The following is a 72089-nucleotide window of genomic DNA, read 5'->3' as shown; positions in this document are numbered from 1 at the left end:
ATGTGGGTTCCACTGGCGAGAGATGCATCCCACCATGGAGTATGCCTAATAACAGATCACTTGTTGTGGGATATCATTGTACCTACTTGTTCTGTCCTCAATAGATATGAAAATATCTTAAAATTATACACTTAAGGGCATTTTTACTAAATTTCACAGATTGGGGGTGTTTGGTGATGAAGCTCGTAGGTATTCGACTAATCGGTTATGGGTTTTTATTTTAGTTATTAGATGTTCTTTCCCTTGTTTTACTAGAAGCTTAAATTTGAGGAAGGCCTGAGAATTTTCTTATTGGATTCTGCATATCTAAATTTTAAGGCTCATTTAGTTTTATGAACTTCGATCTAGAATGTTAAAAATTGTTTTCTTTTTAAAACTATAATGTTTCTGGTTTTGAAGGCATGGATATTTTAATGTGCTAATCCTTTTGATTTGGGAGTGTCTGGAGTTTTTGGGTTGCTCTTCTGGTATACCCTTTGTGCTTGATAGGAAGGAATGAATGGTATGCAGCAAGGTTTAATATCAGTAATTTTTTTTGCAGGGAGGAAGTTCGGAGACCCTCTACAAGTCAGTGCATTCACAGGCAATATACATCATGCTCAGTCATTTGTTCATGTTGTAAATAAGTGAGAAACAGAAAAGAGAACAAAAAAAAAGGCAAAAATCTTTTAGCTTAATTCTACCTACCATTGATTTAATATTTTAAAATTGATCCAGATATTCACATTACCAAAGGATACATTGATATATCCTGCTCATGACTACAGAGGTTTCACTGTAAGTGAACTCCACATTCTTCTTATTTCTAGGATACTTACATGGATATGCTTATATGAATACATTGATTTTCAGGTGAGTACTGTGGGGGAGGAGATGCTCTACAATCCTCGCTTAACAAAGGATGAGGTGATTCTCCAGTTTGGCTATGCATTTTTTTTTTAAATTTCGGTCATGAAATCCTTTGGTTGATATCCTATTAAATTAAGAAACTGATTTCTACTCATTTGCATTTCTGGATGCCTTTATTTTTTGCAGGAAACATTCAAGAACATCATGGCAAGTAAGTATAAATCGTTCCTTGGACACTGGAAATCAGTGTGACTCCTACGAGAATTTTGCAGTTACAGAACCTCATATAAGATTATTAACAAGGTAAATTGATTTTCCCCACAGATCTTAATCTGGCCTACCCAAAGATGATGGACATTGCAGTCCCCGCAAATATGGTATGTGGTTTTCAGGATCCGACTCCCAACAAAGCCTGCTGAACCTCTGTAAGTCTGGATGTTGCTTATTATAAATAAGAACTTGGTGGAGTCTTATATGAAAGGTTATGAAGAAAAATGGTGGTTGGGTATGGAAGTGATGAACAAATGGCCAAGTGATATGAGCTTTCCTAGTGTTAATTGTGACAAACATGTACTCCACATGGCGTTGTATAACTATTTAACATTAACAAAGCATATGATTTTAGGATTTCCATCTCCATTTTTTTTATGCCTTGGCTAAAGCTACATCCTCATGCATGGCATTGGAAACCATACATTCACAATTACTGTAGCTTCAGCCCCTTATCAGCTGCAATGAAGAGGCAAGGGCTTGTGTAGTGCCATCTTGTACTCACTTGGAAGTTGGAACTAAGGCATGGTCGGTGGACATGTCTGGGGGGAGCATTTATACATGGGGATAGAGATGGAAATAGAATGGAGAATGGAGGTGAATCAAAATATCGTATGAAAAGGAAAAATGTGAGTTTTGGTTTTTAAGAGAATGAATTTTTTATTCATATTTTTTATTTCTAGTACGAATGTCAAACATGGTAATGAAAGAGAAATCAAACCGGTTTTTCATTCTAGTGTCCCAAATATGCCCTAAATGACATAACATGGAGGCAATGACTTCCTTAATAGGCAACATTCAATGTAATTATGGTGATTAGTATCAAAAATTGTTCCCCATCCATACTATTTGAGTGTGTTTTGGAGCTAACTTTGCTTACTCCACATTTTGTTGTGTTTCCTTTGTTTTCGGTGTTCCCTTTTCATTCAACTATGTACACCATCCAAGTAGCGGTAAAGGCTTTTTGGAAAATGCTAAAGAGAATATCTGCTTTGGAATCCACCTAGGTGGACTTGACAGAATCCCCCGTTGGACTATTTTTCTAGTTGTTGAGATGATAACACTTTTGTGCCACCAGAAGCTTCAATTTAAACATGTTAGTTCAAAAATACAAAGATCAATTAATACGCACATAAAAGTAAATGAGGTTTTAATGTAATTCAACCAACCATGTCTACAACTATGTATGATAGGGATAATTCCATTATAGTATAGATAATATTATAGAGGATACAATAAAAAACAATTATTGTTTGCCTTATATCTACCCCTAAACCATGAGTCCTTCGTTCTAATGACTGTCTCTTATTACTTCTCATATCTCTATTTACCACATATAATCTTCCCATCTCTATCTTACAACTTTTTTCCCATATGACCTAGAATATTTATAGTGATATTCCTATTAACTTTCCTTATTGTATAAGGAATTTAATTACAATCACTTATAAAATTAAATATTCTATAAAATGTTCTTCATAAAAAGGAATATATAATAATTAGGAATTTGAGACCCCTTCTAACAATCTCCACCCTAGATCAAGTCCCATCAAGTCAATGTTCTATCTTTCCATGATACATGCTCTTGTGGACATTGCCCTGATCTTGTGGGCATTGCGCTCGTGTGCATTATGCTCTCTTCATTTGTCATGGTTCCCTTTGTACACCATAGTGTTATTATGCTCTACGATCCCTATGCTTATTGTATCACATTCAAATGAGAACAATATTTACCTTCGACTAAAAATTCATTTTCCATTTGTGTACTATGGTTTCTTTGGCTCTTTCAAAAAACTCAACCTAGGCTTTGATATCACTTGTTATGCCAATGAAACCTTTAATGCAAACATATTAGTTTAAGAACAAAGATCAAACAATGCACACACGAAGATAAACAAGGTTTTAATATAGTTCGTTCAACCATGCCTACATCCTTGGATGAGAGGGGTGATTCCACTATAGTATAATGTTAAAAAAAATAGAAACTAAATACAATTTCGAGGTCCCAAAAATCTTATGTTTCCCCATTCCTTATATCTACACCCTAAACCACGAGCCCCCTTACTCTACCAAATATCTCTCTTTTTCCTCACATCTCTATCTATAACATAGTCTTTAGAAGCCTATCTCTATCTCATAACTTTTTTCCTTCATGACCTAGAATATTTAGAGGTATATTCCAACTAACTTTCCTTATTCTATAAAGAATCTGATTACAATCACTTAAGAAATATTCTATACAATATTTTTTACAAAAAAAATGTATACCAATCGGAATTTAGGACACTTCCCAATAGACACATATGAGGGATGGTTGGCTCATGTTGAGGGTATAAATATGTATTTTTGTAGCTAGAAATTTAGGCTTCTCATCACTTTTGGAGGTCCTTTTCCATTTTATCTTTAGGATTTAGCTTCCTTTTCATTTCCTCTATGTTTTAGCTCAACTTAGTTTAGAGTTTAGCTTTATTTTAGTGTAATATTTTTTTCATTTATTTCCTTGCATTTACCTTATATATGATATATTTCTTTTATTTATAGAAGCTTTCATATTCTCTTTGTTTAGCCAATTCTCTTCTAATAAGGCAAAGGTTCCTTAAGGCATGAATTCTTTTGGCTCGTTTAAAGATATATAGAATTTATTTTAGTATATAAATCTTGATGAGAATGCATATCTTGGTATGAATATATATGATATGAATAGGTGAATCTTTTATGGGTTGGTATACATATGACATTAATTGTGTTTGGTAATTAAGCAATAAGTGTTAGATGAATCTACCATAGACACATGTGAACTTCAAGTACTACTAATGAATATGAAGGAGCATTCTAATTTTATTATTAGTTTTATTGTGGGATTCTTTGAATAGTTATTGTTAAAGTGCATGATATACATTGTGGGTCAAAATCCTATAAGTTTAAGTTTTTAGGAAAATTGGTTGTTCAACATAATATTAGAGCCTCATTTATGATCTATTTAACAAAAAGGAGGCTATTTGTGGTTTGTATGTGCCTATGTATCTTTCCACATGCGGTTATGAGAACCCATGTGAGGGAGGGTGTTGGAGTTCATAATATACATTGTGGGCCCAAATCTTACAAGTTTAAGTTTTTAAGAGTTTCGATTGTTTAACTGATATCATATGGGTTATCCCAAAGTTTTTTAGGTTTGCTAGTTGCACAAATGAATTGATTAGTGTATTTTAAATTTCATGATAGTAGTCAAGGAGTGTAACAAATTCATTTCAGGTAGTGTTACTTTTAGGAAATGAGAAGACATACCCTAACTTCATCTTACTAATATTGTTTGTTATTGAGGTCTACCTTTAATCTAGATACTACTCTACTATGATAGTTATCTAAGTACAATAAGCTCAAGAGTCAATGTCTATGAGGATGAAAACAAATTGAAACCATAAATTGGTGATGATACATTTAGTTCTTAGACATATATAACATGATCATAAACCAACATGACCACTTAAGCATTAAGCTCATTTGGAGCACCCGTGGCATATTTACATGATAAAACAAATCACTGTGTTCATCAAATTAAGTCTATTTGAAGGAATAAAGAAATCTCACTAGTTGCTAAAAGTTTCAACATCATATTCCTTGGAGTACCTATGAATAAGGATCAAATTGTATTTTATCATAGTGTTGTGTAATAGAGAAGCTATCCTAAAGATAAACAATGAAATTTAATGATAAGGAATGAATTCCACCTTGAAAAACATATTTGCCAAAACTTTAACTCAAAAATAAATAAATAAATAAATAAAAAAGGAATCATTCTACCTAATCTAAAAGGCTGAAGTTTTACCAAGATTCATATTAGCATACAATTTCATTCCATCATGAATGGCCTTCATTCATTTCATGATGATGGCATCTTTGACTTCATTGCTAATATTTAATAAAAAAAATTTATTAAATAGTTAAGTGGACAAAGCTTTTGTTGGAAAATCCAGAATTATTCCATTCCTAAGCCCTAGATTGTTAGGGATGCATAAAATCCTATCCTAAGCTTCTCTACAACTATCGTAATGGAAAAATATGGCTTCAAAAACTAATAATAATATCAAATATCTAGAGAAAGGGTCATACCTATGACCCAAATGTTCTTGAATTGATTCTTTTTAGTGTAGAAAGCTTTAAAGCCACAATAGATTTCGTAAACACCATGATCTTCCACCCAATGACTCCTCTGTTAGTCTAGGCACTAAGATGATGGTGGATATCTCAGGGTTGGAGGTTAGGGTCCTCTTTCTAGACTGGAGGGAGAGAATGATAAGACTAAACTAGAAACCTTAACCTCTAAAGGGGTATTTATAAGCTTCTTATTAGGCTTAAGTGACTTGAGCCCACCATGGGCTTAGTTCACTTAATTTAACCCAAAAAGGTTGTTAATTGATTGATTAACCCAACATGGCTCCAATTAATCAATTAGCCTAGTCTAGAGATATCATTCACTTACCCCTATGCAACCTTGCGTAATTACCAAAATGCCTTTATGCACATAAGTGAATTAAAAATTCATCCAACCCTTATAAACTATGTCATAAAAAAATATGAGCTTGAGCGAGGACCATTAGGACCCATAGGACAGTACTGACTTCCTTAGAATCCAATTTTGAAGTTGACTCAATATCCCACTACAAGGAGTCAACTGCACTTTAGTACCATATGTGTTTAAATTGTAGGATTTTTAGGAGTTTAAATTTAAAATAAAACCAGAAGATAAGTCTTAGATGAGTCCTAGTGTGTTTAAAATTGGTTTTATCTCTAGTTTGAATTAAAGAGAATGTCAGATAATATTCTATAGGTTGGTTAGTTGCTAAATTTAGGGATTGCTTCGTTTATTTAAGTTTCGAATGTAAACCAATTTTTTTAAATAAAGTATCATTCAGTTTATCTTTTCAATGTGGTATCATAGACCATGATCTGAACTTAAACATGGTGAAAACTATAATAACTAGTGAATGTCCAACAAGCTCTTCAGATGTGATCTTCAATTCTTCTTTTGTCAATTCCAATGCTAATGGTGGTTCTAAAAATTCTGTTCACCACATTATTGTCCACAAATTAAATGACAAGAATTATCTCCAATGGTCTCAATTAATAATGATGCACATATGTGGGAGAGGCAAAGAGGATTACATCATAAGAGTGAGGACAACCCTGGTGAAGAACGATGCATCTTACAAAACCTAACTTTTCGAGAACAATATGATTATGTCTTGGCTTACTATTCATTGGAGACAGATGTAGGCCAAACATTCCTATTCTATAAGACAAACAAAAGAAATCTGGGATGCAGCCAAGGAGACGTTTTCAAACAACAATGTAAAACTGCTCATTTGCACTACTTTTTTTTAATATTAAAATATATTAAGAAAATAGCAAGTTTAAAACGAGATTTTTTATATAAAATATATAACTCTAAGCTAAAAAAAAATTAAAATAAAATAAAAGAAAAGAAAGGTTATATTTCATACATATAACATGAAAGTTTAAGATGCAAGTTTTAATATACTACTTATAAAATATAATTGTAAAATGAAATTCTTCTATATACCCCAAAATGATCAAATTCAAATTTCTCTATGAGTTTTCTTTTTAATAATTGATTCAAATCTCATTTTAAATTTTCAATTTTAAATCAAGCAAATGAGAAAAGAAAAGAAAAAAAAAAACCTAGTTGGACATTAATGTTGACTCAAAGTGTATTAAATCGTCATATTTTTAAAAAAATTTCTAGGCAAACCTATACTTATTACTCATTTGTATTCATTTGGAAGCAAATGTAAAATTCTCCTATAAAAGCCTATCTTATATCACAAAACCCAAGAACTACATCCCTCACTCATTTCATCCTTTGTGTGAAGCTCTCTTTGGGAAGCTCCTAACCCTTCTTCAAAGCTTCTCCAAGTTCTCACATCTCTTATGTCCTCCAAAAATTTTCTTGATCGTATCCTATCAAAGCCTATCTAATATCACAAAACCCTAGAATTGCACCCCTCCCTCATTTCATCCTCAGTGTGAAGCTCTTTTCATGAAACTCCTAACTTTTCTTCAAAGCTTCTCCAAGTCCTCAAATCTCTTATGTGCTTCAAAAAATTTGTTGGTTATATCCTATAAAATTTTATCTTATATCACAAAACCATAGAGTTTCATCCCTTACTTATCTCATCCACAACTTGATGCTCTCTTTGTAAAGCTCCTAACTCTTCTTTAAAGCTTCTCAAGGTTCTTAGATCTCTTATGTGCTCCAAAAATTTTGTTGATCAGTAACTTCACAACCATTTTCTCAATCTTATGGCTTATTTTTTATTTTCTTTTCATAATAGAATTGCTTGTTTGATAACGAAAAAAAAAATCAAAATAGTTAACATGTATGATTTTGATAGTAAGAACTAAGTATAAATTTCAATTTCTTAAAAAATAAATTCATTGTAACATTTACCTAATTTGTTATAGGTCTTTGGTTGTTTATTTAATTAGATTAGTTTTAATTTGTTGTGAAATTATTTTGAGAAATATTTGATGAAAAAATACTTTAAATTTCTAATTCATACTAATATTTTTAGTTTGTTCATTCATATTGATATATATTCATTTATTTTATCTTAAGTTCTCGCAACAATGGATCTGCAAAATCCTACTTTTAGAATTTGTATTTCATTATCCCAATATCTCTTTAAAATTAATGATTCCTAGGAAGATTATAAAACATTTTGCTTTTCTAGTTTTAATATTTTTCCTACTTTTTAGCATGTTTAATTCTAAAGATATCACCATATCTATGTACTTTTTTCTTATGTATACATATGATTATAAATAGACTTGAAATTTGTTTTTTCTTCCTAGAATCTACCTCTACACCAAGGAAAATAAAATCATTATTCTGACTTTTAGTAGCAAATACCAACTTATTTTGTCCATTCTTTTTAGCATATAACTTGACATATGTACTCAAGTTTGTAATATGTGGTTGGCTTGTAATGACTCGCACCCAATCGTGTAGATATTGTTTGTTCTAGGCCCAAAGAGGCCCTCATGGCTTTAAAACATGTCTACATAGTTATGAGGAGCCCATACTTATTTAGCATAGGGAACTTGCTCCCTTATTTGATGTGGGACATCACAAAAACCCCCCATTCAAACACAACATCCTCATTGTGTCCCACAGGATTGTGGGGCTAAATAGACAAACACCCATTATTTTGAGAGAAGCTGTCAGTACCTCTATGGCTACTTGGAATCGTGACTTCAGAGTTTGAACTTTGTTTTTCTGTAGCCATTCCAATGGTTGGGTTGTATTTAGGCATAAGGAAATAGTTTAACTCAAAGTTGTTGAACCGGATAAAAAAGTCAAGAACAAACTTGCTCTAATACCATGAAGGATTTTGAGAGAAAATTTTTTTTCTTCATGTTCATCTCAATGAAAATTAAATAGGTATTTAACATACATGGCAGAGAAAGACTTCCTAAAATTAGCTTATTTAGAATCCTAGGTAGAGGAGAAAAATCTCCCATTAATCCACGGAACAAAAATAGGAAAGATAGTGGTATCAGAGCCGAGGTCATGGGTTCGAACCCCAGGGGTGTCGCTAGGGGGAAGATTGTTGGCAAAGGGTTGGCCACATCCATCAACCCCCCTTATGTTCATCGTGGGCACTTGGGTGAATGCACTACAAGGCCAGGGTATGCGCCTTTCTTAACAAGAATGGTTTTTAGGAGAGTTGATAGAGCTTGAGGTCCTACAAGTTGTTGGTAGATCGGGAGGGTTGGCCTCGTCCATCAACTCTCCTCGTGTTCGCCATGGGTCCTTGGGTGAATGCACTATAAGGCTAGGGTATGCACCTTTCCTAACAACAATTGCTTTTAGGAGAGTTGGTAGTGCCTGAGGTCCAACAAGTGGTATCAGAGCTAAGTCTCTTGTTTAAGACTTAATCGTCTAAGAGGAAATGGCTAATCCATCAAGCTTATCTCATATTGAAAGTTTTGCAACCAATAGACCTCTTTTTTTTACGGGAATCGATTATTCCTATTGGAAAACAAAAATGACTTGGTTTTTAAACTCTACTAATCTTGATCTATGGGATGTTATTGAAGATGGTCCTCACATTTCTTCAAAATTAGAAAATGGAGTCATGGTTCCAAAACCTAAGCAAGAATGGGATGAACTTGATAAAAAGAAAGTTCAATTAAATGCCAACAAATGATATCTACAAGCTCCAATAACAAAATTAATTGAGGCGTAATAAAATTCAAGAATAGAAGTTGTAATTATGGGAAAAGAGCAATTGCCAAAAAAATTTAAAAATGAAACTAAACGAACATTTTTATTTATTTATTTATTTATTTTGTGAGAATGGAAGATACAAGCATTATTCACTTTCAATGTCTAATGATGATGAATTCAAGTAGTTTGATATCTTTTTTAAAGACCAATTTTACCAATTGAAGAATTTAATTATTTGATATCAAAATTTAGGAGTACAAAGTTATTTGAAAGATGAAAATGACGGTTAATATGATATTTTTTTTTAGAATTTCAATAATTATATTTCTACTATGATTGTTGAAGCATTGAGAAAAAAAATGCAATTTGTAAACTTCAATGAATGAAAATAAAGGAATTTACTTAGGTGGACTATAAATAATTGTATTTGAGAACATCATATTTAAATTTCAATGTGTTCACACTCCATATCCATACAAAATTAAATTTCATGCTAAAGAAAGGGAAATAACCCAAAATATACCCATTTTCATTTATATATATATTAATACAAAAAAAGAGGCATAAGCATACACCGATGAAAACATATATGCTTTTACACATAAAACAAAAGTGACATAATCCCCTATATAACAACAAAAACTTAGGGACACTACCCTAAATTGAATTTTACAAAAAGAACTACATAGATCCCATACTTATACCAAAATGAAACACAACCCTAATTATAGACAACCATCTCCTCTTGTGCATTATGAAAACAAGGGGACATGACCTCATAATAAAACACCAAATAGTACCATGTAAAAAAATAAAATAAAAAATGATTGATACTAGTCCTAGATTCAATTGTTTTCCTAAATAAATAAATGAGATCTTTATTTCAAAAATCCTAGTCTTGTTGTCCACCAAGGGGCTCACCTTGTTGTTCACCAATTTAGCTCACTTTAATTTGTTGTCCATCTTCCATGCTAATATTGTCCACCATCTTGCACACTTTATTGTTTATCTTCTTTTAACCCATATTGTTCACCTACCAATCAAATTAGTAGTTATAATGCAATACAAATTATGTAGTCAAATAGAAAAAAAAATTAAAGTATAGAAAAGTGGATGTCCTTGTTTCATTAGTCACCATGTTCTCTTGTTGTGATGAAGCACCAACATTTTCTTGGAAAAAAAATTATAGTATCATACTAAGGAAAAAAATTAATAATTAATTAGCCAGAAAGGATGTAGTATGAATACTTGCATTGTTTTAGCTCTTTTCTATTGCTAGAAGCATGATTGCATGATCTTTTGTTATGTCCAAGGCCCTTGCACAAGCCACGCTTTATGGTGGAAGACCCTTTTTCCTTAATCTCTTCATCAAGTTGTCTTCTTCTTTTAAGCTTAGGTCTTTTGGGCATGCACTTTTGAATGGAAGGCAACAGTTTATTACACTCCACTTCATGCCATAGGGCTTGATCTGAAATATGATGAATCATACAACTATATGTCTTCAAATAAGCTTCCTTTAAGAAAAATTGGTGAATAAATGGTGTTGGATTTGTTCTTTTATGGTTAATGCAAGCCATAGCATGCTTATAAAGGATTCCACTTATCTGTCATGCTCTACATTGACATGACATCTGCTACATATTAACAATGATAACCATTGTTCCTTCTAATACCTCATATTTTTCCCCACCAACCCATATAACTTGAATATGTCTCCCATTCTTTTGTTTTTTTTCTCAAACCTCTCTTGAACTCTAGGAGGAATCTCACTAGGCCAATTATTACACTTTTGTTATCTTTTTTGTAGTCTTTCATTTCCTTCCTCCTAATATGCTTAAGCAGAGTTAAGATTGGTTTTTGCCTATATACATCAATTTGGCTATTAAATGACTTAGATGTGTTATTTGTAATATGGTCATTTATAATCGTTTCATCAAATGTGTGTCTTGACCAATGGCATAGGGGATTTGCATCAACCAACTATAGGCTTGCTCACTAATGCCTTTAATCTACTCCATCAATGCTTTCAATTGTTGAACTTTGATAGCCCTTGCAACTGCCTAAAAAAGCACTCTTAGCTTCAATCTAGGATACTTCTCGTTAGAATTGGCATATATATGTCTTGCACAAAACTAATTGTTGTCACATAGAAAATGTTGTGTTAAAGCTCTAAGAATACCTTTCTACCTATCTTTCATGAAGGAAATTGTCCTTAACTCACTTTCTCTTACTTGCTCATGAAGTAAGCTCAAATACCAACCCCAAGTTTTAGTAGTTTCCCCTTCACAAATATAGATAGCAATAAGGACTAACCCTCTATTGGCATCTAAAGCCACATCTGACAATAAAGCCTCAACAAATGAGCCCTTTAAGTGGCACCCATCAAGTCCAATAAAAGGCCTATAACCCTCCAAGTATCCTTGCCTTTGTGCTAGAAAACTAAGAAAAAACCTTCAAAGGTGTGGATTCTTTGAGATAACTAGTTTACTAGCCTTAACAAGAGTTTTAGCTCCCAGATTCTTCATTTTCACCATATTCCCATATTTGTACAGGAATTGATAACAAACAACATGATCTCCATTAATTTTATCAAGAGTATTCATTTTTGCCCTATATAACCTTTGGCTATTACAAAGGACACCAAATTTTGTCCTCAATTATTCCATAAGTACATTAATTTTTATTTCTAGATTGAACCTAATAGCATCCTCAAACTTTTTTGCAATTTGGTTTGATGTTGCCTCAACATTTTTTATCTCCCTTATACAAGTATGTTGACCATTGTATGATTTTATATTATATGTGACTCATTCAAGCATAAAAGAGGCATGAATGCTCTAAAGACAAATAGGATTAGCACATTTACATGTGACTCTAGCCTTCTCATTTTTATTAAATGCTTCTTGGACTCACATAATCCCTAAGGATCTGCTTGAAATGATCTACATTATCAAATACTTACCCCTTCTCCATCATAATCTTACCTCCAATAAGAGGTCTAAACTCATTGTCCCTCATAAACCTTTCTATTTTAGCTAGTGGGCTCTCATTATCTATGTTAGCATCCTTCACATCATCATCTTCATTGGATTTATACCCTGACCAATTATCATCATTACTTCTATCTTTATTTTCTTTTGATTACATATATTCTAAGATTATTGAGTCATAAGGCCTGGTCTCATTTAAACAAACCCCCAAATCTTCTTCATCATCAGTCCATTGAAAAAAATCATCCCCCAATTGCTTCTATATTATAAGAGTTGCTATTGACTTCATTAGGCATAAAAAAAAGGTTCTAAGATAGAAGTCATCTCCTCCTAATTAAAAAAAAAAAACACTTATTAAACATAAAACATTGTGTTGAATAAGAATAAACATAATAATATTTATCAATTTCGTAAAACCCTAAAATATTTGGGCATTAGTTTTCAAATGAAATATGAAGGGCAAAGAAAAAGAAGAAAGGTTGCAAAAATTCACCTCCATGGTTGCCTTGGTTTTTGTGGGAAATGGTGTTGAAAAATGGCTTTTGTGTAATAGCATGTGAAAGAATGCGTTGTGTCACTTCTTTATAATGAAAAATGAAGTATGACATGAAGCTTCCAAAAAGCTTCCTCCAAAAAATTAAATAAATATTCTTAAATGGCTTATTAGTCCTTTGATTATTATATTTAACAAAAGCTGTTTCACGATGGGGGAGGTGGCTTGTTGTATTTATATTAAGCCTCAAGGCGTACAATGAAAGGTTTACTAAATGAAGATGTAAGTTCTTGGACAAGGTACACTCAAAGATATTCTCAAAGGTTCAATAGCTAAATGAACAATGATTTTAAACATTTCTCTTAGTAGTAAATGAAGTGATGGAACCTAATATAGGAGTTCCAATGAGAATATTGTCGTTACAAAGATTTTGTATTGTGTTGATTGTAGGTAAGAAGTACAATAGGTATCCATTGGGAAGTAGACAACTTCGATCGACTAAGCTTCAAATCTACCAATGCTTGACCGATTGAGCTTCAAAGCTCAACTAGTGGCTACTACCACTTGAAATTGAAAAGCCTCTTGATCGATTGGTCCCCTTTTACTTGAAAAGTTTTATGAATATTCTTCATGTTTAGCTTAAATACATTGGAGAAAAACCAACTAGATGACTTCTATCATATTTAGAAAACCTTTTCAATAGAAAATGCATTGATTTGAATCTTGGTTTTCTTTAAAACAATTTTCATCCTTTAAAAAAAAAAATGAAAGTGATTTAACATTAGTTGGATAAGGTATGGGGCCTTAAATAAAATGATATGCATTCATAGTCTAGTGCATCCCAATCTTACATATAGTTAACCTAAACTTGGTCTTCATCCTTGATGAGAACGGCATGAAGTGCACTTTGATTGTCCTTAGCTCTTATTATTATTATTATTAAAACTTGGTTTTCATCCTTGATGTGAATTGCATGAAGTGCTCTTTGATGAAGTGCTTATTATATTGATTATAATTTGAAATAAATATCTTATCATTTAAAAAAAAAACGGTTCAAATAGGTTTAAACTAATTTAATCTTATTCATTCCAATTTAACTAAATCAACCAAAATCTAACTCAAGTTTAACTCGTAGTTGAAGAAAAAAGAGTTTTGGACTTGAACAAAGGTTGAGTGTGAATATTTCCTATTTCAAAGTTGTAGTCATAATTTTATTACAATTTAAATGTTTCAATAATGCTTATTGAATGTAAAAGACCTTATTGCACCATAATAAGAGTTTTTGGAAAAGGTAGCTTTTTCCTATTAAAAATGGTGGGAATAGGTTGAGTTCGAAGCTAATTATCAAAGTAATGTTTTACGTCATGTGAAGGAGCTATTATTGTTGTTATTGCCTTTTATTTATTTATTTATTTTAACATGATTGGTTCGGGTGTGAAATTGAATAAAGCAAAAATCGATGTTCAGACATTGGTTTTTAGTATATCATCTAAAATTGTAATTACAAGTGTTAGGTGGTGTTTATTTTTTTTACTTAATTTTAAATATAACTTAAAACTAAATAATGCTTAATAATATTAAGTATTAAGTTATTTGTTTTTGTAATATTTTATTTATATTAAACATTTAAAAGTAAAAAAAAAAAAAACTAATATATTACGTTTTCCATTTAGAAAAAGTCGATATCATTTTTTTCTGTTCAATAAAAAATTTATAATAAGTTATGAAAAAGTATAAAAACAAACTATTTAAAATCAGAAAACAAATTATTTTTAGCAAAATGTTAAAAAGACAAACACCCTACTTTTATCATATCAAATAAAGGCATAATTGTCTACTTTAGTTTTAAAGCATCATTAATGATGTTGTTCTACATTTCATAGTGTTGGTTTTAGTGTACATTATAAAATACAATCAATAGTATTGGTTTTACAATAATTTCGAAGTCATTAAAACCGCTTTATAGGGATTTTAGAACAAATTTGAAATTAACTTAAATTGCCAATGACAATGATTGTTCTAGGATGCATTATAAAAATCCGAACTGATAAGTAGTGTTTTTTTTTACCAATTCGGTTTTTTTTTTTTTATATTTATTATTATATAATTGATAATTTTTATTAAAATAATTCATGTTGTAGATATTGGTAAATCAATTTTTAAATACATTTATTATATTTTGACGAAAAAATTTTTAAATTCAATGTTGAACTCCAGTGTGGACCCCACATTTCGGCTCATGCGTTTCCCACTCGATGGCCAACTCGATTTTACTTTGAAAATGATTTTATATTGGTTAAAAATGACTTGGAGTCGCCACTTATTTTTGTTTTATTTTTAAAAGGGTAAACAAAATAAGAAAGAAAAACCCTAAGTGTGACTCCTTGTTTCGGAAAAGGTGGTCTGTGAAAAACCGGATCGGGTTCGGGGGTCAGGTTACTTATCGGGAAGGTACGGTAAAGACCGTAGCACCCCTCTAAGTCCCTAAAGTCGGGTCTCTACTAATAAAATGAAGCAATCATGGCAATCAACGAGAAAGTCAATGGATACCCACCTAAATCATGCACAATATGAGAATCAAAACACGCAATATAGATTGACTAGGGTGAGAGTGGATGCGTACCTCGGCCATGAGCCATACTGGGAAGCTCTCCTCAAGCCAATAGTTGCTCTTCTCCCACCATCTTCGTTTTTTCCTTTCTTTCCTTCCCCTCCTTTCCGAAAAGCTCCTGTTTTTTTTGGTTTCCAGAGAGCCAATCCAGAGAAGAGACAAAACTCTCATTTTTCTCTCTTTCCTTCTCTGCTCCCCCTCGTCTTCTCCAGCTGCTGTTCCCTTCCTTTTCCAACCCTTTTCCCCTCTTTTTCCCTTTTCCTCTGCCATCACCCATCTAATCTGGCCGCCTCCTCCAGCTGAAATCCCGGGGTGGTCAGAAAATTTTAATGATGGAAAAATCCAGCTCCCTCTCTGGGGGGTCTACAAATATGCCCCTCTTCGGTAGAGTTCACGAGTGTAAAGAATATGAACACTGGAGTGAAAAGCAAGTGTGAATAATGAGTGGAATGAAGCGAACTCTATCGAAGAACCGAGGAGACCCCCATAGGGACACTAGCGAAGCATGAACTCGCTCAGGCCAAGAGACGAACACAAACGCTCTAATCCTAAGAGAAAAAAGAAACCTCAAAATGTCTCTGAAGCCACACTGAGGACCCAGGCTCCCTTCGAGAATGTCTCCAGAAGTGACTCGAAAGACCATATCAAGGATGAGTAACGGTCGAACCACCTTGGAGTACGAGATGAATATGCGATAAGCACCGAGTAACGAAGTGAGGAAAGCCGAGGACGAATGCGAAACCCTGAAAGTAAGATGTGCAATGCCAGTGAATATGAATGTCGGGGCCTGTGACTCTGAATAATACAGGTGAGAAGGAATGACTCTGAACGTCAAAACACGAAAAGGTGATGACTCAAGGTGCCTGAAGGGATATGTACAATGGCTCTGGACGCCAAAACTGAAGAAAGATGGTGGCTTCGAATGCCTGAATGAGTATGAAAAATGGCTCTAAACGCCAAAACTAAGAGAGAAAGTGACTCTAAAACGCATGAATGGGCACGAAGAATGGCTCTAAATGCCAAGATTGGAAAGTAATGAAGGCTCTGAATGCCAAAACTGAAAAGCGATGATGGCTCTGAACGCTGGCTGAAAATAGATGATGGCTCTGAACGCCAAAACTGATGAGTAATGATGGTTCTGAACGCCAAACTGAATAGCGATGAAGGCTCTGAACGCCAACTAAGATGCGATGATGGCTCTAAACGCCAAAACTAAAAAGCGATGATGGCTCTGAACGCCAAACTGAATATAGTGATGAAGGCTCTGAACGCCAACTAAGATGCGATGATGGCTCTAAACGCCAAAACTAAAAAGCGATGATGGCTCTGAACGCCAAACTGAATATAGTGATGAAGGCTCTGAACGCCAAACCGAGTAGTGATGGCTCTGAATGCCAAACTGAATAGTGATGAAGGCTTTGAACGCCAACTAAGATGCGATGATGGCTCTGAACGCCAAAACTAAAAAGCGGTGATGGCTCTGAACGCCAAAACTAAAAACGATGATGGCTCTGAACGCCAAAACGAAAAAGCGATGATGATGACTCTGAACGTCGAACTGAGAAAATAAATAGCTTTGGAAGCCAAATCAAAAAGCTAGCTTTAAACACAAAACTAGAAGAATAATGGCTCTGGAAGCCAAACCAAAAAGCGAACTCTAAGGGCTAAACTAGGAAATAACAGCTCTGGGAGCTTAAACAAGATGACAGTAATGGTTCTAGAAGCCTAAACGAGGTGACAGTAATGACTCTGAAAGTCTAAACAAGACGACAATAACGGCTCTGGAAGCCTAAACAAGACGACAGAAATGGCTCTGGAAGCCTAAACAAGATGACGGAAATGGCTCTGGGAGCCTAAACAAGACGACAATAACGGCTCTGGAAGCCTAAACAAGACGACAGAAACGGCTCTGGAAGCCTAAACAAGATGACAGAAATGGCTCTGGAAACCTAAACAAGACGATAGAAATGGCTCTGGAAGCCTAAACAAGATGACAGTAATGGCTCTGGAAGCCTAAACAAGACGACAGAAATGGCTCTGGAAGCCTAAACAAGACGACAATAACGGCTCTGGAAGCCTAAACAAGATGAAAAAAAATGGCTCTGGGAGCCTGAACAAGATGACAGAAGTGGCTATGGAAGCCTAAACAAGGTGATGGTAGGGGATGCTCTAGGTGATAACTCGTAAAGATCGACAAATGAGTCTGACAACCATGAAATCAAGACGAGACACGATAAACCCAAAGAGAGGGGGTATGCCCCAATAGAAAAGCGTTGAAGGGGGTATGCCCCAGTATGACGACTCGCAAAGATCAAGAAATGGACTGAGTAGTGAGGAAGATCTGCAAAATATCCGATGAACTCAAAGACGGGGTATGCCCCAGTGTGGCGTGCCGTTACAAATCCCAATCCGTTGGAAATGGCTGAAAGAGACTCTACGAGTCTCGAACGACGCTCCGTCGAGAGCTCGTATCGATGAAGAGCTCAGGAATGATGGTCAATGAGGCGAACACAATATATCTCGGCCGAGTGATGGAAACTGCAACGGACATGTGAGAGAACGATCGCCTCCAGTGCTAAATGAGGGCAATATGCCCCAGTATGGCATCAGATGTACCCTATCTGTCCTGGTGACCCGAGAATAACACCAATGGGACACGTAACAGATCTGATATGTACCCCACTAAAATGATGACGCGGGAAATCTAAGCACCAGAGACAACTCCATCCAGGAATCACGACTATATCAAAGGGTATGAATCCGGCTGAACGACTCAAGAGAGGCTCCTCGGAGTATCTGGACAAAATGAAATCAAACATCGACCTGGCGCGAATCTCATAACCGTGGATGATCATGTAAACCAGTGGGGATCTATAAATCTCGATCAAGATGGGGAATATGTCCCAATGTGGCATCGAGAATGTAACATGTCGAAAAATCAAATGAACCCGGGTCATCCATGCCTGCAACAGAGTCAAACCCACATATCCAAGAGGCGTCCCTCGGAAGGAAGCATGACGACATCTAAGCATCTAAAAGCGCGGGCCTGGCTAGATGGCTCTCGATGGGCTCCACTAAGGAATCATCATGAGGATAGCGAATATATATCATCTCTGCATACATCTCGCTAAATAAGGATAAGCACGCGACTCCCTCATGATCTGTAAATCTCATCCGAACGGAAATATGCCCCTGTATGGCATCGAAATGTATGATAGGTTGGAGATCAGACAGCATAGAATCATCTATCCTCGAACATGTGACCTCTGCAAAGATCCATAAAGATCCTCCGAAACGGAATATGCCCCAGTATGGCATCAGGTGCGCGACAGGTCCGAAGAACAAATGTCGTGAAATCATCCATCATCGCACATGCGACCTCCATGAAAGTCCGTAAATCTCATCCGAAACGGAAAATATGCCCCAGTATGGGTATCGGACGCACGACAGGTCAAAAATCGAGCGACATGAAATCATCTATCATCGAACATGTAACACTGGTCGTCCGAATCCATAATTGAATCATGCACACATATCCAAGAGGTACCTCCCTGATGGATGGGCATGATGGCATCCAAGTGTCGAGAAGTGCGGACCTGGCTGGGTGGATCTCAGGGGCTCTGTAAGGTAACGATCATGTCTACGTCTCAGTGAGCATCCAGTAAGTGATGATCATGCAAGTCTGTGAGGATCCATAAACCTCTAAATGAAATGGGATATGACTCAGTGTGGCACCAGAGGTATGATAGGTCAAAAATCAGGTGACAGCAAATCAATCATCGTCAAACTCGCGATCCCAATAATCCGAACACAACTGAATCAGACCTGCACATCAAAGAGGTGACCCCCAGAAGAAGAAACATGACAATATCTAAATATCAACCAGATCTCAATCACCCGTCCAAGTAGAGGCTACCGAAGACGACATCTGATCCCATGGCCTCAGGGTGGTCTTAAGACACGGGACGTAATGTAGGCCAAGGTGATAGGGTGATAGAAATGAAAGGAAACTAGGCTCAAATACCCAATGATCAAAACTCATGCCCTCATATATGAAATGCAACATGTATAGTGAACCCCATAAGCCATGGACCTGAGGATGCCTAACGTGAATATGATGTCGATAAGGAGACAAATGAAGCAACATGAACTGATAGTGGTATGTGTAATGATGATGCGAAGTGAGTATCGAACCTGAGATGGGTCGCTGTAAGGAGGGAATAAGATGTGAAGGGAATGAGATGAATCACAAGCAACGATAAAAAACGACAACGAAACAATGAATATGTGAAGAAAGGTGGTGATCGACTCAGATCAAACATGAAGTGAAGTCACATCAATAATGAATGTAATGATGGAAAGGACAATGACTCGGAGTCCTTAGGAGAAGGTCACTCATCTCTCTCACAAATAGATATGATGAAACAATACAAACAACATGGGATCTCAGAGAGCTCACATACGAACTCCCAATAACGAACATACTCGATAAAAATGACCCCCAAACATCAATATACATACTCAATGATAAAAAAATAATACACACCTGCGTTTTTTTTTTTTTTTTTTTTTTTTTTTTTTTTTTTTTTTTTTTTTACATATATACAAACATGCGTACCCTGAACATGAACAAATGAACCCCAAATATGATATCAATAACAAATGGACACACTCCCAAGTGCTAAGGTAACAAACAAACTCTCTCTAACAAGATGACCTTCTCAAACTAAGGATCTCTAAACCAGTGTCCGTGAGACAGATGGTGGAAATGATGTGACTATCCTCCATGTGATGAATGAGGAGGCTCACCACTCAGGGTGGAGAGAATATGAGACAAACAAATAGTAGATAGGATAGGGAAGAAGAGATGAATAATACAACCAGTAAGATGAGATGAAAATGCAAAGGTGCAGTGATAGGAAAAGATGATGAGAAAAACATGCCCCTAGGTCCAAGGCTCATGAAACTCCTAACAATGCATGCATACATTAAAGGGCCCCTGTCCCGGTGTGAAAATGTGAGCAAGGCGATAAGAAAGAAAGGCTATAATACGCATGTGAGGCTCAATGGGCTAGCAACGGACTAGGATGTCAAAAAGGAATAACAAGGTAATGGCTAACCGAAATGATGGCCACCCATCCTGCGACCATGGTCTCAAACATAGTACCTCTTTAGCTGATCCACATTGGTTGGCTCTGAGAATCGGTTTCCGTCTAAATCCATCAGCCATGCAGCGCCCTCTGGGGTCAACTCCCTGATGAAATAAGGTCCGCTCCAGTTGGGTCTGAACTTCCCTCTAGGATCTCTGATCAATCCCCTGATGACTTTCAAGACTAAGTCACCTACATGTAGCGGTCTGGGCTTGACCCGCTTTTTGAAAGCGCGGGCCATCTTCCTCTGATATGCACGAACATGGTCTGCTGCTCTCAATCTCCTCTCATCTAGGAGATTGAGCTGATCAAATCGAGCCTGAGCCCAATCTGTCTCGGGAATCTGCTGCTCTAGTGCTACTCTCAATGAACCCATCTCGATCTCTACGGGTAGCACTGCCTCCATGCCGTATACCAATGAGTAGGGTGTGGCGCCTGTAGAGGTGCGAAAAGAGGTCCGATAAGCCCACAATGCAAATGGGAGCTTCTCTGACCAATCCCGAGAAGTCTCAATCATCCTCCGTAATATCCTCTTGATATTCTTATTCGCGGCCTCTACTGCCCCGTTCGTCTGCGGCCTGTACGCAGACGACCTATGATGTCGGATGCTATATCGCTGCACCAAGGTGTCAACCTCTGCCCTGAAATGTACCCCTCTATCCGAAATCAACTCATGAGGGACTCCATAACGACAAATAATATGTGATCTGATGAAACTAGCAACCCAGATGATGTCAATCTCGCATACGAAGCAGCCTCCACCCACTTGGTGAAGTAATCGATGGCGACCAGGATGAACTCATGACCACTGGAAGATTTCGGCGAAATCTTCCCGATGATGTCAATACCCCATACGGAAAATGGCCATGGCGAAGTAAGTGCATGCAACTCGGAGGGCGGCACGTGAATGAGATCTCCTGTATCTGACACTCGGGACATCTCTGGACGAACTGACAACAATCGTCTCCATAGTCAACCAGAAATAGCCGGTCCTCATGATCTTACGGGCCAACATATGTCCTCCCATATGTGGTCCGCAGACTCCCGCATGAACCTCTCGTATCACTCTATCGGCAGAGGCCCGTCCAAACATAATACAGCATCCCATCAGGTGATCGTCTATATAGCGTCTCGCCACAAATCACGAATCGGGCGGCCAACTGTCTCAATGCTCTCCTATCCTTGGCCGTGGCGGCCTCAGGATATACGCCGAGTCTCAAAAAGTGATATATGTCGTGGTACCAAGGCAAACCATCGTCTATCTCCATATCATCAATCAACAACAGTATGCAGGAGCAGATCTCGACTCTATCAACAATGGGCGAACAGTGGCATCAGTAGGTATGCAATCATGGAAGCTAGAGTAGCTAAGGCATCAGCAAACTGGTTCTGCGCTCTAGGCAGATGGGTATATCTCAAATCATCGAATCTCCCAACCAGTAGCTCCAAATATGCGTGGTAAGGCCTAAGCTTCACATCTCTAGTCTTCCACTCGCCCTGAATCTGTCTCAATACCAGATTGGAGTCACCAAACACCTCCATCTGTCTAATCCCGAGCTCAGGGCTGTCTCTAATCCCAAGATACAAGCCTCATACTCAACAATGTTGTTCGTGGCAGGATGTCGATCCGAGAATGCCAAACGAACAGATCTGGGAATGTGATCACCATGAGGGGATATCAACAGGACGCCTATCCCGTATCCAGAATGGTTGGCTGCACCATCAAAGTACATGCGCCAACCTGACAGACTAGTCACAGCAGCGACATCCTCGTCGGGAAGTCGTCATCAATGGCCCTGCCATCGGAAACCGGTAAAGAAGCTAGATGATCCGCGACAATGCTCCCTCTGACGGACTTCTGAGTGACATAATGAATGTCAAACTCAGTCAGAAGTACCAACCATCTCATGAGGCGACCGACCAGGGCAGGCCTGTCAAACAAATATCTCAGAGGATCTAGACGGGATATCAAGTGCACGAATACTCGGTCATGTAATGTCTCAGTCGGCGAGTGGCCCAAACCAATGCCAAGCAATAACGCTCAATCGTGACATATCTCGTCTCGTAGTCTAGCATCCTCTTACTCAGATAATATATGGCCCGATCCTTGCCCGAATCATCGAGCTGAGCCAACATGCATCCCAAAGCCACGTCGAGACGGATAGGTATAGGAGTAAAGGACGCCTGGTGTAGGAGGCGCCAAGACTGGGGTGACAACAAGTACTCTCGGATCCTCTCGAATGCGCGCTGACACTGATCATCCCAAACAGTAGGCTGACTCTTCCTCAAGAGTCGGAAAATGGGCTCACAAATGTCTGTCAATCTGGCAATGAATCTGCTGATGTACTGAAGTCTGCCCAAGAAGCCTCTGACCTCTCTCTCTGTCCTCGGTGCAGGCATGTCAAGGATGGCTCTAATCTTGTCCGGGTCTACCTCTATGCCTCGCTCACTGACCATATACCCAAGAGTTTCCCAGAAGTCACTCCGAAAGTGCACTTCTTGGGATTCAGTCTCAATCTGAACTGTCGATCCTCTCAAAGAACCTCTCCAGAGCTGCTAATGATCTGATCTACCTCGGGATTTCACTATCATGTCGTCTACATAAACCTCGACATCCCGATGCATCATGTCATGGAAGAGGGTGGTCGCTGCTCTCTGATAGGTGGCTCCTGCGTTCTTCAATCCGAATGGCATGACTCTGTAGCAATAAGTACCCCACTCGGTAATGAAGGACGTCTTCTCCATGTCCTCTGGAGCCATCAAGACTGACTGTACCCGGAAAATCCGTCCATAAAGGACAACATCGAATGACCTGCCGTACTGTCAACTAGCATGTCGATGTGTGGAAGAGGAAAATCATCCTTAGGACTGGCCTTGTTGAGATCTCGGAAATCAACACAGACTCTCACCTTGCCGTCCTTTTTGGGAACAGGGACGACATTGGCCAGCCACTCCGGGTACTCGACCACTGATAAGAATCCTACATTGAGCTGCTTCTGGATCTCCTCTTTCACCTGCAAGCTCCAACGAGGGTGCAATCGTCTCAACTTCTGCTTAACCGGTCTGGCATGGGGCAGAAGTGGCAAACGATGCTGGACGATAGATGGGTCAAGGCCCGGCATGTCCTCATAGGACCATGCAAAAACGTCCAAGTATGCTCTGAGCAGCTGGGTGAGGCTATCTCTCTCATCTACAGATAGATCTGACCCGATCCTCAACTCCCTAAGCTGATCTGCTGTGCCGAAATCAACAATCTCTGTGTCCCCTACAGCAGGTGAAACCCTCTGATCAACAGGATCCGAATCAGAAACAGAAGATGAGTCATCATCTGAGTCGTGCTGTGCAATCTCATCATCTATGTCAAAAATCTGTGACGTGGGTGAAGATGGTACAAGTAAAGCAATATCACAAGACGCAGGCAAATACTCGAAAATGCTCAAATCCATAGATGAATCATGGAAAACAACGTCAGAACGGGAGGCGAACCCCGACAGAACGTCAAATGAAAGAGGTGGGTCCACAAAGTCGGACGCTCCCTCAACAATGCCAACATGGCTATCAATCAAATCATCAGAAGCTATAAGGTCCTCAGCAACTCCAAAGCAGGGGCAGTCAGGCTCTCCTCGACAAGCTCGATGGCGAATACCCCGAAGAGATCAAATGATGAAGCAAGCCCAGGCTGAATAGTCTCCTCAATCTGGCTCAAGCTCAAGGCGAGCATCTCGTCGATGTACTCGTCGTGTGGGGTGGCTCCGTCCACTATGTCCCCGACCTCAGCAAAGGTCCCATGCTCATCGGTCTCGTCTGGGAAGCAAAGCGTCATAAGGCTAGTGCGATCTGGAGAGGAAGGAGCGATCAACGCAGAAGTCGAAGGGCCAGGGGCTCCGTCTCTCAATCGTAACTGCTGGACAAGGTGCTGAAGCTCGGCCTCCTGAGTGGTGCTAAGTCCTCCGATGATCCCATCAGACGGTGCATGCGGCTCCGATGCCCTCACAAAGTAATCTGTCAGGCTCCTGGTGTACGGGCGCACAGGATAATAGAAAGGCGTATGAGTCAGTCGAGCCCTCACCCTCTCCTTGCGCAATCGCGTCATATAGAGATAATCGGCCTCAGTGGGGATGAATCCGAGTCCGAATGGTACGTCATGATCAGGAATGGTGATGAACTCGCTCGGTCCATGCTGACGTCGACCCAATCCCATGCCAGGAAGATAGGACATGCCTCTCATCATATCAAGCACTACAGTGCTGCCATGCTGGTCAAAGGACATAGCGACGAAGTCCCGGCAAAAGTCCTCTAGCTCAAGAGTCTGTACCTCATCAAAAGTGAACCCGGTCAGCAGTAAGTCGTCGTCGCTATGGCTGATCTGGAGCACGGGCTCAGCGGAAATGAACATGTCCCCTGCCGACTGTATGACGACTACCTGGCCCTCATGGATGAACTTCACTTTCTGATGAAGTGAAGAAGGAATGGCCCCAGCTCGGTGAATCCACGGTCGGCCCAAAAGCAGGTTAAAGGATGAAGGAATCCTCAAAACCTGAAAGACGGCAACAAAAGTGGCGGACCGATCAGCAGCTCAATCTCCAATGTACCCATGACCTCTCTACGGGTGCTGTCGTAAGCTCGGACGGTCTGAGTGGATGGGCCGAAATCGGATGGTGCGTATCCAAGAGCGATGGCGGTGGCCAGAGGACATACGTTCAGGGCCGAGCCATTGTCCAAAAGGACAGATGGAACTCGGCGACCTGAACAGCCAACAGATATATAGAGAGGACGCGTGTGGTCCGAACCCTCTGGTGGCAAGTCGTCATCGGAAAAGACGATACAAGTGGCTCTGCCAGCCGTCATCATATGAATGAGTCCCTCAGGAGTGGTCGTGGTATCAACTCTGATCTGGCTCAGAGCTCGAGTCAGTGCATCTCGATGAGTACTGGAGGATGCTAAGAGGCTCCAGATAGAAATACGAGCCTGAGTGCTCTGCAACTGCCTCAAAATCTCGTCATCCTCTACTCTGACCTCCTCCTGGGATGATGTACCCCCTAAGGGTCTAGTGGTAGCGGCTGGAGGTGGCTGTCTCAATACTCTCCCTCCCCGGAGGATATACTGAACATCCGGAGTCTGAAGATCATCACTCTGTGGAGCCTGAACCTCCTCAACATCTAGGACTAAGACGAATGGCGTCTGAACGCTATAGCGCGTGGAAGTCGGAGGCTCGACAATGGTCACATGTACTGGGGCTGTCTCAGGAAATAATCTGAAGGGAGTGGGCACCTGAGGCCCCAAAGACATGCTGCTCATCTCGCAAATATCCCCCAACTCTATGGGCTCTGGATCTATGTCATCCCAGCTCATCATGCAGACATGGTCATCAGAATCAGCAAAATCCAGGAAATGAATACCTCCGTCAGGTGGAGGAACTGCATGCGTGGTATGGGCCGGTAGTGGGTTTTGGGTTACACTCGGCTGACCCAAGTGAACCAAACCCTGATCAATCAAGTCCTGGATGGCATGCCTCAGTGCGGTACATCGATCAGTCTCATGTCCCAGCCCCTGATGATAGGCACAATGCAAATCCGTCCTGAACTGAGGAGGTAGAGGCTGAGGGGGCGGTCTCGGAGTGAGTGCAGTCAACAAACCGGCCTCTATGAGCTTCCGAAGAGCCTGGCTCAACGGCATGCCTATCTGTGAAAACTGTCTCTGTGTCCTCAAAGCAAAAGGTGCAGAGGTCTGCTGAGCTCGAGGCCTAGGGTATGAAGGTGCGGGCCTCGGAGTGAACTGTGCAGCGTAGCATGGCTGTCCAGTGGCCGTATATGAAACAGGAGGCCTCTCAATGCCCTGGGTGGCATAGTAAGGTAAAGTCAATGGCTGAGCCTGATATGTCTGATCAAAAGCCGGGGAAGGTACCCGTGACCTGAACTGCTGAGATGCATAGGATGAATGAGGCTCGGGAAACTGTGGGATCGGCTGATGGCGCCTGAGAGGCCTCTGACTGGAAGAACCAATAGCGCTCACATCTGCTGGCCTCGGTCCTACGAATGGCTTCTTCCCCTTAATATCACTAGGGGAAGAATCTGTCCATAATCCTCTCGAGATGCCGTCCTCGACATCGTATAAAGCCATAACCAACGACCCAAAATCTGCGAACGGTACCCCGACCACATGTCTGGCGATCCTGGGCTGTAAACTCCTCAAAACCATCTGAATCTGATCTCTCTCTGATGGTCTATCCACTACCTCAGCTATCTTCCCGCGCCAGCGGGAAATGAAAGAAGAAACGGACTCCTCTGTCCTCTGCCTCAGAGCCTCTAGCTCTCTCCTCGATACATCCACGACAGTGTTAAACGAAAACTGTCGTAGGAACTCCCGGGCCAAGTCACCCCATGTCCGATGTCGTGAAGACTCCAAAGAAGCGAACCATCGCTGGGCTGCCCCGCTCAGAGATAGGGGGAATAGAGTAATCATCTGAGACTCGTCCAAACCATGAGCCCTCATCACGGTGCTGTAAAGTCTGAGGTGGAGGCGCGGACAACCAATGCCTGTATATCTCTCGATCTCTGGCATCCTGAACTTAGCCGGCAAACTAGCTACCGGCATACCCTCAAAATCGTCCCAAACAACTGACCCGTCTGACACTCTCATCTGTCTCATACACTGCTCGAGGCGGTCCATACGCGCATGAGCGTCATCAGCGCCGGTGGTCTGGACAACAGCGGGCGGAGTGATCTCAGAATGCCCGTGTAATACATAAGGTGAAGCTTGAGGCGCCGAAGGAATAGGTGGTGGTGGTGGACGTGGCAACGAGTCATGCGGTGTCTCATCCTGAGCCACTGTTGGTGGTCTACCCTGCTGACCACCGATCTCCTGCCTGAGGCTGGCCAAGGCCTCCTGGATAGAAGCCATGGCGGCCGTGAACTGATCCACAGTAACAACCTGCTGATCCATACTCTGTCTCTCTGAATATCGGACTAATCTCCCCTCAACTCTGACCCAAGAAGGTGTATCCAGGCTGTGAACGAAATCCGATCCTGAAAGTCTCCTCCTCTACTCTATCCCACGAAGGTATATCCGAATGAAGAACAAAGGTCCGATCCTGAGAAAGCACGAAGAACGGAATAAGGATATGGCTCTGAGAATGTACAAAAGAAAAGGTAATCTAAGCGGGAACCAGCAAAGCATCCAAGTGAAGATGAACGGTCCGACCGTACTCAAACTCGTCCCGATCTCAGTGCACTCTCAACTGGAGACCAAATAGAGGGAAAATCGGATCCAAAACTACGGCTACAGAGGCACGGAAAGCCCTCAGATGCACCCACGTGTAGGGAGGGAATCCTAATCGAAGGATCTACAGCTTAACCTACAAGGTCAAAGGTGGCTCTGAATGGATAAGGGTGGACTTTAAAGATCCCTAGCAGAAACGATCATACCCTCCGGCGGTATGCAACCCTCTGCACGCCTCCGAAGAGACGGGGCGCTTCCATGCAAGGTGGTAATCACTTCCACACATGCACTACCTCGACATCCCAGGGGGTTTCCTATGGTGAAACCTCTCAAACTCTCAACGCTCAATGGTCAACTAAAGTGCACAATGAATGGTGTGGGTGCATCTGAAAACCCTAAGAACCTAGAGCAGAAGAGGAAACACACTGGTCGCACGACTATCCATGAAACCTAGCTCGGGGCTATACAGGTCTTCAATGATCGGACTCCAATGGACACCAAAGTGTCACTCTCCTCCAGAATGCTCCCGTGCATCGATATAGCCCGTCGCTAGACCCTACTCCTAATCTCTGGCTCGGTCAGAGAGCAAGCACATAGAAGGTCTCACACTTGCAATAGTGAGAACCGAGATGAAAGGAATGACCGAAACCAAGAGAGTTGGAGGTAAGGGGGATAGAAGTGAGACCCACATAGACAGACGACATGCAATCATGCAGAGGGAGGGCAGCCATGCATCACACAGTCAGGCAGAGCAGGATATATCACTCATGTACACATAAAATAAGCGAGAGTACGACAATCAAGACGAATAGTGATACAAACGTCATGCTCAAAGACGATCAAAATAGTATACAAGTCAGAGAATCAACATGTCAAGCTGAGTGATATACAATGGTGAGTGTATGCATGTGAAGTGATCAGAACAATCATGCCAAAATCAGGATCAATACGCTAAGCAATGCAATAAGATCAATCATCAATAATCCAGCATGTCAAAATCTCGAATGAATACGACATCTAAGCATGCATCAAGAAATCCTCAACGTACAATCAAGAGATGAGCATCCACTGATCGTTCAATCAAATGTCACGTTTGCTTCACTCTAAGTTCAAGCTTGACCCTCTCTAAAAAAAAAGTCCCTAGTGGAGTCGCCATTTTGTGGACCCCACATTTCGGCTCATGCGTTTCCCACTCGATGGCCAACTCGATTTTACTTTGAAAATGATTTTATATTGGTTAAAAATGACTTGGAGTCGCCACTTATTTTTGTTTTATTTTTAAAAGGGTAAACAAAATAAGAAAGAAAAACCCTAAGTGTGACTCCTTGTTTCGGAAAAGGTGGTCTGTGAAAAACCGGATCGGGTTCGGGGGTCAGGTTACTTATCGGGAAGGTACGGTAAAGACCATAACACCCCTCTAAGTCCCTAAAGTCGGGTCTCTACTAATAAAATGAAGCAATCATGGCAATCAACGAGAAAGTCAATGGATACCCACCTAAATCATGCACAATATGAGAATCAAAACACGCAATATAGATTGACTAGGGTGAGAGTGGATGCGTACCTCGGCCATGAGCCATACTGGAAGCTCTCCTCAAGCCAATAGTTGCTCTTCTCCCACCATCTTCGTTTTTTCCTTTCTTTCCTTCCCCTCCTTTCCGAAAAGCTCCTGTTTTTTTGGTTTCCAGAGAGCCAATCCAGAGAAGAGACAAAACTCTCCTTTTTCTCTCTTTCCTTCTCTGCTCCCCCTCGTCTTCTCCAGCTGCTGTTCCCTTCCTTTTCCAACCCTTTTCCCCTCTTTTTCCCTTTTCCTCTGCCATCACCCATCTAATCTGGCCGCTCCTCCAGCTGAAATCCCGGGGTGGTCAGAAAATTTTAATGATGGAAAAATCCAGCTCCCTCTCTGGGGGGTCTACATCCAGCTATTCCTATCAATTTTTTGTTTTATTTTTTTTATTTATTACATTTTATAAAAACTCCCACAATAAATAAAGTAGAAAAGAAAATCGTGGTAAAAGTTACGACTGTGAAGTGTCTACAGAGGTATCGCCATCCATTTTATGGATTATAATATTATATAGGTGCCACGTCATTCAGGAAAACGATGTCCAAAAATGGGGCCCACACTAATCCCCGGTGAACCCTCTGTAAGCACTAAGTTCCAATCCAGCTCATAACCCCAGCCGCAACGCCACGTCCCACCTCTGTTCAACTGCCACACCCGTTTTGGCTGCTTCCACTCCTCTCACTCTCATCCCTCCAATTACTCGCTTCCCCTTCTTCTGTCAAAAGCAAAACCACTGTTCTCCAGTAGTTCACCTTCCATTGACTCTTCTCTCTCACGGCTTTTGAACTGATCAAGAAAAATCGGTATACCGTTTGCAGAGCAAACCCTAGAAAATGAGCGAAGAATCCAAGAACAGAAGCGATCAGCACTACGGAACCTTCCAGGGTGTTCCCACCTACTCTCAGCCGCCGGCCGTAGGCTTCCCTCAGCCAGTCCCTCCGCCAGGGGCTGCCGAGCCCTCCGCTCCGCCTCCGCCTCCTCCTCAGTACTATGCTCATGGCTACCAAGCCGGTCCAGGTATGTGTATGGCGTGTTTGGCTGCGTGGAATTCCATATTCAGGTCGTGGCCTGAGATTATCATCTGAACTGAATCAATACAGTCTGATTTTGATATGATTTAGCTAGAGAATCAAAGTATCAACTTTGATTGAAATTCTCCCAAGAGAATTGGCTAAGATCAGTTGAAAAATTGATAGAAGACTTGTTCAAGTTAATTGGCTTTAACTTGAAATGTTAGCGTGGATTAATTATTGATATAGTTCTTGTTATTGGCTAAAATGCAGTGGTATGCTAAAAGAATGCATTAAAATGCTAAAACGTTATCGAAATTTTTAGAGAAATGTAAAAGATATCAAATATGATTCAAGAGGTGTGGGTGCCTAAATGTTATATGCCTTCATTTGGAATTATTCCTTGAATATTCCTTGTCTGGAAGGTGTTGGGGGAGAGAGAGAATGCAAGAGAGAGAGAGAGTGAGAGAGGGCGAGAGAGAATGCGACGGCGAGTGCGAGGGCGAAGAGGGGGAGGAGAGCTCGGCACCGCGGAACAGAAGAAAGGAGTGCAGCTTCTCAGTGGAATCCAAGGAGTTCGAGATTGTTGTGGAGGGTAGAAGAGGAAAAATCCAAGGATTTATTGTGGAGAAGAAGGGAGGGGTGACATCATGGGTCCGATTGGGTTCGGATGGCATAGGGTTTTTCTTAGAAGGGTTGAATCTCTGTATTAAGGATGAGAATGAAGCAAGATGGGGAAGGGAATGGAAGGAGCAGGGGAGAACGTATGCTATGATACGAGGGATGAACAAAGCGGGGGGGTTTATAAGGCTAGGGGTCTCCGATACAGAGGGGAAGAGGTTCTGCATCTTCATCCCGAGAGGTAGAAGGGATAAAAGGGGGTGGACGACCATGGCGGAGAAGCTTAATCAGATGGTAGGGCTTCTCGGTATAAATCCAACTTATCAGAAAGAAAAGGTTGCGGAGAAGGCCGGTGGGGGAAGCTCGTTTGCAGCAATGGTGAAACAATCAATGTCGGGTACTCCAAATGTAGTTACAGTGAAGGTGAAAAGGGAGGAATCCATAGGACTATTACAGAAATTGAATCATTGTGTTGTGGCGAGGTGGAAAGATAGGTCAGGGGGAGAAGATGACCTTGCGAAGTGGGGGCAAATCTGGGCAAAGTCATGGAATCTCAAAGGCAGTCTAGGGCTGGCTAAGCTGGATAAGGAAAGAGTGTTGCTAGAATTTGAAAAATTGGAGGAGGTCAGACGCGTTGTTTCCTTTGGGCACCGCGAAATGGAAGGAAGCCAGGTCAGGATGGAACATTGGAATCCCAGGAGTGGATGTTGGGCAGAGGAGGAAGAGAGAAAGGAAGCTTGGGTGAGGTTAGTTGGGCTTCCAATCTCGTTTTGGAGCCCAGAGATTTTGAAGAAGGTGGGGGATGAATGTGGAGGGTTCATCGCAGTCGATGAACAGACGAAGCTGATGGGGGAACTCCAATGGGCCAGAATCTTGGTGAGATTGAAGGGAGATCCTAGACCGAGTGTTCTGGAGATCGAAGCGGAGGAGGAGACTTACGTGGTGTCCTTATGGTGGGAGTGCTGGCCGGTGATAAGGAGAAAACGCAGAAACGAAGTTAGCCTTGAGGTTAGGGGTGAGGAGATGTCACGCGCGGGGCAGCGAGTGACGAAAGAGTGGGTGAGCGTGAGGCCCGAGGTGCAGAAGCTGTCAGCTGATGGGATGGTTATGCAGGGGCCGGGGACGGGTCGGGTTGAGATCAGCCCTGATCTGAGCCCGACGTCACGGACCTGGGCTTCTAATGGAAGCTATGTAAGTCCATGTGAGGGCCCAAAGTTGAGCGGGCCCATGGACTTGAAAAGGAAAGGCGTGGCGGTAAGTGATTTGGGCCCAGAGGCAGGCCCGTCACTTAGAGTGGAAGATGTGGGCTACCACGCAATAGGCCCAGCCTGGCCTTCAGCCCGTTTGACAACCGAAGGCCCTAGTGGTTCAAAGGGATGCTCCCAACAGCCCAATCCAGGAGATAATCTGAAGGAGGACCCAAAAGCATCAGTAGCCCAAGAGGTGAGGGACTCCCTGCTGCAACGTCTCTTCCCCAGTCATCTTCCTGCACCTGAGCCTTTCGTTGCGATGGAATCTGACGAAACAAGGAAGCGTCAAGGTGGGGTCAAGATGACAGAGACGGATAGGGCGCTCGAAGAGGAAGCAAGGAGGTATGGAATGGGGCCTAGTTATTGGGGGAAAAGGGTTTTAGGGGATTCTCATCTCAACTCTTTTATTTTTGATTGGACTCCAGAGGGGGAGTTTTTCGATCATTCTGGGGACTTGGGTGAGGCAATGCGGGCTGATAATTCCATGTGGCTTACAGTGTACGAGGATAGTAATGAAAGGATGAAGGAATGCAGGGAATTGGGACTATCCAAAAACAGTAGTGATAAAGGCAGGGGGATGGATGGGGTTGGGGACATATATGATGGTCAAGTTGAGGGAAGGGAGCTGGAGGGCAAATGGGAAGAGAGTGGCTTGGCGAGGTTCAGCCAGTTCCTGGGGTTCCCCACGGAGGGGTTGGAGAAGGAAATACTGAATTTCTTGACCAAAATCAGAAAAAGACGGGAGAAAATTCATAGCAAAGAGCTACTGGAAAAGTCTAAATTTGAAAGGGAGCTTAGAAGATTGGAATGCTCCATAAATTATGAGGGGGGGATGAAACAGAAAGGCTCAGTACAGGGCAAAGGGCGTCAAATTGTGATTGTCCAATGAAGGTGAAAATTCTGAGCTGGAATGTGAGGGGAGCAAATGATAGATCTAAAAGAAAAGTGATAAAGACGTTTTTAAGAAATCAGAGGGTGGACCTAATTTGTATTCAGGAGACGAAAATGCAAATTATGACGGATAGCATAGCGAGAAGTTTAGGCTCTGGGAGATTCCTAGAGTGGAAAGCTGTGAATGCGGAGGGGGCTTCGGGAGGAATTTTCATATGTTGGGATAAGAGGACGTTGGACATCATAGATTGGGAGGAGGGACAGTTTACGTTATCTTGCAGATTCCGGAACGTAGAAAATGGGATTGTCGGGGCGTTTACGGGAGTTTATGGCCCGTTCTCTAAAGTGGAAAGGAATGCGTTATGGGAGGAGTTTGGAGCAATTAGAGGGTTGTGGGAAGACCCCTGGTGTATAGGGGGGGATTTTAACATTACGTTGTTTCCAAGGGAAAGGAGCAGTCAAAGGAGAATTAGCGCAACAATGAGGAAATTTGCTGAAACTGTGAATGATCTTGGGCTGGTGGATCTTCCTCTTCAGGGGGGAGAATGTACTTGGAATGGGGGCCAGAATAATCAGACCTGGGCGCGTTTGGACAGGTTCCTGGTCACTCCGTGCTGGTTAGACCAATTCAGTGGGATTAATCAATGGAGACTGCCCCGTCCGGTGTCTGATCATTTCCCAATAATGTTAGTGGGGGGTGGGATAAGACGTGGGCCGACTCCATTCAGATTCGAAAATATGTGGCTTAAGGCTGAGGGATTCAAAGAGCTGGTGCGTAGCTGGTGGCAAGGAATTGATGTAAGGGGCAGTGCTAGTTACAAGTTGGCTACTAAGATGAAGGAAATAAAAAAGAAGTTGAAAGTCTGGAATAGGGAAGTCTTCGGTAAGCTGGAGAGCAACAAATCTGAAGCCTTGCAGCAGGTGGATTTCTGGGATAGGGAGGAAGAGGAGAGAGTTCTGACAGTGGAGGAATCAGAGCTGAAGAATGAGGCTAAAGAAAATTACAGAAAATGGGTGATGATGGAGGAAACCCACTGGAGACAGCTTTCAAGGGAAATATGGCTAAAGGAGGGGGATAGAAACACGGGGTTCTTTCATCGTATGGCAAGTGCTCACCGTAGGAATAATTCTCTGGAGAGAATTAAGATCAATGGGGAGTGGCTTCTAGAGGAGCAGGAAATTAGGGAAGGAATAGCTAATGCGTTTAAAAATTTTCTCTCAGAAGATACGGGGTGGAAGGCAGATATTGGGGGAATTCAGCTTGATCAGATCAGCCTTCAAGAGGCTGAGAATCTGGAGAGGCCCTTTTCAGAGGATGAAATCCATGCGGCCCTGATGGAGATGAATGGGGATAAAGCCCCTGGCCCGGATGGCTTTACCCTGGCCTTTTGGCAAAGCTGTTGGGAGTTTATCAAGGAGGAGATTCTAGAAATGTTCAAGGAATTCTACGAGCATAGCTCTTTTCTCAAGAGCCTTAACAATACTTTTCTGGTGTTGATTCCCAAGAAAAGTGGGGCTGAGGACCTTGGAGACTTTAGACCCATTAGTCTTCTGGGGGGGTTGTACAAGTTATTGGCTAAAGTGCTTGCTAACAGACTGAAGATAGTGGTTGGAAAGGTGGTCTCTACCTCTCAGAATGCCTTTGTGAGGGGCAGACAAATATTAGACGCCTCCTTAATTGCAAATGAAGTGATAGACTCGTGGCAGAAACGAAAAGAAAAGGGTCTTATTTGTAAGTTGGATATAGAAAAAGCTTATGATAGTATCAACTGGAAGTTTCTGTTGAAGGTGTTGCAAAAAATGGGCTTTGGGCCTAAGTGGGTGGGGTGGATGTGGAGTTGCCTTTCCTCAGCCAAATTTTCAGTACTGGTTACTGGTGTGCCTGCAGGTTTCTTTCCTAGCACTAAAGGTCTTAGACAAGGAGATCCCCTATCTCCTTATCTCTTTGTGATGGGGATGGAAGTGTTAGATGTTCTTATTAGGAGAGCCGTGGAGGGGGGTTTCTTATCAGGGTGCAGTATAAGGGGCGGCAGTGAACCCCCTCTGAGTATCTCTCACCTGTTGTTTGCTGACGATACAATCATATTTTGTGAGGCCAGAAAGGAGCATCTAACCCATTTAAGTTGAATTTTATTCTGGTTTGAAGCGGCGTCAGGCCTAAGAATTAATCTAGCCAAGAGTGAAATTATTCCAGTTGGGGAAGTGGTGGAGATGGAGGAGTTGGCTGTGGAGCTAGGTTGCAGGGTGGGGTCCTTACCTTCTCAGTACTTGGGTCTTCCCTTAGGGGCTCCTAATAAAGCGCCTTATATGTGGGATGGGGTGGAAGAGAGAGTCAGGAGGAGATTAGCTCTTTGGAAACGACAATATATTTCTAAAGGGGGAAGGGTCACTTTAATAAAGAGCACTTTGGCTAGCATGCCAATCTTTCAGATGTCTATCTTCAGAATGCCCAAGATTGTTGCTAGAAGACTGGAGAAAGTGCAAAGGGATTTCTTGTGGGGAGGGGGAAATATGGAGGGGAAAATTCACTTGGTGAATTGGGAGGCGGTATGCACAGATAAGTATAAAGGAGGACTAGGCCTTAGGAAGCTAGTTTTGTTGAACAAAGCCTTGCTTGGCAAGTGGATATGGAGATTTGCTTGTGACAAAGATAATCTTTGGAAACAAGTGATCAAGGTGAAGTATGGGCAGGAGGATTTTGGGTGGAGGCCAAAGAAGGCTAATGGGGCAGTGGGAGTAGGGGTGTGGAAAGAGATTTGGAAAGAAGCAGATTGGTGTTGGAATAACATGACGTTCAGAGCAGGGAAGGGCAACATGATCAGATTCTGGACAGATGTGTGGTGTACAGAGTCAGCGTTGTCCCAATGCTTTCCTCATCTCTTTGGTATGACGGCTCAAAGGAATGCAACGGTAGAGGAAATGTGGGATCAGAATTCGGGACAAGGAAATTGGAATCCGATTTTCTTGCGGGATTTCAATGATTGGGAGATGGAGTTGGTTGGGGATTTTCTACATATTTTGAGGGGTCACAAGCCCTCTCTGGAGGAAGATTCAGTCCTGTGGAGGAAAGGAAAAAGAGGTCAGTTCAGGGTTAAGGAAGCTTATAGATTGTTGGTGAGGTCTGTTGATACAGATTTTCCTTCTAGGAGCATTTGGGTGGCAAGGGTGCTAACTAAAGTTGTTTTTTTTGCATGGGAGGCGACTTGGGGGAAGGTGCTCACTTTGGATAGACTTCAAAGAAGAGGGATTCAACTTCCAAATCGTTGCTTCCTGTGTGGATGCGAGGAAGAAAGTGTAAATCATATCCTTATACATTGTACAGTGGTTAGAGCTCTATGGGATATTGTTTTTGGTTTAGTTGATGTGAAATGGGTTTTTCCAGAAAGTGTAAAGGAGGTCTTAACTAGCTGGAGGGGCTCGTTTGTGGGAAAGAAAAGGAAAAAGATTTGGGACGCCATTCCGTTGTGTATTTTTTGGACGGTGTGGAAGGAGAGGAATAGATTAGCTTTTAGGGGAGGTGTGTTGAATGTGTAGAAGTTAAAGAATTTTTTTGTTTGTAATCTGTGGAGTTGGGCCAAATTGTATGTAGGTGAGGAGGCGTTCTCCCTTATAGGGTTCCTAGAGTGGATAGCTTCCATTTAAAGGGAGGTGATTTCTTTTGTTGTTGTTTTTTGAGGCCTTAGCTGCCTTGTATACTCCCTGTATACCTTGTGGCGTTGTGCCTTTTGAATGAATATCCTTTACTTATCAAAAAAAAAAAATATGAGGCGAATTTCTACTTAGGTATGATATGTAATTGGTGATTCCGAGACAAGTTTGCATTGGACTTTGAGGGCCTTAAAATTTGAAGTTTTGTATAGATGTTGGCAAAGTTAAGGCAATTCTTTATTCCGGGATGCCCTTTTTTTGATTTTAGGTTTGTTTAGTACCTGTGATTCCAGGGTACGCTCTTGTATTCCTCTGTAGTTATCATTCTTGTATTTATTCATCGTTTAGATACAAGTTTAAGGATCTCCAGAAATTACATAGATGAAGAAAAGCTATATATAGTTGTTATTGGGGTTGAAAATGGAAACATGTCTTCAACTATGAATTTACTTCAACATATTTTTTAATTGAATTTCAATGATTCTTAAGGAATTTAAACATTCAAATATGTTACTGCAGCAGGTCAATAGGTGTTGATGGTAGTCATTTTGTAAGGTGTTGAAGGTCAGAATCAGTTTTGGTCACTATTAACTTTGAGATAAAACCAAATGTAATGTGTAAGAAAAAATTTGGAATTTTTTTGGCTCAAATACTTCACAGGCTGATGGGCCCATGCATCACCTAGGTATATAAAATAATGCAATTATACTTGTCAAAACCAGGGAAGTTGATCTTTGGTGCTACTTGTTTATCAATATCTGTAACCGATTTCATCACATTTGACTAGAAATTTTGCTAGGGAGTTAGATTCAAATTCCTGATAGAGAATTGCTAGATCCAAGCTATAAGATTAAGGTGCTAGTGTTTGATATGTTTCCTTGAAAATGCCAGTATTTAAAATTACTGCGTATGCATTACATACGAACTTTAGGATACAATTTTCTTGTAATTCAACTGAACCCCACCATAGTGTGTGAAAATCTATTGTTTTCTTTTAACTTGGTCATATTCTTATATTCTTATTTCTATTTTTGGTTTTTCTCTCTTTTTTTTCAATGATTTTCCAGGTTATGCGGTTGCTGAAGGAACACCTGTAAGAGAGCGTCGCCTTCCTTGCTGTGGCATTGGTCTTGGCTGGTTCCTGTAAGTCATGATTATTGTTTTGTGTCTTAGAATAATATTTAAAATAAATTGTTGTAACAGTAAGTAATGAGTGGAGAGATGCGACTGTGGCTTCTAACTTATTTGATACTTCTGCATCTATCTCCTTGAATGTAAATGAGTGGATTGAGTTATTATTCTTGAGTTCAGCTAAATTTTATGACAGCCACACTTAGGCAAGGAAAAATGACTTGGAGAAAACCAAACCTGAGATGACCAAGGAACAGACCCCTTTCATCAGGAACAGAAGGGACAAATAAAGATGATTTTGAAAAAGCATGCTAGAGAAATTTCCATGTAGGGGCTTAAGAGCATAGGTCAAGAACAATTGTTGGTCCTGGCCTTTTTAATGCCTATTTGATGAGATTCAATGGCTAATGCTTACTGAGCTGGTCGGTGTTTGATAAGTTGGATTAAGTTATCAGATTGGTGAGCTCAGCTTACTAGATAAATTATCAGTTGCCTGAAAAATTTAGGTTTTAAAAATGCTGAATCAGTTACTTTATTATAGCCAAATATTTTTGTGTTCAAATTTAACTAGTGAGACAATGACTTCTTCATAAGGTTGTGTGTGGTCGATCTTTCAATCAGTCTAGATTAAGTTGTTCTTTTATCAAACATATAAGAATTTTAGATTAGGATTTCAAAATAACTGTTCATTTTTGTTTTATTGCTTTAATAGTAACTGGAACTACACTTATGTCTCTTTGTTAAATTTTTAGCATTAACGTTGTTATACTGCTCATGCGAGGCTTTTCTAATTTCATTCATCTGATGTTAGTGGTGTTAGGGCATTGCTAAATGGTCTCATCTTCCCTATTTATCACAAATTTGTTCTCTTACTTTTCTAAAGTCAGTACTCCAGTCATGCCATAAATACCTTAAATATCTTCCTCGTCTTATTCTTTTTATTTTTTATGTTTAAATATATGATTCTTTGTAATTGACGGTACCTAGTTGTTGAATATCTGAAGGTTCATCATTGGTTTCTTCCTTGCTGCTGTCCCCTGGTATGTCGGGTTCTTCCTTCTACTTTGTGCCAGAGTAGACTACAGAGAGAAACCAGGCTACATTGCCTGCACAATTGCTGTGAGTAAACTTTATTGCTCATTTGATTTTAACTTTATGGAAGATGTTCAGTGCTTACTTTTCCACCTGTGTCTTCTCGTTCACCTTTAAGTTTTGTAATGGTCATGAACTTTTATTGCTTCCTTGTGTTTTTTTATTCCAAATATTGTTGTCAAAAAACCTGGGCCATTAGTGGCATGTTAATTGCCTAGAAATTGCCTCATACATGGTGCACGTCACATGTAAGTGTGACACTGCAAACTAGATTCTACGCCTTCTTTCCCCCCTTTTCTTTCCTTGATCCTCCTAGGACTTGAACCTATGACCCCTTACATCCCCACTCCAACCCCTTGCCACTTGAACCAGGCTTCTAGGACTACTACAAAATACATTGTATGCATTGCACTATATGTGCTAAAACAGTTTGTAGTTATACATTGAAAGTACTAAAGATAACTGTATAATAAAAAACTAGTTTAATTAGACGTTCACTTACTAAGAATTAATTGGATCAAGGCAAAGAGCGTTAGTTGAAGATCAACAGTTAATTGCTGAAAATGCAGTTGATTATGCATATGTAATTGATACAATGTAGATTTGGCTAAATGAGGGTGTTAGAAGCACAAAGTTCTCCTATGAAATGGTTAATGCTCACAGAAGGAGGAATTTTATGTCAAGAATTAAAATTAATGGGGATTGGCTATCCGAAGAGGACAAGATAAGGAAGGGGTGACTATGGCAATTTGTAATCTATTATCTAATATAGGGGAGTGGAGACCTAGCATTAATGGTTTTTCTTTTGAAGCATTAGAGGATCAGGAAGTTGACAAATTGGAGGAACGATTTTCAGAGGAAGGGCTGTTTAGTGCATTGTCGGAATTGAACAAGGATAAGGCTCCAAGGCTGGATGATTTATCATGGCCTTTTGGCAATTCAGTTTGGATTTTGTGAAGGATGAGATGATGGGATTCTTCAAAAGGTTTCATGAAGGAGGGAGATTTGAGAAAAGTCTCAACTCTATGCTTTTTGTTTTAACCCCAAAGAAAGGGGGTCCAAAGGATTTGAAAGACTTTAGGTCTATCAGCTTGGTGGGTGACTGATATGAGATTCTAGCTATAGTTTTGGCAAAGAGAATGAAGAAGGTGTTGGGAAAAGTGACCTTCAAATCTCAAAAAGCTTTTGTAAAGGGAAGACAAATCCTTGATACATTTCTTATAGCCAATGAGGCCATAAGCTTTATGTTGAAGAGCAATACTTGTGGTATTATGTGTAAGCTAGACACTAAATATGACTATGTCAATTGGAGTTTCTTGCTTTCAATTCTTGAAAAGATCAATTTTGGTTAGAAATGGATTGGATAGATTAAATGAGATATATCTTCTATGAGAATTTTTTATGATTATTAATGTCACTCTTTGTTTTTTTTCAAAGTTCTAGGGGATTGAGGTAAGGGGACCCTCTGTCTCCTTATTTATTTGTAGCTATGGACACTAATAGGAGCAACTTTCCTCCAACTACTCCTTCAGTCCTTGTCCTCTCTTATCAGATTCCCCATCTCCTATTGTTTGATTTTGTAATATTAGACCTGTGTATGATTCTAGTAGTGTTTGTAAGTGTGAAACAGTGTTGTCAGATGTGGTTTGGTTCTAAGCTGGGTTCAAAATCTCGGCTGAGTCATATCCGCCTTGGCCATGACTAGTACCAGACCGATACCTGAGTCCAATATTTGTTTGACTCGTAAATAAACTTGTTGAATCACATAGAAACTTTGAGATAACCCCAAGATTATGTCCAAACTAAGCTCTTTGGGTGATAGGTGATGGAAAAAATGGTAATATTGGAACGGAAATGGTGGATGAGAGAAGAAGATCGAAACCCATGAAAGCGAAGAAGTATGGAGAGTTCAGAGTCTTCATACCCTTTACATCTTCATCCTTTTGCATCTTTATCACTTTGTATCTTCGTAGGGCTATTTTTTGAGCCTTCAAAAATGGGTATTGTGTAGAGAAGCAGAGAGCTCAAAGCTGTCTTTTTAAAGGGGAAATGGGTACCGTGCAAAAAAGGGAAATGTGTATTTGCTGGGTGAATAGGTTATGGGTATCTTATAGGATTACAAAGTTGGGTGGGTATTTGTTTTTTATGTAGTTAATGAATATGTGGTGAATATTTGTATTTAAATGGATAATGCAAATTTGATGGGAATTAGGATTATAGTAAACTAATAATGAATATTTACGTTTACATAAATAAAATAGAAAATGAATATGAATATAAAAATTCAAATTAATGTGCATAGGAAAAATATTTTATATTCAAATATGCTCGTTCAAATAAAAATTCTCCATTTTATAATTGTTTTATTTATAATATATTTGATAAGAAAAATGATGTTTATTTTTTTTGAAAGATGATTCCTAGATGTATTTTTTTAATGATTGAAAATATTTTTAAAAAAATCAATATATTAATTTAAAAAAAATTATAAACAATAAATTCACTTTTTATTATTTTCATCTTCAATAATACATATTTAATATTAAGTGATTAAATTAATTTTTTTAGATTTTTAATATTTATATAAATCATTCTAAAGGTATGCTTTTATCACAATTCGAATAATTTTATATATAATAAAAGTTTATTTGATTAATTTTTAATTCTATTTATTTGTATTTATCTTTATATAATTTTCATAATCTTTTTAAATTGTTTTGAGCTTTTAAACTATAATTTTTTGCGTATCACCCAATGCCGATCTGAGACATTGAGACCAATGTGCCTCAGGACTTGTCAAGTTGGTGACCAAAACCGCGACTTTGAACCATGGTTCTAAGTTTGTTCCAAATAAAAAGTTTTGATTCTAAAAAAATGGAAAAGTATGTCATGCTGCTAGAGAATTTAAGATTGAAAGTAGCTCTCTTTTTTCTCTCTTAAAAAAAAATCTTTTTAACTTTTAAATTTTTTTTTTTTTTAATGATTAATAACTAAGAAAGATCAAATGGCAGAGGGGCCTAACCCAATTATATTGGGAATATGAGATCAAAACCAAAGAAACATAAAGGAAAGACTGGAACCTAGAGCAGGCGACATTAGCTTCCAAAACAAAAAATACACCAGAGTGCCTGTTGAGCAGTGAGTACACCCATTGGGATCTAAGAATAAACCTTTTTATCTTCAATACTTCAATCCCTTGAAAGATTCTTCTATTTGGTCTCTCCAAACCCACCAAGCCCCACAAAGGAAGTAGCCTACTAAACCCACCAACTCAACAGAAAATCCTTCAACTGGGGGAGAACCAAATATACACCAAAAATAATAAAAATCAAAGACCTATTCCCAAGCCCATGGACAATGCACAAAAGGATGATCGACAAACTCTTGATTCATTTTTCATATAATGCAACAGGTAGCAAGGGATATTCCTCTCCATTTAAAATGAAACAATCCCTAATAATTTCACACACTACTACTCAGGCAAAAAAGGGACAATTACATTAAAGGGGTAGGTGAGTGTAATAATGGCTCTAAAGGGCATATATTTTGCACAATGGTTGTCAAGTCCATAAAAAGTTTTGGACAAAAATGTCCTTTATCATTCACACATCTCTATTTGCATGTTTTTCTTGATTCTCATAGTTTGTTTTCAATATCAAACTATTGAAAATATTATTTACACATGCATAATTGTCAAATATATATATATATATATATATATTTGCATATGTTGAAGGCATCACTACTAGGTATACAAGGCATGCACAAGTCTGCCTATTGTGAAATATTTACATGTTTTTTTTTTTTTCATTTTCTTTCTTTGTTTTTGATACTAGCGGAAACATTATTTACACATGTGCATGAATGTCAAATACAATTTTTTTTTTATATGTTCACACATGTATAAGACACTTATACTAAATATATAAGATATTTGTACTAGTTGTACAAGATTTGTACAAACTTGCCTATTGTGAATACATTTTCATGTTTTTATGGATGTTAATAAAAATGTGAAAATTTTCTCATTCAAGTTAGAATTTCCTCATTTCAACAAAAGCAAAGACCTAACAAGTTGAATCTTCCAAACTGAGCAGTTGTTTGAATTTCAACACACCCCTGTGGAGGGGTAGGTTCCTCTGGTAACTTATCATTTAGAAGGTGATCCTCAATTATGGTACCAGTTTTTGAAGAATTTGTTACATGGAAAGTTCTTGAGGAGGCTTGCACACCCAAAATGGACCCATTGGATATGAAGACAACTTGGTAACCTCTTGAAACTTAAACAAGCAATGTCTATTCATGATCATCAAGGCCAGTTAGTAGGTTACTCAACAAAGCAAGGAAGTTGTGATCCTCACAACAGGTTGGTTGTTTTATTAGTGGCCTTAAAGAGATTATTTGGGTTGATGTCCAAGCCTCCTGGCCAAACAATCTCACAGCTACAGTTGGGTTAACTCAACTCTCTGAAGCAAAATGTCATACTCAAAATCAAAAAGCAACAAACGTGGAGGCAACTCATTTACCTGATAAGCATCATGTTCCATATAGCAGTCAAGATCTGTTTCCCGGTAAAAGGTTGACTTTGGATCAATTAATGGAAAGAAGAGATAAAGGAATTTCCTTCCATTGTAATGAGAAATTCATCCCTAGCAACAGGTGTAAAGGGTTATTTTTCTCATTGAAGGTTGTTTGCTAAATGAAGAAGAAAATGAAGATGAACATGATAGACTGAGAATGTGGTAGAAGTAGTTTTAGGTTGAGATTTCTCTTAAATAGCTCTCAAGATAAGGGCAATTTTTTGAGCGGGGAGAGAAATGTAATGACTTTGTAGGAGGGCTTATATTACTTTTTATTTAATTCTTTCTTTCTTTTTTTTTTTTATTAGTTAGATTAGTTGTTTAGTTGATGTCTTTTAGAAAAGATAGAAGTGAATTAGTTGTGATTTTTACTTTTTCTTCATGGATTAGTGTGATAATTCACTATTTTTTAGGAGGTATTATCTATCTGTTAGTAAATTTTTTTTATAAATATATCTTCCTAAATGGAATAAACATGAAAAAAAGAGTTTATTCCTAGTTCTTTTATGAAGGTAACCATTATCTTTCTTTTCTGTAATTCTTTCTTTTTTATTAAATTAACAAACAATGTGGTATTTTTTTTCAAGCTGCATGCAACAGGCAATTACAGTTCTCTTTAAGGGTATAATCAAAGTATATTTGCTTTAATAAAAACAAATTACCTGACTAATTATAACATTCACATCAAAAGGGATTTGTGTTCTTGTTGGACATGTTGGAAAAAGACTCAATTTGGACTTGTGTGCAAATTGTAAAAAACAATTGGCTGGCACAAAGCGATTTGTGGTAAATTATAACACATTTTTTGATTGACCAAGTATTTCATATTATTTATAGTAAGTGTAAGTTTTGTAAAATCAATTCTGAAAAGTCAGGTTCCATTGTGAGCTGTGGTTCTCCTCCAGAGGTGTAAACTAGAAAAATTCAGATGCACCTATATAGTTCTAGTTACATTTTAGTTGTTGTGTATTGTATCATTTCCATATTTTTTTTTTCTTTCAAAATTTACTGCATATACATGTATATTTTGTGTCAAATCCTTCTCTTTATTCTCAATGCAACAGAGAATCTTGGGGCCTCAGTGAATCATATGTTTTCATGGTGAACATGGTTGTAGCATAGTTTGGTTGAAAGGTATCTGATATTGTGGAAAGCATTGGTGTCAAATCCATACATTTGTTGTCATGACTTGTGTGTCTACATGTGTCCCACCTTTCAAAAGGTGAATAATTTGCAAAGTAGGTTTTCAAAAGGCATAGTACACTCATTATGGACAAATAAGGTTCTCGGCTTCATGTGTACAAAACTATTTCAAACACGTAGGGGTGTGCATTGCATTTCACATCAACTAGAAGTGTCGTACATAGGCCCATAAAGTTGGTTTTACGCATGGTTGCACATATTGTTTACTTGTGTTAAATTTCATGATTGTTTTAAGAAATGATGGCTAGAGGACTAGGAATATTCATAAAGTGGAGCATTGGTACTCTTAATTTGAGGTACTAGAAAGCTGATGTTGCTACCTTTAGCTTCATGGACTGCAATGGGTTTGACAGGTCAATCTTTTGGTGATTCTAGTTTAACAAGTATGCTGTTATAAGACCAGTGTTTTGGCTAAATTATGTTATCTTGCAGTATCAGTGGATCTATTGCAAGGATTATCTGTTGCTTATTCATGTTTCAAGAATTATTTGTCTTATTCATCTTGTGAGATATAGCAGATGCTGTGGTAATACTAACATGTGTCGCCAACTTTGGGCTTTCCGATACCTCTCTTACATGGAAACAAATTCTTCCAGCATCTCTTGCTATTATTTGTTTCACCCAAAACTAAGTTGATTGCCTATATGAGTGGAATAAGATGATACTTTGAACCATGCCGCTTCTTGACTCATTCGTTTTCTCATATTCAGTATATTGATGGAATTGATTCTTAGTTGTCATATTACCTATCAGAAAATAACAATAGAAATCAGAACTCTTAAAAGTCTTATGGCCCATTGCTAAAAGTCTTATTCTAATGTATTGTGCAGGCTATTCTTGCCACAATTGCTATTATTTTTGGTGTAACAAAGGGAACAGGTGAGATGTAGCCTCATGGCCGCAGTTGTGGAGAAGATTTCTGGGTGTCAATTACTTGCAGTGTCAACCTTAGTATCAAGGTTTCAAAACATTAGTTATTAGTATTGCTTCAAACTGCAGCCAAGTAGCATGGTGATGCTTTTCATATATTGATGCATATACTATAATGTCTCAGAAGAAAATGTTTTTTGATTGTAAAGCTGTGGAACTTTCAGACTGTAATTTTATTGTATATTGTTTGGATTCTGTATCAGATTTATAATCCATTAACGAGTCATGGTTAAGTTGCATGTAGGTTGAGTTTTTGATGCCTTGGGGCTAAATGATTATTATTTTCATATTTTTGATGTTGACATGGGGATCGGTGGAAAACAGAATCGCTTGCTTTAAAATGAGGATGAGTACTGAAGTTTAACAAGTGATCATCCAACCAGGACCAACTTCACCTAAAGGCTACAGATAGACAGCATGAACTGAGATGATATATGACCGGGCCCAGCTTGATGGCTTAAATGCCTATTTTGGGAATGATTTTGAAAGTGTTAGAAACCCTTTTTAATGCATAGAACCTAATTCTTGCATTAATAATGGGCCTCGTTATGGTATCAAATAGGTGCCTCCCAAAGAGTGGTCAATTAGGTGTCATAATGTGTTGTTTTTTATTCCTTATTGCTTTGTACCTAACTTCATTCTTTATGTCTTGGTCTCAATGTTTTTACTTTTATCCAACAATTTAGGTTCTATTTGGTAAGAGAAAAATTCTAAAAAATAGTTTTTTTTCAAAACTTTTATCGAATGTTTTATACAATAAAAGTTTGTTTGGGAGCTTAAAATGTTTTTAATATTTTTAAATATATTTCAAACATAATTTTTATATCTAGTTTTTTTTAATCATTCATATTTGTATAATTATTTTTTAAAACGTTTTTAAGAAAATAAATGAAACCAATTTAATGTGATTCTATGTTTTTTTTTTTTTTAAAGAATAGAAAATCGTTCTTGAAAATAGTTGTCATATATACCATTAGAATTTATTTTATTTTTTTTCATATACTTTACTGAGGTTGAGAGTTTGGCAAGTATCAAATTAGTCAAGTAGGTTTTTTCTTTTTTCTTTTGACAAACTTTGAAAAATCATTTTTAGAAATCTAGAAAATCATTTAATTGATTGTTAAATAAAATTACTTGATCAATGATTATTTCAAAAATCATTTTTTATTATATATGTTATAAAAAAAGTACCATAGAAATATTTTTTTGGTTTATATCTGCTATGTGCAAGGTCAAGAAGATAGAAATAAAAAATAAAAGGAAAGAAAAGTGAATAAAAAAATAATAGTAATAAATTATTTTTATATTCTATGTCAAACTCATTTCAATTATTTTAGTTTTTCTATATGAAGATTAAATAATTTAAAAATGTATAAGTTTTTAATTAATTTTAATTATATTTGATTTTTTCTTTTATTTTTTTTTTATTTTTCATAGGTTATATTTGATTAATGGAAAATGCTAAAAAAAAGAAAACTGTTGGAGTTGGGTTTGGGTAAGTGGGTTGACCTGACCCAACCCAATAAATGTGAGAAAATAGAGGAGCAGTTTTTGGGAGTTTTAAAACTTCTTGATCCCTTGACCATTATGATAAGAGTCTCGTACTCTACCAACTAGGCTAAATGTTTTATGTTTCCAGAAAAAGATTATGGTTATTGAAAACAACATCTAGAGTTATAGTAGACATTGTGAATAATCCTAATGTTGTTTCTTTTAGCTTCAAGAGATTAGTTTTTTTTTTTTCTTACATGTTACTTTTTTTATACTTTGTACATGAAATATAAATATCTTTATATTCAAGATATGACATGAATATTTATCGTTTGATAAATGAATATGTCTTTTATGTACATGCATGTCTTTGGTTCTTTTGTATACGTTATTGTTACATGTTAGTTGTATAATATATATATATATATATATATATATTTTTTATGGAGTGGGAGGTTTTAGGTTAAAAATAAATTTGAGTAATTTCTTGTCTAAAATTAGAAATACTTGCATAGATTATTTCTAATTTGTAATAATTAAAATTGTATATATAGGAGCTGATTGGGAACATAGTGAACTTTCGTTTCTATTGCAATTTAAGGTTATTACATATTAGAAGATGATTAGAGCAAGTAAAAGTATCAATATCCATAAAAGTACCAATTAATAAGATTGTGCAATATCTCTAACTAGTTGAATATGTCGACTACAACTAGGAACATGATAGTAGAACTAAACAAGGATGAGAAACTAAATGACAATAACTACAAGTTTTAGCATCGCAAAGTTTAGTATATCCTTGAAGAGCAAGAAGCTCTTGAAACACTAAATCATGTCATGGAAGAACCTAAACAAGGAAACTTTGCTCAACATATAAGAGATTAGGAGGCTTATATGGCCTAAAAAAAAAGTTTTTTTAGCTCGCAATACGTTGTTAAATTGTTTGCAAGATGATCTCTTGATTAAGTATTACTATACTGCTTATGAAATGTAGCAAGCTCTAAAGAAAAAGTATGGTGGATTTTCAGCTGCAAAGCTGAGAGAACTTGTAATGAAATTTGGAAATTACAAGATGTGACTGAACCATACAAATGAAACAACATCTCAAGGAGATGCAAAAGAATGAAGAGAGCTTAAGACATTTGAGCATGTCTTCATTGAAGAGCAACAAGTTGATATGGTCATCAAATCTCTACCAAAGAGTTGGGAACATATGGTGGTGAATATGACACATAATGAGAGTGTCAAGACCTTTGATAGTATAGTTCACCATCTTGAATTGGAAGTCGAGCGACTTATGGTTGCTAATAAACAAGCTTATGTAGTTGAATCTAGTTCTAGAAAAACTTCCGACTTAAAGTGTAACAAAAACTTCTTTAAGAAGAACAAGAAATTTGATGATGCTTCAAAGAAAGGAAATATTGAGACACGCAAAAAGTTTAAGTGTGCTAAGAAGGATAAGAGCAAGTTGAAATGCTATAATTGTGGCAACAAAGGTCACTTTACTCATGAGAGTACTGAGGCAAAGTAGACTTAGTCCCCATTAACCATATAGTTAGAGACTAACGAGCATATGTAGAGTTTTAACGAATTAGTTTTGATACAAGATGCATGGATCTATGTAGGAAACAATTTCAAAGTTGAGGTCAAGGGTATTGGAATGTACAAATTGGAATTGCATAAAGGACATACCCTATTCCCACATGATGTTCTTTATGCTTTAGATATTCAATGAAACTTGGTCTCTATATTCATCCTTCTTGGTTTAGGTTTCAATTTAAAATTTTCATGATTCAGTTATGGAGTTGTATTTAGGAACAACATACCATGGTTATAAATTTATTTTGGATGGTTTTATGGTTCTTGACATTGATAATTATATGTTGTTTAATACTAATGATAGTTATTATTCATTAATGACTACTTCTAGAAATGCATGTGATAATGTGATCATATAACATGCTAGACTTGGGCATATTGGACAAGAAAGAATGAATAGACCAGCCAAAGAAAATATTCTTGGTCAATTCACTGAAATTGATATGCCAACTTGTGAATGTTGTCTAGTTGATAAAACTACAAAAAAAACTATTCAAAAAATGAACTAGAGTTGAAACACTGTTGCAATTGATCCATTTTGACACTGATGGTCCTATGAGTGTTAGAGCAATGTATGGGGCCTTGTACTTCATCACATTTATAGATGACTTTAATTATTACGGTCATGTTTATATGATTTCTCATAAGTCAGAAACATTAGATTGTTTCAAATGCTACATTAATTTAGTTGAGAATCAATTGGACAAAATGATTAAAACATAAAGAATAGATCAAGGGAGAGAATATCTATAAGAACAATTTAAAGATTTATGTGATGAAAAGGGTATTGGTACACAATAGACAAGTCCAATGATTCCACAATAAAACGATGTTGCTAGGAGGATGAATAGAATGTTGTTAGACATGGTTAAGTCAATGATGGCTCAAACAAATCCTCCTATTTCATATTAGGGAGACGTATTGTTGACTACTTTTCATGTACTTATCCAAGTACCCTCAAAGTTTGTTCCATCTACTCCATATGAGTTATGGAATAACCGAAAGCCTGATCCTAGCAATTTGCGACCTTGGGGGTTAGTGGCTTATGTTCACAATCCTTATAAAAAATATGGAAAATTAAGCCCTAGAGGAAGGAAATGTATTTTTATAAGATACAATGAACACTCCAAAGGGTATGTGTTCATAGGTGAGCATGAAGATAGAATGATCATTGAATTAGAAATCATGAGATGTCACGTTCTTAAAGGACGATTTCCCATGTACAAGTGAGATTGATAGGGATTTACTTCTTTATGAAATGATGGATCCCAACATAAGATTCATACCTGAATAGCAATTGAGGCTTGAATCGAGTGGGAGTGAACTAGTACTTGTAGCAAGTACAATAAAAGAGTTGATGTTGAGAAAAAGTTCTTGATAAATTATTCTTCAACGACTATTTGAGATTGAAAGGGAAGTTCATATTGTCACTTAGTATGATGATGTTGTGCCTAAGTTGGTTTAAGAGACTCTTACTTGTCCAACTAAGGATGAATGGAGAAAAGTAATGGAAAAGGAATTGGAGTCAATGCGAAAGAATCAATTATTGGACTTGGTTGATCTGCCTTCAAATTGAAAAGCTATTGGGAACAAATGAGTTCTTAAAATGGAACGAAAGATAGATGGATCCATTGAAAATTACAAAGCTCAATTAGTGGCTAAAGGGTATAGACAATGAGGAAACCATCTTTCTAGTAGTTAGGTTTGCCTCAATTTTCCTTATTCTAGCCATAATAGCTCATATGGATTTAAAGCTACACAAAATGGATGTTTAGACAACTTTCCTTAATGGAGAGTTGAATAAAGAAATCTATATGGAACAACCAGTAGATTTCATTATCCAAGGCCAAAAGCACAAAGTGGGCAAGTTAAATCGATTGATTTATGGCCTTAAACAATCATCTAGATAGTGGTACTTAAGATTTCATTATGCAATAACTTCGTATGTTTTCACAATGATTGATGAGGACCATTGTGTTTATATTAAGTGAAATAAAGATAAATATATTATTATCTTTATACATGTGTAGACCCTCCATTTTGTCCCCTTGACACTTACCTTAATTAAGTACTTTTTCAATACTTTATAGCAGTTCTTGGAAGCCTATTGTTACTCACATATCTTACCTCTTTGAGTGATTCTAGATACTAGATACACATTTATGACAATTTGTTTAGACTTATTTAGGCCCATTAGGCACACCCGACCCATTTAGGTACGCCTAGTCCTTTCGGGGCTTGCTTTAGCACCCCTAAGTCACTTGTATGGCTTACATGGCTTATGTAGCTTGCATAAATATGCGTCACGTACTTATATCTATTTATTCATTTCTTATTTACTTTTTTATATATGGTCATTGTATAATTTTGTTATCGTTATTTTTATTATTATCATTATTATTCTTACCATTATATTTTATTTTGATTACTTTATTATTATTATTATTTATTTATTTATTTATTTACTTTATGTTTTTACTTTTTTTATATATATTTTTATATTTTTTATTTTATTTTCATTTTTTTTTTCAAAATGCTTATTTTATTTTATTTTATTTACTTAGGCAAAAAAAAAAAAAAAAAAGCGTTTCTTGAAGAAAAACGAAAGAATTATTTTTTATAAGGAATGAAGTCCATTGGAAACTACATGGTTGCCATGCACAGTTTAGTTAGCAATGCCACTTTTGATGCATCATCTTGTATGTATCAATATCGGGCCCGTTCTTTTCTTTCTCCTGTTACTAGGCTCATCACAACCTTGAAAATTATAGTGGCAAACCAATAGGGCTGCATCAGAAGTTGTGGAAGTAATGGAGAGGCACAAAAAAAGAGAGAGGATTGGGAAGGAGAAAAATGAGGGGCTACATGGGAACCAGTGGACTGCATGGGAAATGAGGTCAATTTTTGAAAAACTAGTGGTGGAAAAAATGGTGCTTAGGAAAAGAGGTGAGACTAAATTTCCAAGGGGTTTCGGCATGGGGAAATGATGGGATTTTTTTTAAAAAAAAAACAGAGCATGGGGGGCTATTTTGAAAGAATGAAGTATTTAGATTGAAGAGGTGTGAGAGAGGGGTCAGAAAAAGGCATTTGGAAAGGAAGGAGTTGCAGAAAACTAGTTTGGGAGAAAAACGTAGAGTTGGGTGAGGGGATTTTGAGAGCAAAAAAAGAGCAAGAGAGATTGAGAGCAAAAAACAGAGCAAGGATGGGAGGGGTTAGTTTCTCGAGATTCAGGGTTTTGGGAAATTTTTGAAAGCTTGAAAGGAAAGAGAACGAGAGCAAAGGGCAGAGAAAAGAAGTTGTAAGTGGTGAACCGCGAGTAGCAAGGAGGGCGGAAGTTTACTAGTCTTTGGGAGATTGGAGGAGCACTTTCAGGTACCTTTTCCATGCAGATTTCTTATTCATTTTCTTCATCACTTTGTTCTTCATTCTCTTGGTTGATTCTGATCATAGTTTGATTTGTTTGGAATGAATATGATGTTACACTACTTTTCTCTCATGTTTTGATCTGAAATGGCTCACCCTTTAGTAGGAGTTTTTGGTGACTTTACCTTAATATTTACTTTGAACTTTCATGTTGAACCATTGGTCATGGAACCCATTAATTTTAGCATGAAATGGGTTTCCATTTAATGGGCCGTTTCGATTATCTTTCCTGATCTTAGTTATACTCTCTTCTAAGTTGTTCATTTATTTACATCTGGTATTTCTATCTTCATCTCTATGTATTATCAATCCATGTGCATGCTTCGGGTCCCTCTATTTTTGCCTCGTGGGTATTTTCTCCTATGTTTTGGGTATAAATAAGGTACAAAGTTGCGGGTTTGTTATGCTGAAAGCCAAACACCCTCAAAGCAAAGGTTCTTTGATTAACTATAATTGATTACAATAAAGGGGCAATTGACCTAGCTCAAAGTCTTGCTAATCATGATGGGTTCACAATATCTTTTTTTGGTTGACGATGTTCTTAAGTCATAGTTGGAAAAGCAGTTTCAACTTGACATGGATAAGGGGACTTGACCGCCATGAGAGAAGTGAAGAAGAAGATTCGCTCATTCTACCACTCACTTGGGCCCGCACACATGAAAATCAAGCTATGCAACAACCACCATCTAGGCCAAACCAGCCTAGTCCCATTGCACCTTCATCACAACCAAATCCCATGCCATACATTCAACAGAACAGATCTCATTCCTCTAGTTCACCACAGCTGTTCTAATGCATACCATACTCACCTTCATTAGACTAACCCATTCTTCATACTCGCCAAACACCACTCAATCCCCTTAGCACCTTTCCATCATGCATTCCTCACTCTTTACTTTCTTCATAAATTCAACAACTCACCAAGAAAGGTCCCAAAAGACGCCAACATTTCTACCCTCATTCTCTCTCTATCATTTCATAAATGCTAATGCATCACCCATGCTCACTACACTTTCCTTATATCATGAACCATCAGAAGTCGATCCAAGATTAGAAAACCTAAAATCCATATCCAATGCTCAACCATAGCACCCCGGGCCCCCCATTTCTGCATAGAAGTATATGGCCACCTTTGGGTGTGCCATTTTCAAAGCCCACAGTTGGTATGCAAATGATGGAGAGGACTTATTCAACGCCCCTCCCAGAAAAGAAAAGCTTGATCAATACGTACCAGATTCCTAAATATCCTTGTTGAGATATTAGGAATGCTTTCCTTATATCATTATTTCCTTATATCATTTAGTGTTTAGATATTAGGAAAGTTAAGATATTATGAATATTGAGATATTAGGAAAGTTGAGATATTAGGATATTAGTTGTTATTTCCTTATATTATTCTTTCATTGTATCATCTTTTCCCATTCTTAGAATGGTGATTACCCTCTATATATACTCTGTACATGAACGAAATAAAGTATGAATGAAAAACTATCATTTATCAATTTGAAGATGGTATCAGAGCCAGGTTATTGAAATCCTGGATATTTTGCCGTAAGGCTAACAATTGTCCCTCCTTTGCGAGAGAAAAAAAAATGAGTGAAAAAAATACTATTGTTTTTCAATCTGAAGGTAGTTTCAATCCAGAAATTATTTTGACGGAATCAAACTATGATGTTTGGTCACAACTCGTGGAGATGCATATTGCCGAACGGGAAAAACTTTCCTACATCCGAGGTAAGACAAATCTACCAAAAGAGTCAGAAGATGGATATGAAAAATGTGTGCAGGAAGTCTTAGTTGATCCAAGGTGGAAAACAAGATTGGTTAGCCGATATCCTCACCAAAGCTGCCTCAAGTCAAGTATTCTCAAAATTTTTTAGACAAGTTGGGCATGTGTGACATCTATGCACCAACTTGAGGGGGAGTGTTGAGATATTAGGAATGCTTTCCTTATATCATTATTTCCTTATATCATTTAGTGTTTAGATATTAGGAAAGTTAAGATATTATGAATATTGAGATATTAGGAAAGTTGAGATATTAGGATATTAGTTGTTATTTCCTTATATTATTCTTTCATTGTATCATCTTTTCCCATTCTTAGAATGGTGATTACCCTCTATATATACTCTGTACATGAACGAAATAAAGTATGAATGAAAAACTATCATTCATCAATTTGAAGAATCCTCTCACCAGTTAACCTCTCTACCATGGGCCCACGCACATATGTTTCCAATTTTCATGTCCACCTTCAGCATGCCTAGATTCATTGCACTTGCATCATCTAGAGTTGGCAAAACGCTACAACTCGCTTGCAGCCGCATGCGACGCAACTTCACTATGAGCATATAAGACTATGCTGAAAGTTTCAATATGGATTCCTTATTTTGGTCTTGCCTATTCACTGTCATTTGCATTTCCCGCTCGTTTTAGTTTTAGATGATGAGAAAGCTTCATTAATTGATGTGGGGAAGATTTTTGAAACTTGCAAGCCTCCCTTAAGAAAGAATGTTTCCAATGATTGATCTTATTACATGGAAGCCGAATGAGCACTCAAATGACTGACCCATGCATGAAAGTTATGTGATTCCAGATGAAGATGAGCCACCATCTAAAGTCTAAAACCTCATCCCTTGCTTTCTGCCACCTCATAAACTCCCGAGCTCCATCTTTGCATGGCCATGCACGGCTATGCATGGCCACTTTTGGGAGTGCCATTTTCATACCCACAATTCCATCTTCCCATTCTCTCTCATGCATATGCAGCCACCAAACCCATTTTTCTCACTATTTCTTCCACTTAAACATCTTCCCATTCTCTCTCATGCACATGCAGCCCATGTGCAACCAATACACAGCCCACATGCAACCCACAACCACATGTCCACCACAGCCACATGCAGCCCATATGCAGCATATGTGCAGCCCATACACATCCCACACGCAGCCCATAGCCACCACACGACCATCACACGACCACCACGCAACCCACATGCAGCCCATAACTCCCCAAGCCACATATCATCCTCTCAATTCATCTTTTGATGTTAAAAAAAATTCATCTTTTAAAAAATTAATTTTTAAGCAATCCCATTCTCAAATAATTTTTAAAAATTCCATTCTCAAACAAATTTTTTTTTCAAAATTCCAATTTTCAAATTATTTTCCAAAATTCTAATCTTCAATTTTTTTTTTTTAAAGAAATTTAATTATCAAATAATTTTTCAAAATTCTAACTTTCAAAACTCCCATTTTCAAATAATTTTTCAAAATTCCAACTTTTAAATTTAATTTTCAAGATTTCAATTTTCATATAAATTTCAAAAACTCTAGTTTTCTTTCAAATAGTCTTAATTTCACTCCAGTTGTCAATTTTTTTTTATTTTTTATTTTATTTTTTTTTAACTCTACAACTTTTCATCCTTTATTAGGGTTTTAGGTCAAAAAATCTCATTTTTAATAAATTTGCTACATTTCCTTTAGGTAAGCACTTTCACAAATTTTCTTAGATTTTCAAATAATCTTTTGTTTCTCTTGATTTTAAATAAGCATGAAAGCAATTTTCATAATTCCAAAATAATGGAATTTGTGGGATTAATTCATGCAAAATGAAATGGGCTTTTGTGAGGGCCCTAAATATGAGTTTTCTCTTCTGATTGTCAACTATTATGTTTAATGAATATTGCTAGATCTTTTTCTTGCTCTTTGATATGCATGTGATATATTTTGTATTCATTATTATGCACTAACTCTGTTTTATGATAGTGTTTTATTACTTATCGCTAAGGTACGCTCTCACTCTTACTTTGTTTATTTATTCGTTATTATGACTTGCTTTTGATTTGTGATCATTTTGGTATACATTGATCTCCTAGTTAATTGTCATGCTTGCTTCACTTTATTTAGTAGAGACCCATTTTTAGGGGTTTAGAGGGGTGCTATGGTCTTTTACTATACCTTCCCAATAAGTAACCTGACCCCCAGACCCGACTTTGGTTTTCCATAGATCGTCTTTTCCATATAAGGAGTCACACTTAGGGTTTTCTTTCTTATTTTGTTTTCCCTTAAAAATAAAACAAAAATAAGTGACAACTCCAGTCTTTTCTAAAAATTATATTTTCACCAAATAAATAAAAAACGAGTCATGCCATCGAGTGGGAATGCATTGAGCTAAAATATGGGGTCCACAACATGGATGATATACTTATAGCTGGAAATGATTTGGAGTTTGTTCGAACCATTTAAAGATGGTTGTCATCTTCTTTTGAGATAAAAGATATGAGGGAAGCATCTTAGAATCTTGGAGTAAGGATCCTTGGAGATCGTTCTCACATACTAGTGGCTCTTTCACAAGAGCACCATATTAAGAATATCCTTGACTGATTTAATATGCAAGATTGCAATCCCATTGACACTTCATTTGCAAGAGGTGAAAACTTAAGTAAAGAAATGGGTCCAAAGACTCCAAAAGAAAAGAGAAAAATAACTAATGTTCCCCACTCTAGTGTTGTTGGGAGTCTAATGTATGTTATGATGTGTACAAGACTATATATATATCTACTATGTTTTTGGGATGGTGAGTCGTTAGCAAGAAAATCCTAGAATGATGCATTGGAAAAAAGTAAAGAGAATTCTTTGATATCTAAAAGGCACTGTGGACTATTCCATTTGTTATCAAGGCAAAGAATTGTGCTTAGTGGGTTATTCACATGTTGTTTGGGAAAGTGATCTAGATGAGCACAAATGAACATTAAGATACACATTCTTGCTTAATAATGGTGCCAACTTATGGAAAAGCAAGAAACAACTTAACCATGGAAGCTGACGTTGTTGTTTGTTCAGCCATAATATAAGAAATTGTATGGCTGAAAAGTTTTTGCAAAGTTTGAGAATAGTAAAGGATAATTTTTAAAGAGATATTATTACACGAAGAGGAAATGATCCTAAATATTTACTTACATGTGAAATGGTTGTTGATCCATTCATGAAATCCATTCTAAAAAACATGTTTTTTGTACATGTAAATTCATTGGGATTGCCTAGGTTTGATCTATGTGGATCATATGTCATGGATCATTATTGATTGGACATATGATGCTTTAGGGGAAATAGTCACGTACCTTTCGGACCTCGGTATTTTTCTTTTTTCTTCACTTTTCTGCATTTTTTTCCATTCTTATCTCATAACTCTCATTGGTAATTTTTTTTTTAAATATAAATATTATATTTTGATTTTTTGACATGAAAATTTTACAAAATAAAAATAAATAAATAAAAAGCACTCATGCATATTTGTTGTTAATGTGATATTTGATAATGTGATATGCATTTTTTTTTCAATTTTTTTCTTAATTTAATTATAATTATTTTATTGTGGAGTATAGATAATTTGTTTGCAAGATGGATAATGAGAGTGAAACTCAAGTGGACTCTAGTGCAAGTGGAAGAAGAGATCCAGGGTGGAAATATGGTCGTTTGGTTAATGAAAAAGATTTGAACACCATCATATGCATTTTTTGTGATAAAGTAACCAAAGGAGGCATATATAGACACAAACAACATCTTGTTGGTGGATATAGAAATGCTAAAAAGTGTAGAAAATGTCTGGAACATGTTAGAGAAGAAATGAAAGAGTATATGAGTTCCAAGAAAAATCAAAAAGAGCAAATGAATATGGGGAGCGAATATGTTAATGAAGATTTGTTTGGTTTGGAAGATGAAGATATTGGTGAGGAGATTAATAGTAGAACGAATGTCACCAACATTTCTAATGGAGGTAGTAACCGAGGAGGAAGTGGTGGTGGGACGTTTTCTTCAAAAAAACCAAGACAAAAAGGTCCTATGGATCATTTTTTCACTCCTAATGCAGAGATGGTTGTTCAAAATCGAAGGAGTGGAAAGATGAATCAAACTACCATCAATGATGCCTACAAAAAGGAAGCAAGAGAAAGAGCTTGCATGCTTATCACAAGATGGATGTATGAGGCTGGTATTCCATTTAATGCAGTCACATATCCGAGTTTCCAACCAATGATTGAGGCTATTGGCCAATATGGTGTGGGTATGAAGGGACCAACTTTTCATGAGGTAAGAGTTACTAACCTTAAGAAAGAATTGGCTCTCATAAAAGATTTGATGAAAGATCATATGGTGGAATGGGGGAAAAATGGATGTTCAATTATGTCGGATGGATGGACCGATAGGAAAGAGAGAGCTTTGGTGAACTTTTTGGTTAATTGTTCAAAGGGAACCATGTTCATGCAATCCATTGATGCTTCTTCAATTATTAAGACGAGAGAAAAGATGTTTGAGTTACTTGACAAATGGGTAGAGCAAGTTGGTGAGGAGAATGTTATTCAAGTTATAACAGATAATCACTCAAGTTATGTGATGGCAGGTAATAAATACTATTTCTTGAATTTTTATTTACTTTTAAAATTTGAATTATTTATCTTGAGAACTTATGTAAATTTATTATCTACAATTTCATATAGGGAGGTTGTTAGAATTAAAGCGCCCACATTTGTATTGGACACCATGTGCTGCACATTGCCTTGACTTGATGTTGGAAGATATTGGAAAGCTACCAAACATCAAGAAGACATTGGAGAGGGCTATATCACTAAATGGGTATATTTATAATCGCTTAAGGCTACTCAACATGATGAGGCAGTTTACTGGACAAAGGGAATTGCTTAGGCCTGCTAAGACTCAGTTTGCAACTGCTTTCATCACATTATCGCGATTGCATGAACAAAAAAACAATTTGAGGAAGATGTTTACAAGCTCAAATTGGTCAGATAGTAAATGGGCAAAAGAGCAGAAGGGGAAAACTATAGCCAACATAGTTCCAATGCCTTCATTTTGGAACACTATTGTGTTTTGCTTAAAGGTTTCGGGTCCCCTAGTTCGTGTGCTTCGTTTGGTTTATGGTGAAAAAAAAGCTCCTATGGGATACATCTATGAGGCCATGAATAGAGCTAAGGATGCAATTGTGAGAAGTTTTAATGGAAATGAAGAGAAATACAAAGAAATCTTCAACATCATTGATAAGAGGTGGGAGATTCAGCTTCATCGGCCTTTGCATGCAGCAGGGTACTTTTTGAACCCGGAATTCTTCTATGATAAGCCAGAAATAGAGCATGATGCCGAGATTATGAGTGATTTGTATAAATGCATCTTAAGGCTAACAAGAGACCCTGCTAAGCAAGAAAAAGTTGTGGCCGAAGTGAGTTTGTTCACAAATGCCCAAGGACTATTCGGGAATGAGTTAGCTGTTAGGACAAGAAAGACTAGAGCACTAGGTTAGTTATTTAGTTTTGTTTTTTTAAAATGATTAGATTGTATTTTTGCTAAAATGGGTGAATTGTTTACTAAATTGTTAATATCTATACTACAGCTTAATGGTGGGCTGCATATGGAGCTTCAACTCCAAATTTGCAAAAGTTTGCAATGAAAGTCCTCAACTTAACATGCAGTGCATCAGGTTGTGAACGGAATTGGAGCATCTTTGAAAATGTGAGTGACCAAATCCAAAATAATTACAAGTAATAGTCTAATAGAGTCTTGAATGTAACTTAAAAGCTAAAACTTTAAAATATATTTATAAACTTATGAATTTTTGCAGATTCATAGCAAGAGGAGAAATAGGTTAGATCATCAACGCTTAAATGATTTGGTGTACATCAAGTATAATCGAGCCTTGAAGAGAAGATACAATGAACGTAACACCATTGACCCAATTTCCTTGAAAGATATAGATGATAGCAATGAATGGTTGATAGGGAGAATGGAAGATGAGGATTCTCATGGAGGTGCACAAGATGATTTTTTATTTGATGATGACAATTTGACATGGGGTGATGTTGCTAGAGATGCTGGAGCTGAGGAAGCCAGGTTTGATACTAGAGCTAGAGCTAGAGCAAGCTTAAGCATAATACCACCAACAAGGGGGATAACTTCAAGTTCTAGAACTTTGCCTTCTTATTCACTAATAAATGAAGATGAAGATGGAGACATGGTTGATTCAGCAGATGAAGAAGACGAGGAAGGCTACAAATGTGGTGATGGAAATGATGATGATGATGATTTTGTTGATTTAGAGGAGGAGTGATGATTGCTTGTTGTGGACAAATTTGTGATTTAAGTGTTTTTTAATGATGTTTTTGAATTGTGGACAAATTTCATGTTTTGGACCTTTAGGTTTGGAAACTTTGGATTTGGATATGTATTAGGCAATTAGCAATATGGATTTGGATTTGTTTTTATGCTTGGAGTTCTTTATTTTTATGTTTTTTTGTTTATTAAATTGAAGTTTTGGATGATATTTGATGATTTATGTGTTTAGGACAAATAAATGATTGTTAAATTTGATTATATTATATAAAAATATATATGTAAATTAGGGTGCGCCTCACTTCACTAAAGCCCGCGCCTCAGATGCGCCTTACGCCTCAGGCTCCAAGACTACTTTTCGCCTTGGTGCGCCTTGAGCCTTTTAAAACTATAGGGCCTTGATCAGTTTTCTCCACCATAGATCAGACATCTATGGGCATTTCAGATTCACCACCATAAATTTTCATCTATGGGCCTCGATCAATTTTCACCATCATAGATTTTCACCTATGAGGCTTGATCAGATTTTCACCACCATAGATTAGACATCTATAGGCATTTCAGTTTCACCACCATTGATTTTCATTTATGGGCCTTGATCAGTATTCACCACCATAGATTGTGTATCTATGGGCATTTGTTACAGTTATCTCACCATCATAAATTTTCATCTATGAGCATTTGTTTCAATTATCTTACCACCATAGATCAAACATTTATAGGCATTTCAGTTTCACCACCCATAGATTATTATCTATGGGCCTCAATCAGTTTTCACCACCATAGAACAAACATCTATTGGCATTTCAGATTCACCAACAAGGATCAGATGTCTATGGGCATTTTAGATTCACCACCATAGATTTTCATCTATGGGTCTTGATCGGTTTTAACCACCATAGATTGGATATCTAGGGTTTTTTCATATTCACTACCATAGATTTTCATTTATGGGCCTTGATCCATTTATCATCACCATGGATTGGACTATGGGCATTTCAGATTCACCACCATAGATTGTATATCTATGGGCATTTGTTACAGTTATCTCACCATCATAGATTTTCATCTATGAGCATTTATTTTAGTTATCTCACCACCATAGATTGGACATCTATGAGCATTTTAGTTGATTCACCACCACAGATTTTCATCCTTGGGTCTTTGAGATTATTACCACCATAGATTTTTATTTGTGGACCTTTGAGAGTTTCACCACCATAGATTGATCTATGGGCATTTCAATTATATCACCATCGTAGGACTTCACCTGTAGGCTTTTTTATTTAGAGTTTAGAGTTAGCTTTTTGGTTTGGCTTCCAGAGCCATTCTTTTCTCAGTTTAGCATTTAGAGTTAGTCTTGTCATTCAAAGCCACAACTCTTTATATTCTTGATCACTAGCATTGCACGCCCTATTCTCATAGCTTCACATTTCACCGTACTTCTAACTTTGTTGCATATGTGATTCTCAATTCTTCATCATAGAGCATCACCCATAGACTTTCCTCTCTATCTTGCATGCGACATAAAGCTTTGAACTCATATTGCGTATTCCTATCGTATTGTTGGATACCTTATGCCTTGTGTCCTCGTATGGTACACGTATGGTTTTTCCCTTTGTACACTTTCGTTCCTATGCTCCTTGGTAGTTCGATTGCTACTCGACTTCGACATTGATTTTCGAATCACTTTTAGAAACCTTTCGAAGGGAGTTTGGATCCATAGTGTAACTTTAAAGACACCTTAAGAGTTTCATTTTCTTGCCGTTTAGTTCTTCTTTTTCTCATAGGGTGTTAAAGCCCTTTTGTTCTTATTTTAGTTTAAGAGGGCCCATGTCATAGTGGGACAAATTTGGTGGTCTTTTTTGTTCTTTGGTAGAGCCCATTTCGTTTCGTTTGTGTATACACTTACTTTACTCATGGACTCTACCGAAGAGGGGCATATTTGTAGACCCCAAAATTTGTCTCGTATCCTTCTTCTTTTTGTTTATTTTATTTTATTTTTATTTATTTACTATTATTTTTTTAAGGCCCATTTGGTTAATGTTTTTGGACCTATCCGTTTTGGTTTTTTTTGCCCAACCTTTGAAGCCCATTATTCATACCCATTTAAGAAGACCAAATCTTAGCCCTTCATTTTCATCAAATCTTCACCTTCCATTTCAAACCCTAAACCTCATCCTTTATCATTTCTTCTTTCTTCACCAGCTGTCCCACCCATTTTCTTCCTTTTGATTTTCTTTCAATTTCCTCATCTTATCTCTTCTTCTTACCTTCCCAAGCACTTTTCCTTTTATTTTTTTTCTTTTCTTTTATTTTTCCTTTCTTCTTTCTTTCTTCTCATTTCCAACCCATTTCACTCATCATCTCCACCACCCATTTCTTGTCACCCCACTCACAACCTCATTTCTTCATCTTCTTCCTCTTTTTCTTTTTCTCTTCTCTTTTCATTTTTTTTCCACCACTTTCATCACCAATTCCACTGCTACCAAGCCGCCGCCGATAGCGTTGTCGTTCACACCACCATTGACTATCACCCCCTCCATTCGCCGACCACGATCCTTCATTTCTCTTTCTATTGTTTTTATTTATTTATTTATTACCTTTTTATTTATTTATTTTTATTTTTATTTTTTTCCTCCATTGTCATCATAGATGAGCCTCCATCTTCTCCACTTGATGTTGACTTGCACATGGGTTCTTCAAAGTGAGGTAAGTTCTCTCCCCATTAATTCACATAGTAATAATTTATGGGCCTTAGGTATTTGCTTTGGATAATTGGATTTAGGTTATTGGATTTCCTAGTGGGCCTTTGATTTATTCCTTTGGGCCTATTTTGGGTTGATTTTTGTTTTCTATTTATTGGTATTGGACCTTGACTTGTTGGATTGTTGTTTGGTTTGATTTGGGCCTAATTGCATTTGCTTTATTATTCCTTTAGGTCCCCTATGTTCGGGTTGGTATCTTGACACTACACTGAGAGAGGGAAGAGGCATAGTATATTGGGAGCAGTTTGGGGTGGTTGAAGGAAGGCATGGGCAATGGCAGATTGGAGATGATAGAATTAGAGACTTCCTGTATATATTCTCAATTTTCTTTTGTGAAAAAATAAAAATAAAAATGAGATCTCTCTCTTTGTGTGTATTTTTATGTGAGTGTTTTGTGAGGGTTGAGAGTTGGGATATTTTTTAGCTTCATTTTGGAAGCTTTTGAGGACCATTACTGTTATTGGGACTGCACTTCTAAGGTTATTTATTAATCTTTGTCCTATATATTTGTTTTTAATTTTTTCCCTATATACATGTAAATGGATTTGTTTAGATTTTTATTGTGCATATCCATTTAATTTGTTATTTATGGATTTGTTTTATTTGTTATTTGTATTTGATATGCTGAGTTAACCTTTGTTCATTTATTTATTTATTATTGTTAATGAAAAATGTATGAAAAGTGTAATTTATCTGTATTTTATCCTTTTGTTGGTAAAATAATCCTATAATGAGATAATGATTTTTTGTTTGAAAATATTTTATTTTTTCTTTGCACCGAAATTCATTTTGGAATAAAAAAATAATTCTTTTAAATAAATATTTGTTTGATAAGGTTTATATATATATATATATATATATATATATATATATATATATATATATATATATATATATATATATATATATATATATATATATATATAATAAATAAAAATCATATGCCAAAATTATATCAAAAACTTTTTCTTGTAGAAAAAAACTAACAGAAAAAAATCTTTTAATAAAATGAAATTTCTCTTTTTAACAAATTGAAATATTCTTTTAATAAATTATTTAAAAATAAATAAATCTTTTTTTATAATTGGTTATTACGTATTTAATAAATTTGAAATTGTCAAAACCATTTTTAATAAATATGAGATAAGCAAAATTCCTTTTAGATAAACTTGTATTTTATTTATTTATTTATTTAAGGAAAAATAAAATTCTTTTTTTTTCTTTCTTTTCAATTAAATTTGTAAAAGAATTTCTTTTAATAAGTATTAAACAAAAATTCTTTTGGATAAACTAATAAAAAAAATCTCTTTTGGAAGCCAAGATTATGTCTTTGTAAATAAAATTATGTAAAGGTTTTTGTTTTGAAGTGAATGACAAATTAAATTTTATTCTTAGATAAATTTATAAAAAACCATTCTACTTCTTTTTTTTTTTTTCTTTTTTCTTTTTTTAATCTAGGGCAAATTTCTTTTCTTAATAAAGGTTGAACAAATCTTACCTTAAATAAAAAAATTGTAAGAGAATTTTTTTTCCCTTTCCATAAATAAAATTGTAAACAATTTCTTTTAAATAAAATTGAATTGAAATTTTGTTAACACAAAATCTTAAAAAAAAAAAAAAAAAAATTGTTATGGTGAAAGTTAAATAAAATTCATCTATTTTAAAATAAAATTGCAAAAATATAAAATCCTCTTTTTAAACAAAATTTAAAATTTTGAAGTTCATTTTTCTTTTAAATCAATAATAAATTTTATTACTCTTATGAATAAAACTTGAAAAATAATTTTTAAATAAAATTAGATAAAATTTCTTTTTAGTTTTTTTCTTTAATTTTTATTTATGTATTTATTTACTTTTAGTTCTAATAAAATTGAATAAACCATTTTTGTTTCAATAATTTTAATTTTTTTAATAGAATCAAACGATAAATGATTTCTAGTAGATAAAAAAAAAATGTTTGAACCATTGATAAAGTTATAATTTATTTTTTAATAATTTATAAAATAAAAAAATTCTTAAATAAGGATTAAACTTGAAATACTTTTTAAATAAAATTGTAAAAATTCATTTTTTTTCTAACAAAGGTAAATAAAAATATTTTTTTTTGTAAATAAAATCAAATTCTTTTTATTTTCTTTTTATATATATTATTTTTAATAAATTCTTTTAATAGTATTAAGTGTAAATAACTTTCTTCAAAATTGAATACAAGTGAAATTGAATCAAATCATTAATTGAAAATAAATTGAAACTTCTATTTTTTTTTTTGTAAATAAATAAATTGAAATAATTAATTTGAAATTGTTTTTAATAAACTCCTTTGAAATTTCTTGAAAAAATATATTTTTTTAATCAGTTCAATAAATCAATTTGCATAATCCTCGTCACTTATTTCATGTATTCTTGTAATTAGGTTTCATCATTATTTTTGTGTAAATTGATTTTCACCATGACTTGTACATACTCATTTGCATGATTATTTTTCTTGGTATCCATAATTAATTAATTAATTGTCACAATTCCCTTAATTCATTTAGTAGAGGTCATACGTATACGGGGTTAGAGGAGTGCTACAGCTCACCACCATACCTTCCCAATAGGTAACCTAACCCCCTGAATCTAGATTCTATTTTTGCAGACATGTCTTTTCCAAATAAGGAGTCACATAGAATTTTCTTTTTTATTTTCTTTTCCCTTTAAAAAAAATAAAAATAAGTGGGGACTCCAAGTCTTTTTCTAAAAATCAAATTTTCACAAATAAATAAAAAGCCAGTTAAGGGTCTCCAACGGGCGGGCCGGGCCGGGCCATGCAAGAATGGTAGGCCCGAGGCCCGGCCTATGAGCCCGCGGGTTGGCGGGCTGGTGGGCGGGCCGGGCCGGCGGGCTTTTTTATTAAAGCCAAAATGAAACAAGGGAAGGGAGAGGGGGGATTCGAACCCCTCCCCTCATGGTTAAAATTTGAGGCTTTAACCAACTAAGCTACAAACTTTTTATGTTTATTAATGGACTTAGTTATATGTATATAAAAATACAGTATATTATTTAAAAAAAAAATTAAAGGCTCCAACGGTCACATGACCGTTGGAGCCTTTAGCTCCATCCCATTATTCTCATATGACCGTTGGAGGCTCGAACGGTCACATGTCAATTTTTTTTTTTTTTTTAAATCTTCCTATAAATACATCTTCTTCCTTTTCATTTTTTCATCAAATTCTCTCTATTTCTCTCTCTATTTCTCTCACATTCTACAATATTTCAAATTCTTTTATTTTTCCATCAAATTATACAATATTGTTGGTGGTGCAAAACAAGCATTGGTGGCTCCAAGAGTTCAAATTTGCTAGGAATTTCTGCATCGGTTCTCTAATTGAGTAACATACTTCACCCCTACTACTTTATTTTTTTGTTACATTTTTTTTTTATATTTATTACTTTATTATTTTTGGCATAATATTTTATCAATAATTATAATATGACAAGTGCTTCTTCATCTAGTCCATGTGATGAAATATCATCAAACAAAAAATTTACTTCAAATATATGGAATTTTTTTGATAGAATAAAAATAATTTTAGAAAATAATAAAAAAAAAAAAAAGCAAAATGTAAAATTTGTAATAAATTTCTTACTGGTGGCTCAAATGCAGACACAAGTCATTTAAAAAGATATCATGAAAATTGTAAAACTAAAAATAATGTAGATATTAGAAATTATATGCAATTAGGTAAAAATGAAAGTGGAAATTTAAAAACATTTTCTTATGATGAATCTAACTGTCGTGAAGAAACGATTGATTATATAATAAGAGCAGAACAACCTTTCAACATGATGGAAACTCATGATTTTGTAGGAACAATTCAACGAGGTATTAATCCTCAATTTAAAGGTTGGTCTGGAAATACAGTTAAAAGAGATATTATGAAAAAAATTTATACACAAAAAGAAATTTTAAAATTTTTTTTTGCAAATTTTGAAGGAAATATTTGTTTAACATCTGATATTTGGACATCTTTAACTCACACTGGTTTTTTATGTATAACTGCTCACTACATTGATAATGAATGGAAATTAAATAAAAGAATAATTTCATTTAAATTAATAAATGCTCCACATAGTGGTAAAAATATAGCATCTTTAATAAATGATGAAATTATAGATTTAGGCATTCGTGATAAAATATTGACAATAACATTAGATAATGCTGCTAATAATGATGCAGCAATACATAGACTAAAACTATATTGGCAAGTAAAAGAAGATCATGCTAAAATATTTCATGTGCGTTGTTGTGCACATATTTTAAATTTAATTGTAAAGGATGGATTAAAAAATGTTGATAGTACATTGGAAAAAATTAGAGGCATTGCATATAGTATTAATAGTTCTCAAGCAAAACATGAATTATTTTTTCATTGTTGCAAAATGTTAAATATGAAAAGAAAAAATATAAATTTGGATATGGCCATTAGATGGAATTCCACATATAAACTTTTACAAAATATTACAAAATATAGAAAAGTAGTCGAATTATATGAAATACAATTAATTAATAATGATTGTGAAGCAGATATTTATGCATTAAATGATTATGATTGGCATATTGCGGATCTTTTAAGAGATCTTTTTGAAGTTTTTGATATTTCAACAAACATTTTTTGTGGTGTATATTATCCAACTTCAAATCGAGTTATTACGCAAATAACTAATATTTTTCTTGTATTTAAAAAATATTTAAGTTTTGAAATATTTAATGATACAATATTTGCAATGATAGAAAAATTTAGAAAATATTGGGGAAAAATACCTTTAATTTTTTATATTGCTTTAATTGTGGACCCTAGATTGAAATTTGAAGCTTTGGATGAATGGTTAAAAGTTATTTATTTTAATGACCAAATAAAAATTGAAGAAATTAAAAATGAAATAAATTCATTATTATATAATTTATATAACTATTATAAAGAAAAATATGGTAATGTTATTAATACTATTAAATTACCACCTACATCTACAAACTCCTCATCTTTTTATAAAGGAGCTCTAGAAATGTTGAAGAGTCGAAAAAAGACAACAAATAGTTCTCCAAATAATACATCTGATTTAGATAAATATCTTAATACTGATACAATTTTATTTGAAGATCAAGAAGATTTTGATATTTTAATATGGTGGAAATCACATCAACACAAATATCCTGTGCTTTCTATAATTGCTCGTGATGTACTAACAATTCATGTGAGTACAGTTGCATCAGAAGCTACTTTTAGTGCAGGTGGAAGAGTAGTTAGTAAAAAACGATGCAACTTAGCGCCAGATGTTATTGAAGCAGGGATATGTGTGAAAGATTGGGAAATAGCAGATAAAAGGATGTATGATTCCATTCGAGAAACAGAGATGCTTGCCGATATGGAATCTTTAAAATTATCAAGATCTTCATGGATGCATGATAGTTCGCCATCACCGCCAGAAAATAATGACTAAATGTATATTATATTTTTATTTTTATTTTTTATGGTTGAAAAATACAGATGATTGACAAATAAATAGGTGCCAACCTAGTTGGGATGTATTTATTTTGTAGTGATGTAAACTTTTCCCACATTTTCAAATGTAATTATATATTCAATGAATAAAATTTTGAAATGAATATTTTTTTTAATAATTTTTATTTTTGTAATTTTTTTTAAAGGGGCGAGCCTACGGGCGGGCCGGGCCTAAACTTAGGCCCGCCCAAAAACGGGCTCGGGCCGGGCTTTAGCCCGTCGGGCCGGGCCGGGCCTAAAGTGGGCCACGGGCCGCGGGCTTTTTGGAGACCCTTAAAGCCAGTCTCGCCATCGAGTGGGGATGTACATGAAAAACGCGGGTCCACATAAGGGTATTTAGCAAACCATTTTTAAAAACAACTTTCAAAAAAAAAAAAAGTTTGGGACAAAAGAATTAACCTTAGTTTTTAAAAATAAGTATTTTCCTTTGCCAAAAAATTATAAATTTAATTTATAATAATATGAAATTAAATTAAATTTAAGTCTAATTGAAAACAAAAAATATTTTATCCATGAATTCAATCATACACTTGCCATCTATTTTAATTGTCAAATTTTTTGTCAACATGAAAATTGTTTTTTTTTTTTTTTTTTTTTATAACAAAGGTAAATGTATAATTTAATTATTTAAGAAATAAAATTTTGGACTTTGGGCTTGACTTGTACAGATTGATTTTGGGCTCATAGAAAATAATAATCAATAAAAAAATAAAAGAGGGTGTAATTGTCTATATCTATATATATATATATATATATATATATATATATATAAAAGGAAAAAGAAAACAAGGATTTGGTTGGGAATCATAAGAATTAAGGTCTTTTTATGTTCGTAACTTTGCATTATTGTGCATGTGTACCGTAAGAAAAGAGAATAATAAAAATAAAAATAAAAGAGTTTTTGGGTGGTGTATGACTCACATGCAGGATGCTACAATGACATTGTGATGAAACAAAAGAGGTGGTCGAAGTGTTAGACCTTGTTGGAGGAGATGGTAAGGTTTTAATTTCTAATGCCTTATGAGTTTTAATTTTTGATTAGCCTTCTTGGCATGAAAGTGTACATAAAATTTGACATGCTTGAAAAATAAATAAATAAGAATAGTACACGAAGGAGTATTATAATAAAATAATAATACATTAATGCAATGGCTAGATAATTGTTAAATGAATAAATAGAATATATTAATAAGAAATACTCCTATCTAATTAGCCATTTACTAATTCCATGTCATTAGATAATTAATTAATTAATTAAAATGACATTAATTGAAAAAATTAAAAATAATAATATTAACAAATAAAATCACTAGGAAGGTCAAATTATAAATAGTAAATAATGATACTTATTTTTAGAATTTTATGTTAGGTGTGGATTAAGTCTTTCTGGATTTTGAGTGACTTGTTTGATATTAGGGTTAATATTGCAATAAGTAATTTTATAATTTCCTATTAGTTATCATATGTTTTTTTTTTTAAGGTATCAAAATGTTTGAATTCCCTAAAGTGAATTAAGTGATTTTTTAAAAAAATATATTCTAATTTGTTCCTTGGTTTATAAAATAAATTGGGAATATTAGATTTATTTGATTGTTATGCAAGTAAATTTTACCTTTTCAATTAATTGAAATTATTTTGGAAACTCTAGATATTAATGGCCCTGGTCAATAAGGGATAAGTTGTTGACCTTCAATTACCTTTGGTGGGGGTAGTGATGGAGTGCAACCCTAGCCAATAAGGTGTTATTGGCCTTTGATATACCAATGATTGGAACTATTCCTCCACCAATAAGAGGAACAAGTTTAGGCTAGCTATTGAGTGTAAGTCTCACTATTTTGACATGGTGTTATTGTGAGTAGACCAAAGTAAAATATTTGTTTATGAAATTCTTTTAAAAATTAATTGATTGTATAAAGTATATTATTTTATTCTATCTTTAAATTGAAAGTGTTGAATTTTTCAAAGAAATTGAATTTAATTATTGAATTAAATGAGTTTACCTGTTAATTGATTTTTATGTTAAAAAAATGATATCTCCCAACATTTAATTTTGTACTATACTTGATTGTTCTTATTAAGCTATTCTTCCTTATTGAGCTGTTGAGCTTACCCTTCTATAGTATTCTATTTTTCAAGTACAAGTGATATCGATGAGGAGAAATCAGAATAGGAATGGTGTTTCTGTTAGAATTGATTTTTTTTTTTTTTTTTTTTTTTTTTTTTTTTTTTTAAGATTGCTTACTTAAGATTGAATTAATATTAATTTTTAGAATTTTTATTTAAGTGTTTGAGAGAAAATTTAATTAATTTTTAGATATTTTATTTTAGTTTTGATTTCAAATTGATATGTGAAGGACCATGGTGCCCTCAACTTCGAAGTTTGGGGTGTCACAAAATGGTATCAAAGCTATAGGATATGGTCTTGTAAACTTATTTGCTTAGTTGGGACTTGGTTAGAAAATGTGTGATTAATCATCTCCACTTCCTTTGAAGTTTCAATTTTTTTCAATAAAAAATTATCCTAATTCTAATATTTCGTATTGCTCCCACTTTAACCCATCTACACCACCTTATGATGAATAGGTTATTATGACCCCCCTTCCCCCCTCCCCCAAGACATATTACTTCTTCATGTGGAGGTTAGGCATCAAGAGAAAATGCACCCATGAGGACACTAGGAATGTTTGACTTTATATATGCTTTCTAATGAAAAATAAAAAAGTATTATCATTTAGGAAAAAAATTGAATGATTATTATATTTGAATTTTATCATATACTCTAGTCATATCGGGTCTTGGGGGTATGTATGTATATATATATCATTCACCATTCTAGGGTGTCATCTTTCATAAGGTCCTATAAAGATGAATCAAGTTTATTAACTAGAGAAAGAGTTGTAATTAGTAATGATTTGATAAAAACTAGGACTGATTTATGTTGTACATGCATGCCTTATGTATATTTGGATTATTATTTTTTGTTGCTAAATATTTCCTTATCATTTTTCTTTCTATTTTAACTACTTGATTCCACTCACTTATAGTCTAGTCATATTGGGACTTCAATTTCTAGGTATATATATATATATATATATAAGGTCGTATAAAGATGAAGCGAGTTTATTAACCAAAAAAGAGATGTAATTATTTCTTGTGATTTGATAAAAATTAGGATTGATTTATGTATGCACATGCATGCTTATATATATTTTGATTATTACTTTTTATTACTAAATATCACCTTATGGTTTTCTCTTTATTATAACTACTTGATTCCACTCAGCTTTTTAATTTTTTGAGTTCAAACACCTTAAACAAATAATGATTGGTTTTTTTAGATCGATTACAATATATTTTAATTTAGGAGCTTATTAATTTTCTATTGTTATTTT

The 72089-nt window shown here is 36.4% G+C and overlaps 3 protein-coding genes across 3 annotated transcripts in view; all 3 read left to right on the top strand.

Annotated features, from left to right (window-relative positions):
* The window catches only part of LOC117908423 (persulfide dioxygenase ETHE1 homolog, mitochondrial-like), a 4751-nt gene extending 3266 nt beyond the window's left edge, over positions 1–1485 (top strand). Inside the window, exons 5-9 of the mRNA XM_034822003.1 lie at positions 542–583; positions 718–777; positions 853–906; positions 1036–1060; positions 1174–1485. Coding sequence (XP_034677894.1) covers positions 542–583; positions 718–777; positions 853–906; positions 1036–1060; positions 1174–1268 — 276 coding nt within the window. The 3' untranslated portion in view covers positions 1269–1485. The remainder of the gene's footprint in view (positions 1–541; positions 584–717; positions 778–852; positions 907–1035; positions 1061–1173) is intronic.
* Positions 1486–30061: 28576 nt separating this feature from the next.
* On the top strand, positions 30062–46044 carry LOC117908826 (60S ribosomal protein L18a-like protein). The gene is made up of 4 exons (XM_034822600.1): positions 30062–30416; positions 37887–37962; positions 38955–39069; positions 45656–46044. The coding sequence occupies exons 1-4, from the start codon at positions 30233–30235 to the stop codon at positions 45713–45715; spliced, it is 435 nt and encodes a 144-aa protein (XP_034678491.1). The 5' UTR covers positions 30062–30232; the 3' UTR covers positions 45716–46044.
* A 12891-nt stretch (positions 46045–58935) lies between these two features.
* LOC117908249 lies at positions 58936–59580 on the top strand. Its single transcript, XM_034821874.1, has one exon. The coding sequence runs from the start codon at positions 58936–58938 to the stop codon at positions 59578–59580; it is 645 nt and encodes a 214-aa protein (XP_034677765.1).
* The last annotated feature ends 12509 nt before the right edge of the window (positions 59581–72089 follow it).

Source organism: Vitis riparia, chromosome 19 (assembly GCF_004353265.1).
Source record: "Vitis riparia cultivar Riparia Gloire de Montpellier isolate 1030 chromosome 19, EGFV_Vit.rip_1.0, whole genome shotgun sequence".
NCBI lineage: Eukaryota > Viridiplantae > Streptophyta > Magnoliopsida > Vitales > Vitaceae > Vitis > Vitis riparia.
Note: the sequence above shows the minus strand (reverse complement) of the source record. Positions and strands in the feature narration are given on the sequence as shown.

Bases quoted from the DNA above. Each gene is read 5' to 3' on its own strand.
- LOC117908249 (XM_034821874.1), top strand. From the start codon at position 58,936: ATGAGGCAGTTTACTGGACAAAGGGAATTGCTTAGGCCTGCTAAGACT.
- LOC117908826 (XM_034822600.1), top strand. From the start codon at position 30,233: ATGAGCGAAGAATCCAAGAACAGAAGCGATCAGCACTACGGAACCTTC. The intron at 30,417-37,886 runs GTATGTGTATGG...ATGATTTTCCAG, and splicing joins TGGCTACCAAGCCGGTCCAG to GTTATGCGGTTGCTGAAGGA. The intron at 39,070-45,655 runs GTGAGTAAACTT...TGTATTGTGCAG, and splicing joins ACATTGCCTGCACAATTGCT to GCTATTCTTGCCACAATTGC.